General features: G+C 38.5%; 3 protein-coding genes and 1 pseudogene across 3 annotated transcripts; 3 read left to right on the forward strand and 1 right to left on the reverse strand.

Moving 5' to 3' along the window:
- The first annotated feature begins 193 nt into the window (after nt 1-193).
- On the forward strand, nt 194-1,132 carry LOC142446567 (olfactory receptor 4C5-like). The gene has a single exon (XM_075548315.1). It carries the CDS (start codon nt 194-196, stop codon nt 1,130-1,132), a length of 939 nt encoding a protein of 312 aa, XP_075404430.1.
- Nucleotides 1,133-18,277: 17,145 nt separating this feature from the next.
- On the reverse strand, nt 18,278-34,058 carry LOC142445763 (lys-63-specific deubiquitinase BRCC36-like; annotated as a pseudogene).
- On the forward strand, nt 34,057-34,995 carry LOC142446569 (olfactory receptor 4C5-like). The gene has a single exon (XM_075548316.1). It carries the CDS (start codon nt 34,057-34,059, stop codon nt 34,993-34,995), a length of 939 nt encoding a protein of 312 aa, XP_075404431.1.
- A 15,899-nt stretch (nt 34,996-50,894) lies between these two features.
- Nucleotides 50,895-51,857, forward strand: LOC142446570 (olfactory receptor 4C45-like). Its single transcript, XM_075548317.1, has one exon. The coding sequence runs from the start codon at nt 50,895-50,897 to the stop codon at nt 51,855-51,857; it is 963 nt and encodes a 320-aa protein (XP_075404432.1).
- The last annotated feature ends 10,227 nt before the right edge of the window (nt 51,858-62,084 follow it).

Here is a 62,084-nt window from a genome sequence, read left to right on the forward strand (position 1 = left end):
ACCACCAAGATTCCTACATATTCATTGTGTGACCAAAACTATACTCCAACTGGACTTAGCTTGGGCTTTTCATCAATCGTACCAGAAACACATAACTGACTAAAATTATTCTGTTAAATAGCATATATCTGTAATCATTCCAATCCTTGTATCATTTGCAGGTAAATCAATATCCAAATGCCACGCTGGATGCATGGCGAGAGAGAACAATGTGACAGAATTCATTCTGCTCGGCCTGACACAGGACCCGGATGTGCAGAAACTCCTCTTCGCTGTGTTCATAATAATCTACCTGCTCACCTTGGCTGGAAACCTACTCATTGTCCTGACTGTCACCAGCAGCCCAGCCCTGGGCTCCCCCATGTATTTTTTTCTGTCATTCCTGTCCATCACAGATGGAATCTTCACATCTACCATCGCCCCCAAAATGATGATTGACCTACTGGCTGAAAAGAAAATCATCTCGTTCCGTGGGTGCATGACTCAGCTCTTCACAGAGCATTTCTTTGGAGGAGTGGATATCCTTCTACTCACGGTGATGGCTTATGACCGCTATGTGGCCATCAGCAAACCCCTGCACTATATGACCATAATGAACCGACACATGTGTGGTCTCCTGGTGGCCCTGGCCTGGTCTGGAGGACTCCTTCATGCTGTGATTCAAATTCTTTTTATGGTCTGGTTACCCTTCTGTGGTCCCAATGTGATAGACCATTTTATGTGTGATCTATTCCCTCTGCTAAAACTCGCCTGCACTGACACACACACCTTTGGACTCTTTGTTGCTGCCAACAGTGGACTGCTGTGTTTGCTCATTTTTTCATTTCTGATCGCCTCTTATGGCAAGATTCTTTGCTCAGTAAGAAGTCACAGGTCTGAAGGACAACAAAAGGCTCTTTCCACCTGTTCATCTCATATTACCGCAGTCACCTTATTCTTTGTACCCTGTATATTTGTGTATTTTCGACCCACAGTCACCTTCCCCATTGACAAAGCAGTGGCTGTGTTTTACACTATGTTTATCCCCATGTTAAACCCTCTAATCTACACCCTCAGAAATTCAGAGGTGAAAAATGCAATGAGGAAGCTCTGGAGCCACAGAGTGATTTTATGTAAAAATTCAAATGATTAGAGAACAATTCATGTTTAAGAACACGTATGACTAATGAATCCAATCCTGGCCTTGATGTTAGGCTATGTAGGCTGAAGTACATTTCGTTCTTATTGCTATCTGTTAACCTGAATAGCCCCTTGTTTTATTCCAAAAACATCAAAATCTGATTATATGACGACTAAAATCCTCTCCAGTTAAAAACTTCTTTCCATTAACAAATTATTGGTCAAAACCAAACTCACAGTCATTGTGAAGATGCTGACTCGTAGCAACACTCTAGGACCAGGTAGAACTGTGCCCGTGGGATTCTAGGATTGTAACATTTTACTGGAGGAGAAAGCCTCATCTTTCTCCTTATGAGCAACTTGTGGTTTTGAACTTCTGACCTTCTGGTAAGCAGCCCAAAATGTAACCACTATGGCACCAGAACTCCAGTTTTTGGTCAAAGACACATTTATAATCAAAATTAAATTGTGACGATGTATTAATAATCTACAGCATTATATATTCAGTAGAACAATTCTACAAAAATCTTCAAATATATAATTGATAGGTAATTTAATTACTAACCGTTTTTGTTTCCTTTAGTTGTGTTATAATGTCATTCATGTAATTACGCAAAGTACTTAAATTATTTGAATAAAAAGCCTAATGGTATTTTGTTGAATATGAATCTCTTTATTCTCAATTACTAAAGTCAAAGTAGAGGTAATAATGTGAGAGAAAGAATCAATCAGAAGTGAATGGCTTTTGCAGAAGGAAAGAGACACCTTAATGCAGAACTCAACCTAAATTAATTTTAGGGGTTTCATAATTCCAAAAAGTAGAAAGAGAAAGAGGAGAAGAAGAAGAAAAAGCTAGTGCCATCTCGTTGATTCCAACACATGGGTACCCTTAAAAATGGAGAGGAACGGCTATCTTTACAGAATCTAAATCTTTATGAGTTCAGGCAACCCCCTCTTGCCACTCAAAGTCCTGGGATATCTCCAGACCACCACCTATCTACATTCCAGACTTTGCTCAAAATAAGTTATTTTCTCTTCCTAGTATCAAGGAGGGATATGAAAAATCTCCCAAGTATAACCAGAGAGCAGCCTTTCACATGATTGTCTAAGATAGAAGATATTTTTAGAGCACATTTTCTCTCCAAGACACTCTTTATGATTCAAGCAGGGTGCAGTACAGCACCAATGAAAACACATCATGCCTCTAGCTCCTGAATGCTTCCTCCCTTCCACTACCACGAACCAGTTCTCCCTAACATATCTGGCTAGACCGGGGTACACACTTTGGTATAGATAAGCGCTCTCAACACATAGAATTCAGGACAGATAAAACCCTCAGGAACAGTAGTTGGAGTAGTGGTATCATGAAGCTAGGGGGATAGTGTGTGGGGCGTGATGGAGAAAGGGAGAACCCATCCCAATGTTGGATATAAAGCCCAGCCCCCAAGCGAACAAGTAACAAATGTGACTAAGGGAGACAATGGACAGTGTGAGACACAAAATAACAGTAATAATATATTATTGATCAAGGATTCAAGAGGGTGAGGGAGGCAGGAAAAAAAGAGGAGCTGATGCCAAACGTACAGTAGAAAGAAAATGTCTTGGAAATGTTGATGGCAACATATGTATCTGTGTACTTAATACAATAGAATGATGGATTGTCATAAGATTGGTAAAAGTCTACCAATAAAATGATTAATAAAAAAGACACCCTTTGTGCATAAGCAAATGTGGTGAAGAAAGCTGATGGTGCCCGGCTATCAAAAGAGATAGTGTCTGGGGTCTTAAAGGCTTGAAGGTGAACAAGCGGCCATCTAGCTCAGAAGCAAAAAAGCCCACATGGAAGAAGCACACCGGCCAGTGCGATCACGAGGTGCCAAGGGACCAGGTATAAGGCATCATGCAAAAAAAACAACGATATAAGTGTGTGTATATGTGTGTATATGTATATGTATATATATACCATATTAAATGAAGGGGGAAGTGCAGAGTGGAGAACCAAGGCCCAAGTGTCGGCCAATGGAGATCCCCTCATAGAGGGGTTTAGGAGAGGACATGGGTTAATTAGGGTGCGAGGTAATACCGATGAAGAACACAGCTTTCCCCCAGATCCTGGATGCTTCCTCCCCACAACTACCATGATCCGAATTCTACCTTGCAGGACTGGATAGGGCAGAGGTTGTACACTGATAGATATGAGGGCTGGAGGTACAGGGAATCCAGGGTGGATGATACCTTCAGGACCAAGGGTGTGAGGGGCGATGCTGGGAGAGTGGAAGGTGAGTGGTTTGGAAGGGGGGAACTGATTACAAGGATCCACATGTGACCTCTTCCCTGGGAGAGGGACAGCAGAGAAGGGGGAAGAGAGACTCCGGATAGGGCAAGATATGACAAAATAACGATGTATAAATTACCAAGGGCACATGAGTGAGGGGGGAAAGGGGAGGGAGGGGAAAAAAAAAGAGGACCTGATATAAGGGGCTTAAGTGGAGAGCAAATGCTTTGAGAATGATTGGGGCAGGGAATGTATGGATGTGCTTTATACAATTGATGTATATATATGTATGGATGGTGATAAGAGTTGTATGGGTCCCTAATAAAATGTAAAAAAAGAAAAGAGGAGAAAAAAATGATTAGGGCAGGGACTGTACAGATGTGCTTTATACAATTGATGTATGTATATGTATGAACTGTGATAAGAATTGTATGAGCCCCTAATAAATTGTTAAAATTTTAAAAAATGCTAAAGGAAAAAAACCCTCTACATCTAGTCTTACTTTGCAAGTCTTACTTTGCATGTTGGGTGCTGACTGTACAGCAGCTACAATAGCGAGTTTTATAAAGTATTTATTGTGTGTACTGTCATCAGATAACTGAAATTAAAAGCCTTTGTTCCATGCCTTGCAGAAAAAAAAATGTTCCAAAGTTCACTGTGGTGATGACAGATAGCACAGCCCTTCTTAATGGGAGTGAGTTTTGCATTGTATGATGTTACTTATATCTCAATAAACAATTTAAGAATGGAAAAAAAAGACACCCTTTATTTAACCTCCAAGGTAGCTTCCATTGGATGGATTTACGATTTAACAAATAGGAACTAAGGAAATACAGCTCCAAAAATAGACTTTCCATCTATGCATCCCACATGACTGTGGTCATCTTATTCTTTGTACCCTGTCTATTTCAACACCTTTGTCTCACAAGGACCTTCCCCACTGATAAAAGACAAAACTATTGACATCTGAGTAGTCAAGGAAAGAAGGCTGTACATCAAATAGAAACAGAAAATTGCAAACCAATTCCAGTCCAGTTAGATGTGAAATCAGTTGAGATGTCCACACTTCAAGTGCAATTCTCAGAGAAAGAATCAAGATTGAAATAAGAGGATGCAGACAAGGGTCAAGAAAGAATTCCAGCAGATCTTAGCAATTTTATAGCTTAAAACTCCCTAAGAACAGATTTAACTCAAACAACTAACCTTTGGTAACCTTTTACTTTATCTCAACATATAATTTAATATACAGAATCAATATATCTTAATATATAATTAAAGATAGATTTGGTAATCCTATATCTTAAATACATAATTAAAGCAATCACTTGCAATCGAGTCAATCCCAACTAATCATAAATCCACGCATCTTATAGTAGAACTCTGCACAGGGTTTCAATGACCGTACCCCATTATATCACCAGACTTTCTTCAGAGGTTCCTGTGGGTGAGTTCACACAGTTAACATTTGGGTTAGTAGCTAAGCGATTAATCATTTAGTGATACCCAAAGCTCCTTAAAACCATTAAGTACACAATTCCAAATTGGAAAATCAGTTTTCCGTAATTGTGGCCGACCCATTTACCCATCACAAAATATGCATGTGTTCCTACCATAGTGTCTAGTCCACTTGTTTTTAAGTGGACTATGAACTAGCCACCAAAAGTGATCTGTGCAACATTCAGGATGAAATCTTTAGGAATGAATATGCTCCTCTCCAGTCTTCATCATTCCTGACGCAGCGAATTTGAAAGATATACACGGAGATGATAGACTGTCATGTGCAGAATGCTCTGTGGCAGTAGTTGGAAGGTTTCCATATCCTTCTTTGATTTTAGAAAGGGAAAACACCATATTATTATACATTAATTACACGGAGGTCAATTGTTCTATAAATTACTAAGTCTGGGATAGATTTGCCTAAAAAGGAATAAATTTTCCCGTGTTGGGCCATTGACATTCAGAATTCATTTGTTCCAACAGCAAAACACAGCTCACTAGTACATTGAATTATAATATTTACAAACATAAAAATTAAGAAGATGACAGGTTAAGATAGCTCTTGTGATTATATTAGTTCTCAAATAGTATGTTGTTCTTGTAGCTGTTGTTAGTTATCTTCAAATCTCTCCTAGTTCATAGCAATTCAATGTACAGCTGCTGAGGTCTGAATCATCCTCGTCAGTGTTATGCTTGATCCCCTTGTTACCTCTGCTGTCTACTTAAAGGACTTCCTATTTTTATCTGACCCTCCACTTTGCTAGGTATGTTGTCCGTCTCCAGGATATGGTCCCTCCAATTAACATGTCCTAAGTACATGGCCAATCTTCTTTTGGTTATAATGACTGTGTATATGCTTTCCATTTTCTCTTGATGCTTCCAATATTGGTCATTTATTTTTCCATAGCATCTCATATTTCAATTCAAGGCTTGATTTTTTATTGATTTCTTTTCGTTTAGGATATGCTAAGTGTGTTCTTCCTTTTGGGGTTCTAAGTCTTTGCACATTGCACTATACTATTTTATTTGTCTTCTTGAGCTGCCCTTTAAATTTTACTGTTCAATTCTTTTATTTCATCATGTCTTCCATTTGCCTTAGCTACTCTATCTCTTTTGAAACTCAGTTTTATCTTTTTCCTTCTTTCCTGTCTTTGTAATGACTGCTTACTTGCTCCATGTATGGTGGTCTTGATATCGTTCCAAAGTTCATCAGTTCTTCTGCCATTGGTGTCCATGCAGCTGATCTGCTCTGGAGTTGTTCTTGAAATTCAGTTGGGCTCTATTCAAAGTTGTATTTTGACTGTTATGGACTTGTTTTAATTTTCTTCAGCTTCAACCTGAACTTACATAAGACCAATTGATGTTCTCTTCCATAGCCAGCCTTTGGCCTATTTTACCCTGATGATATTGAACCTCTCAATTGTCTTTTCACACAGATGTAGTTGATCTGATTTCTGTGTATTCAATCTGGTGAAGTCCATACATAGTCGCCATTTGTGTTGAAATAGTGATTTGTGTTGAAATTCTCGATCTTGCAAAATTCTATCATGTTATATCCAGCCTTTTCTATATCCAGACCACATTCTCCAACTACTGCTTCTCCCTTTTCTTTTCCAACTTTTGAATCCCAGTCACCAATAATTATCAATGAATCTTGATTGCATAGTAAACCTTAAGAGTTTCTCATTCAAAATAGCAATCACCAGTCCATCTCAACTCAGTAATACATTGGATATCAATCTTTATGCATTCCACTTCATTTTTGACAACTTCCAGTTTTCCTAGATTCATGCTTCATACCACCTATTCCAATTATTTTCCTATTATCATTTTACTGGGGGTGACACAACTCATCACAAACCATACATACATCAATTGTGTAAAGCACATCTGTGTATTCATTGCCGTCATCATTCTCAAAACATTTGCTCTCCACCTAAGCCCCTGGCATAAACTCCTCATTTTCCCCTCACTCCCCACTTACAAATCCCTCATGAACCCCTGATAATTTGTAAATTATTATTTTGTCATATCTTGCCCTGTCCAACATCTCCCTTCATCCACTTTTCTGTTGCCCGTCCCCCAGAGAGGAGGTTATATGTAGATCCTTGTATCGGTTCCCCCTTTGTACCTCAGCCTCCCACCTTAATCCCAGTATCACCACTCACACCACTGGTCCTGAATGGATCATCAGTCCTGGAATCTCTGTGTTTCCAGTTCCTATCTGTACCAGTGTACATCATCTGGTGTAGCCAGATTTTTATTGGTTTAAACATTTTATTAGGGGCTCATACAACTCTTATCACAATCCATACATATACATATATCAATTGTATAAAGCACATCTGTACATTCTTTGCCCTAATCATTTTCAAAGCATCTGCTCTCTACTTAAGCCCTTTTTATCAGGTCCTCTTTTTTTATTTCCTCTCCCTCCCCGTTTTCCCTTCCCTCATGAGCCCTTGATAATTTATAGATTATTTTGGCATCTCTTGCCCTATTCGGCGTCTCCCTTCACCCCCTTCTCTGTTGTCCGACCCCCAGGGAGGAGGTCTCATGTAGATCCTTGTAATCTGTTACCACTTTACAACCCACTCACCTTCTACTCTCCCAGTATCGCCCCTCACACCCCTGGTCGTGAAGGTATCATCCACCCTGGATTCGCTGTGCCTCCAGCTCCAATATGCACCAGTGTACAACCTCTGCTCTATCCAGTCTTGTAAGGTAAAATTCAGATCATGGTAGTTGGGATGGAGGAAGCATCCAGGATCTGGGGGAAAGCTGTATTCTTCATTGGTGCTACATCGCACCCTGACTGACTCATCTCCTCCCCTAGACCCCTCTGTGAGGGGATCTCCAGTGGCCGACAAATGGGCTTTGGGTCTCCACTCTGCACTTCCCCCTTCATTCACTATGTTTTTGTGAGTTTTTTTGGATGATGCCTTATACCTGATCCCTTTGGCACCTCGTGATCGCACAGGCTGCTGTGCTTCTTTCATGTTGGCTTTGTTGCTTCTGAGCTAAATGGCTGCCAGATTTTTAAGGTATATTTGGGATCATGATAGTGTGGGGGGAGGTAGCATTAAGGAACTAGAGGAAAAGTGTATGTTTCATCGTTGCTACATCGCACTCTGACTGGCTCATCTCCTCCCCAAGACCCTATGTAAAGGGATATACAGTGGTCTCCAAATAAACTTTAAGTCTCTACTCTGCACTCCCCCGCTCATTCTCAATTATATGATTTTTTGTTCTGATGATGCCTGATACCTGATCCTTCCACACCTTGTGATTGCACAGGCTGGTGTGCTTCTTTCATGTGGGCTTAGTTGCTTCTGAACTAGATGGCCGCTTGTTTACCTTCAAGTCTTTAAGACTCCACAGCTTTCTTCGCCACATTTGCTTATGCACCCATTTGTCTAATTCCAATTATTAATATATGTTTAAGCTGTTTCTTTTTATTTTAGAAATTTCTCACTAGTTAATGAAAACCCTGAAGTAATCACTCCTTTAAGCTTTACTCAATCCACATCATTATGGCTGACTCTATTTTGAAGAGGCATTTCTTCCTCAGTCATCTTTTCAGTGCCTGTCTGCCTAAGACACTCATATTCTGTCACTATATATGACAATAATCTGCCTCTATTTGTTATGCCTTCAATATTATGCCTTCAATATCTGACAATATTTCCATACTCTCCATGAGATTTTCAGTGGCTAATTACTCAGAAGTTGAAAGCCTATTTTGTCTACATAGTCAGTTCTTTGTCTGAAAGTTCTGTTCACTTTGGATGACTCTGCTAGTATTTAAAATACCAATGACATAGCTTCCAGCAACACAGCACCGCACAAGCCACCCAGTCAGTATGACAAACTGATGGACACGTGGTGGACTTCACTACCTATTCAACTCATCGTTAACTAGAATAATGACTAGTAGAGAAAATAGCCCTGGGACTAAAAAGTTCTGAAATGAAAAGGTTTTTGTTTTTCTCGTTTGAAGATTGAGCAAGTGAGACCAGTGGTGTCAAGTCCACAAATTTGAAAGAAGAAAATTGTGTTTTCTAGGCTGACAATGGGTAGCATCAAGGAATGTACAAGTAGAGAAACTAAGACAAGGATTTTTCACCAGAACTGACAAAAAGAACCTTTTCCAAGATCTGATGCCCTCAATTTGGACTTCTATACTCCTAAACTCTGAGAACATAAAATCTTGTTCATTGAAGCCATAGCTGGGGAAGCTATTTCCCTAGTACTTCAAATAGCAGCCGAGTCACCTGAGGTAAAACAGTTTGCAGAAGAGCTTTCAGAGTAAGAGCAGACTAGAAAGAGGAAATTGATTACCTCCGAGGAATTAACCACTGAAAACCTTATGAGCAGCAGAGAACCATGGTCAAGTATACTGAAAACTTTATGAATAGAAATGGAGCATTGTCAGAGATAGTACCAGAAAATGATCCCTGGAGATCAAAAGGCACTAAAAATATAACTGAAGAAGAGCTGCCTTCTCAAAGTAGCGAAGACCATAACGAAATGGATAAAGCAGAACCTTTGGTATCCTCATTTGCTGATGGAGCAAGACTCAAAATGAGAAGAAAATATTTAATAATATTATTGGAAACAATCAATAATAATATTAATATGAACAATAATAGTAAACATATAAATCTAGAAAAATTGAAAGTCATCACAAATGTAATGGAACAAGTAAAATCTATTTTCTAGAAATTAGTGAGCTACAAAGTACTGATATTGACCGTTTTGAACAAATCGTATGGTTTACAATTCCAAGAATATCAAAGTCAAGAGGAATGGCTATGTGTTCGTCATAAAAAAGAATATTTCAATCTTTATCTTGAAGTACAATGTTGTTTGTATAGGATAACATCTATATGTATATAAGGAACTTCAGATAATAAGATTATTATTCAAATTTACACAAATATTGCTAGTGCTAAAGAAATTGAAGAATTTTACCAATGTCTTCTATCTAAAATTGATAAAATATGTAAACAGGATGCAACAATAATTATTAGTAATTGCAGTGAGGAAGTTGGTATCAAAAAGACAGAAGAGTAATTTAAAAATATGGCCTTGGGGATAGAAATTAAACTGTAGACACCATGATATAATTTGGCCTGAACAATGATTTCTTCATTGCAAATCCCTTTTTTTTAATCCTTTTATTGGGGGTTCTAACAGTTCTTATCACAATCCATATATAAATCCATTATGTCAAGCATATTTGTATATATGTTTACATCATTATTTTGAAAACATTTTCTTTCTTTCTACTTGAGTCCTTGGTATCAGCTCATTTTTCCCCACTCTCCCCAACCTCCCTTCCTCATGAACCCTTGAAATTTATAAAATATTGGTTTTTTTCCCCTGTCTTCCACCACCTGCTGTATCCTTTCATCCCCTTTACTGGCCCCCTGGGAGGGGGTTATACACAACTTGTTGTGATCAATTCTCCCTCTCTCCCACCACTTTCCCCTTGCCCTCTTGGTATCACTACTCTCATTATTGGTCCTGAGGGGTTCATCTGTCCTGGATTCCCTGTGTTGTGAGCTCTTATCTGTACCAATGTACATGCTCTGGTCTAGCTGGATTTGTAAGGTAGAATGTGGGTCATGCGGGGGGGGGGGCTGGCAGGGGGAAGGGAGCATTAAAAAACTAGAGTAAGTTGTATGTTTCATCAGTGCTATCCTGCACCTTGACTGGCTCAACTTTTCCTTGTAACCTTCTGTGAGAGGATACTCAGTTGTCTACAGATGGTCTTTGGGTATCCACTCTGCCCTCCCTTTCATTCACATTGATATGATTTTTTTGTTCTGAGTCCTTGATGCCTGATACCTGATCCCATTGGCAAGTCTTGATTACAGAGTCTGGTGTGCTTCTTCCACGTGGGCTTTGTTGCTTTTCTGCTAGATAGCTGCTTGTTTATGGGCAATATCAGCTTTCTTCACCACATTTTTTATGCATTCATTCATCTTCCGTGATCGTGTCATGAAGGCGAGCATTACAGAATATAGAGTTATTCAAACAAAGTGCTCTTACATTGAGGAAGTACTTGAGTCAAGGCCCAATGCCTGCTTGCTACCTTAGTACTTAGCATGTAAATGTATGTGCATAGTTCTGTTTCCCTGTCATTATATATGAGTATATATACATATACATATGTACATGCCTGTATTTAGACATCTATAAATGTCATTTGCCTCCTAGGCAAATACCTTTTTCAACAACATAACTACTGACATGGACTTCACCAGATGGAATGCACAAGAATCAAATTGACTATGTCAGTGGAAAGAGATAATGGGGAAGCTTAATACCGCAGCCCACAAAGGTCAGGGGTTAATTATGTGTTACTTATATGTCAGTTCAAGTTGAAAGTGAAGAAAATGAAAACGAGGTCATGAAAACCAAAATATGACCTTGAGGAGATCCCATCTAAATTTTGAGGACATCTTAAGATGGATTTGACTTGCTGAACGCAACTTGCAGAACACATGATGGACTGTGGGATGACATGAACATCATGCATGAAGAAAGCAAAACGTCATTTAAAAGATGAGGAAATATTGAAGACAATGTTAGAAAGACTCTTGAGTTTGCTTTTGAATGTTGACTAGCTAAAGCAAATGGGAGAGATTATGAAGAAAAACCTGAATAGAAAATTTCAAAGGGTGATTGAAGAAGACAAAGTATTGAAATGGGTAAAAAACTTGGAGTTAAAAATACAAAGGGGAAGGGGAAATTCAGCACATATTAAGCTGCAAAAATTAAGAAAAACTTAAAACCTCAATTTGGAAAATATTACAAAATATTCTATGGACAAAATATTGAATTACACAAGAAGAATCAAAAGAGGATAGAAGAAATGCATTGAACCACTGAATCTAAAAGTTCTTCTTCAATTCTATTCAGAGAAGAAGATATAAATGTGACTTCTTTATTAGTACCTTCATTCAAAGTTAAAGACATATAGAGCCTTTAACTTAAATTTTTTTATTTTGATTTACATGTAGTCATAGATTTTTATAAATAAATACCAGCAAACCTAATTGACAAAAAGAAAAAGCAGCCAAATATCTATAAACCCAATCCTGAGATTAAAAACAATGGTAAATCATTTTTTATCATTTTATTAGGGGCTCATAGAACTATTTTCACAATCCATACATACATCAATCGTGTAAAGCACGTTTGTACATTCATTGCCCTCATCATTCTCAAATCATTTGTTCTCCACTTAAGCCCTGGCATCAGGTCCTGATTTTCCCCTCCCTCCCCACTCCCTCCATCTTCATGAACCCTTGATAATTTATAAATTATTATTTTGTCATATATTGCCCCGTCCAATGTCTCCCTTCACACACTTTTCTGTTGTCCATCCTCCAGGGATGAAGTTATATGCAGATCCTTGTAATCAGTTCCTCCTTTCCAACCCACCTTCCCTCCACCCTCCCAGTATCACCACTCTCACCAATGGTCCTGAAGTGATTATCTGCCTTGTATTCCCTGTGTTGATAAATTATTTTTATTAAATCATTTAACACATTGGAAAAGTAGTATATTCCTTTTATAGAAAATGTGAATTTAAAATTGTTTAAAGAAAAGAAAAACATACTCAATCTCAGAATTCAGATAAAAAATGTGTTGATGTACACTTTTTCTAAGTATATAAGTTGTTGAGACAACTGAGATCATAATACATGTGCAATTTTATATCTGATTTCCACAAAATGTCCCAGTGTAAACATTTTCCACATCACAAGACTTCTTCATACGGCTTCAGTGTCCACCTGCCTGAAGCACACACCATAATTTGAACAATTAAATGAGAATACTTCACATTGATGATTAGATTCAATGACTGTTCAATTGGCTTCACCTTTTAGCTAGCAAAACACTGCCTGCTCCTGGGAATACTCACAATTATTGTTAATTTTAATGCTATTGTTGCAACCATTGCAACAATCCAGCTCATCAAGAGTCTTCCTCTTTTTCACTGATCTGCACTTTATCAAGCACCATGTCTTTTCCAGGCACTGGCCAATCCTAATCACACGCCCTAAGCCTTGTTTCTTTGTTGCTAAGGAGCACTCTGGTTGTATCTCATTCAAGAAAATTAATTTCTGACAGTCTGGGGTGGTTTCGATATTCTTCCTCAACACCATAAATCAAATGCATCAATTGTTCTTCGATCTTTTTTGTTCGTTGTCTAACTTTCACAGCATTAGATGAGATGGAAAATCCCATGACTAGAGACAGGTACACCTTTGTCCTCAAAGTGATAGCTTTGCTCTTGAATACAAAATGGTCTTTTACAACAGGTATGCGCGATGAGATACATCATTCAATTTCCTGACCACGCATTCCATTAATGTTGATGGTGGATCCAAGGAAAATGGAGTCCTTGACCATTTCAATGTTGTTTCTGCATTTATCACGCGACTGTCTGCTGACCCCATTGTGAGGATTTTTCGTTTCATTACATCGAGTTACAATCCATACAGAAGGCTGCAGTCTTTTATTTTCTTCAGCACGTTCTTCAAGTCCTTCGTGTATAAAACCCTTTGTCAAGTGCTTTTCTAGAATATTAGCTATTAACACACAAACACAATACTACTTAACATAACTGCCATAAATCCTTTCACTCTGACGGATACAAGTAGTTCCTTATTTTTAACTCGCCTTTCTCTGATGACTAATACAATGGAGACTGTTTTACCTGCTTATTTTTTTCTGAGAATTATCTTTTCTGTAGCTTTGTCATCCTTATAGTACTGTGAGTAGAATTTTACTTGTAAGTGCTATTTCTAGAGTAGTGGTTGTTTATCACACTTGCTGTCATATTTATCTTTTTAAATCCATGTCTTTATATACAATAATTCCATCACGTTTATCTTATGTTTCAAGTCACTGCATCTTTAGCTTGATGTGCCCTTCCTCATCAGAGGTTAGGACTTACCTATCACACTGCGTGCTGAAGCTCATGAGCAGATTTATGCTTCATTTTAAGTCTCTAATACATGTGTTATATAAATTTTGTTTTTTCTTTTCCTACTTTTTGCTTTATTAAGAAAATGACTATAAATTAATTTTCAAATGTGTTGTTTTACTCACTTTATACTTATTTTAGATATTCTTTAAAATTAATATTTTTTAAATTGACTCACCTTAATATTTAACATCTTCAACTCTATTCATCAGGTTTATCAGCAGTTTTTAATCTGAAACCAAAAGATGTTGAATTTATTTACAAAGTATGCTTTTCTTTTGTCTTATGTATTCATTATTGAACTCAAATATAACTGGTTGTTTTTCTATCCTCTTGAATTGAGCGCTTGTTTCACTGATTTTCTATCTTAGTATTTGTTTTATTCTAGGTACTTTAGAGAAACAAATCAACAGAAACTCTTGTATAAGAGAGAGTTTTATATAAAGGCTAAGTGCACATAAAGAAAACATCCCAACCCACTGCTGCCAAAGCCCACAAGTCAAACATTAAGCCATTAACCCATATGTCCAACACCAATCCACAAAGTCTTCCTCCATCTCACAAAGCACACACTATGATGCCCTTCTTTGGTCCCAATGCCATAGACCATTTTGTCTATGATCTTTTCCCTCTACTAAAACTCTCCTGCACTGACACACACACCTTTGGACTCTTTGTTGCTGCCAACAGTGGACTGATGTGCATGCTCATTTTCTATTTTCTGATCACCTCCTACGTCCTCATTCTTTGCTCCCTAAGATGTCACAGCCTGAAGGACAGCAGAAGGCTCCTTCCACCTGTACATCCCATATTACCGTAGTCACCTTATACTTTGTACCTTGCATATTTGTGTACCTTTGACCCACAGTCACCTTCCCCATTGACAAAGCAGTGGTTGTGTTTTATACTACGGTCACCCCATGTTAAACTCTCTAATCTACACCCTCAGAAATGCAGAGGTGAAAAATGCAATGAGGAAGCTCTGGAGTCACAGAATAATCTTAAGTAAATATCCAGCATAATACAGAAGATAAAAGCAACATCTACTCATATTTTAATACAATGCTGAGTCATTCTAGAATAGTGGTCTTGAATTAATGCTAGAATAGTGGTCTTGATTTGTGAGTTGAACACATTTTGTTCTCCTTGGCATCTGGTATCTTTATTGTTCCTATTTTTTTTAGTTCCTATACCTTTTTAAATTTAATACTCATACCTTTTTATTTTGTAATAATTATAGATATTCAGGATGTTGCAAAGATAGTACAATGTGTGTCTTCTACTCATTGCCTAGTTTTTTTCAATAGGAAAGCTCTGCATAATTACAGAACAAGTTCAAAGTTTTAAAACTTACATTGGTACAAGACTGCTAACTAGACAATAGCCTTATTCAGTTTCACTAGATTTTACATGCATTCATTTTTGTGTGTATACAGGTTGTTCTATGCACTTTTTAAAAATAATCATTTTATTGGGGGCTCTTACAATTCTTATCACAATCCATATATACATCCATTGTGTCAAGAACATATGTATATTTGTTGCCATCTTCATTCTCAAAACATTTGCCTTCTACTTGAGCCCTTAATATCTGCTGCTCATTTCCCCCTCCCTCACTCCCCCCTACCTCAGGAAGCCTTATCATTCATAAATTATTATTTGGTCATATATTACACTGTCCGACGTCTCCCCCTGCCTTCCTCTCTCTGCTGTCCCTCCCCCAGGGAGGAGGCTATACGTAGATTCTTGTAATCAGTTCCCCCTTTCTACCCTAAATTCTCTCCACCCTCCAGGCATCGCCACTCTCACCACTAGTCCTGAAGGAGACATCTGTCCTAGATTCCCTGTGTTTCCAGTTGCTATCTGTACCTATGTATATCCTCTGGTCTAACCAGATTTGTAAGGTAGAATTGGGATCATAATGGGGGTGGCTAGAGGGGAGGAAGCATTTAAGAAATAGAGGGAAGTTATATGTTTCATCATTTCTACCCTGCATCCTGACTGGTTCATCTCCTCCCCATAACCCTTCAGTAATGGATGTCTAGTTGGCTACCAGTGTGCTTTGAGTCTCCACTCTGCACTCACCCACATTTTCAATGATATGATTTTTTGTTCCTTGATGCTTGATACCTGATCCCTTCGACAGCTCAGGGTCATATAGGCTGGTGTTTTTCTTCCATGTGGTCTTTGTTGCTTCTCAGCTAGATGGCACTTGTTTATCTTCGAGCCTTTAAGACTCCAGATGCTGTATCTTTTGATAGCTGGGCACCGTCAGCTTTCTTCACCACATTTCCTTATGCACACGTGTGTCTTCATTCATCGTATCAGGGAGGTGGACACCCATTGATATGATTTTTAGTTCTTTGATGTCTGATAACTGGTCCCTTCTGAACTTTTGGTCAGACAGGCTGGTTTGCTTCTTCCAAGTGAGCTCTGATGCTTCTCAGCTAGATGGCCACTTATTTATCTTCAAGACTTTAAGACCCTAGATGCTATATCTTTTGACAGCCAGGCACCATTAGCTTTATTCACCACATTTGCACACGTTTGTCTTCAGTGGTCATATCAGGAAGGTGGGCACCCACTGATATGACTTTTAGTTCTTTAATGTCTGATAACTAGTCCCTTCTACACCTCGTGGTCAGCCAACAAGTGTACTTCTTCCAGGTGGGTTTTGATGCTTCTCAGCTAGATGGCCTCTTGTTTATCTTCAAGCCTTTAAGACCCCAGAAGCTATATCTTTTGATAGTCGGGCACCGTCAGCTTTCTTTACCACATTTGCTTATGCACACATTGTTCTTCAGCAATTGTGTCAGGAAGGTGTGCATCCAGAGCCCTAAGGAGGACAACACTGGAGACTCAGGGCCGGGACTGGCCCAGACTGATCCTGTGACACTGAGGCAAGCAACTAAAAGCATGTGACAGAGCAACCATGGGAGCAGAGCAGGGAGCCCCTGAGGGAGTACAAAGGACAGACTCTGAGGCCAAAGCATGGTACCCCATTGGACCTGATTGAAGGACATGCCTAGAGATCAAAAATCAGATCTTGATATATTTACAGGTTTTTCTTTCTTTTTATGTTTCTTTTAATAATTTATTCTTCTATGTGTAATTTGTTTCCTTTTTTATTGTCATAGCTATGTTCTCACTCATTTCCTATCTTGATATGACTTGGTTTTTGGTGCATATTATTATCTCTACAGATCTATCTAGATGAGATAGACTGGATGAATAGTCTGAAGGAGAAAACAATGGGACCAATGGTTCCAGGGGGACACGGGAGAGGTGGAGGAGGGGGCTAAGTAGGTGGTGCTGACCAATCCAGGGACAGCAGAGCAATAAGTGATCCAAAATCAGTAACAAGGGGGGTGTGAGTGGCCTGGTAGGGATTCAGCAAGGACAAGGTAACTGAGAGAAATTACTGAAACCCAAATGAAGGGTGAGTATGATAGTGGGACAAGAGGAAAGTAAAAGGAAATTGAAGAAAGAACTAAGTGACAAAGGGTATTTGTAGAGGTCCAAAGACTGGAATGTATAATATATAAATATATTGATATGAGTGTAGGGGAAACAGACCTATGTACATATATTTATAGATTTAGTACTAAGGCACCAGATGGACATTGGGCCTCCACTCAAGCACTTACTCAATTCAAGAACACTTTGTTCTATGCACTTTTAACACAGTGCAGCCTTGTGTAATTACATCAAGATACAGATTGTTTCCATAACCATAAAGGAATGCATTTTCATAGCCGTGCCCCCATCAGCCTTTTCTCTGACAACCACTCATCTGTTCTTCATTCCTACAAGGCTTGTTTCCAGTTTGGGGCTTTTACAAAGAAAGTGGTTTAAAAATTCATATGCACATTTTTATGCAAATACGGCCTTTCATTTAAGAGATAAATTTGAAGGAGCATAATTACTGAGTCACATGACAAGTGTATGTTTAACTTTAAAAGACATTTCCAAATTCCTTTCTAGAGTGCCTATACCGTTTGAGATTCCCATCAGCAGTGTTTGATAGATCCAGGTTTTCTGTTAAAAATTCAACAGCCTTTTATTTCACAATTCCTTTTGAGAAATTTTTATGAAATGGAGGAGGTTTAGGTTGAAGTTCATATTCACGAAGGGGGTCTATAGATGCTCACTTGTCAAAAAGGAGATCCTTCCGCTATTTAATTGCTTTTGGCTATATTTGTATTGGTCTGTTTCTCAGTGTCCGTGCCCTGCCAGCACTGTCTTGATTACTGTGGCCTAATGATAAGTCTTGAAATTAGCTTAATATGAGTCCTCCATCTTTGTACATCTTCAAAACTGATTTATTAAAATTAATATTACATCTGGGTATTTTGTCTTTCCGCATTTCATCTCTTGCCTTATTCTGGGAAAGAAAGTTCTTGCATAAGCTCTTCTTTTTTACTATTTTGTTGTTGTTGTTGAAACTGCTGTAAAAGCTATTGATCTTGCTCCAGTATGTCCTCCAAACAGTGCAGGAGAAGCCCACTGACTATGAACATCTGAATGCACAGGTTCTTAGTAAACAGGAAATTGTTATTGAACTTAGTCATTGAGTCCAGATGTGTAAGACACATCTGTATGCATCTCCTGGCATATGATCTTGAGTAATTCCACTTTTGATTCAAGGCCATCTTTCCCAATGGTGACAAGAAACACAATGTAGATTGGGGTTTCAATTCTCTCATACCATCCTCTTCCTTCTGGCCCTCCATGGAGATGTGCTGGACCGAGCTGCTGAAGTCCCATGGACTTGAAGCCATGCAGAGCTCCTCTGGGCCTGTATGGATTGGGAGCAAGCGTCGAGCACTCATCCAGTCTTGGTGTTTCTATCTTTAATAAGACAGGAAAAGTCTCAGTCCTAGAGCTGGTTCTTCATCTGGTACATGGTTTGTGTTCAAACATCTACATGAGAAGGTCAAACACTGATATGAGGATGAGAACGCTACCAGCCCACAACCTAATGGGGTGACCTGTGAGTTCAGCCAATCTCTCTGCCTCTCTTGAGGCTTCAGACAATTGCCTGAAGAAATCTCCACTTGGTCCCTCCTTTTATCAGAACATCGCAAGATAATGACAAAACGAATCTGAACAACCATCTCAGTTCCAACTTTTTCACCATAATTCCATTCCAGTAGGTGCAAATTTTGAATCACTCCTCATGTCATCATTCAACCCCTGGATGCACAGCCCAACACCTGCTCTTCCTCCTCTGTGCTCTGTGCACAGCCTGTGTCACCTGTCTCTTCATGTGAAAGTTGGTGATTGAATAAAAATGATCTAAGAAGAAAGTATGCATTTGAATTATGATGGTGGTAAAGAATATTGAAAGTAAATGGACTGACAAAAGAGGCAAGGATGGAGATACTTCACTTCACATACTTTGGACATTTTGTCAAGAGAGACTAGTCTCTGAAGGTCATCATGCTTGGTAAAGTACAGGGGCACTGAGAATAAAGAAGGTTCTCAAGAAGATGGATTGATACCGTGACGGCAACAATGTGCTGAAACGTAGGCATGCTGTGAAGAGGGCCTAGGGCCAAGCAGCGCTGATTTTGTTATCCATAGTGTTGCTATGGGTCAGAACCATCTCAGGGATCCTAACAACAACAAAAACATTGTTTTACTGAAATTGAGCCGTGTGGTTGAGTTCAGTTCCTTACCTGAAGGATAACTAAAGGCCATAGTCTTGGAGATTCCAGCAGGCTCTCTGTCTTACCAATGACAGTAGTCTTTTTTTTATGGTGTTGAGCTTTATTCCACATTTTTATCCTATTCCATTCAAGACTTTCTGATGTTATCTCTTTCAGAGAAAGTGTAGCTGTAGCTGGCACTACCTAGTTTTTCTGATCTCGTAGTTTGGAGACTGTCCTTTGTGGAGTTGATTAGACTATTGGACTAATTGTTTTTATGTGCATTTAATTTTCATCACTCTTCTTTCCTGCTGACACAGAGACTAATAATTATATTGCAGACACTTCTTCTAATGAGCGTGTAAGACCCCATTCCCTACTCACCAAAATAGAAGGTAGAACTTTTTCTTTGTGGAATGTATTATGAAATTTTGATCTAGGTGTCTCCTGAGATTTCATCCTGAACCCACAGGCCAAGTGACTTTTTCTCTCATAGTATTTGGTTATGTCTAAAAACTTTTCATAACTTTGTCCCCTGTATGCTCCACTACTTTCATAGATATTTCTGCAACAAAGATTACTTACACTGACACCAAGTCAATTCTAACTATAATGCCCCTACACGACAGAATAATAGAGCTGCTCCGAGTGGATTCTCAAGCTGTAATATTTAGGATATTGAAAGCCTCATCTCAATCACAAATCCCCCAGAGAAATTGTAGTGCTGATTCATGATTACCACCACACCATAGTCCCTCAGTGAATACCCATGTACATATAGCCTATCATATGTGTATATACATGTGGGTATACTCCTATTCTCCTACAACCATTCAGCCTGCTTGTGTTTGTCTGTACATGTAACCATAGACCAAAGTTACCACAAGATTGTATATATAACAGTATTTCCTTTTATTATCTTTAATTCTCCCGTGTTTCCTACTGTTTTTTCTGCCTCCGTCATATTTTTTGCTCATTTCATTCTGAGTGTCTAATGCATTTATTTTCAACAAAGCTAATATGTGTCTACCTGTAACCTTCCCTCTGCATCCTACCCCACTTGACATGATCAAAGAATGTTCCTTTTAGCGTGAAAATATTCTCTTAAATTCTCAGAATGGTTTCATGCGATATTGGTCCTTCTGTGGTTATTTCATTCAGACTAAAGTCCTTCAGGTCAATCCATGTCTCAAGTGTTTTACAGATTCATCATTATATTTTTCACGAATTTGTAGTATTCCATTGTGTGTATATAGGATAGTTTATTTATCCATTCTTCCACTGAGTTCATGTATTTTGTTTCCATATATTTGCTATTGTGAATAATGTTCTCATGATCATGTGTATAGCTATTTATGTTTCAGATCTTATGAATTTAGGGAACACACAGAGTAGATGGATTGCAGAACTTTGTGGTATTTCTCTATCCAGTCTTTGAGGAAGCATGGTGCTGCTTGTCATAGCGACTGCACCATTTGGCACTCCTACCACCAGAGAAAGATGTTGCCAGTCTCTTCACATCCTCACTCGAATTTGTGGTTTCCTGTTTTGCTTTTTCTAACTTTGTTTTCTGGCCAGGGTGAAGTGATACATCTGAAGTCTTATCCCTCTTCTCTTCTTCTCTTCAATCTCAGCTCATTGTTTTAATTCACATCACTCTAGTGATTAGTCATCACAAAAACAATCTTTATATGTTTGTTCATCTGAATATGTTCTGTCATGAAGTAACGATTTCATGCCCTCTACCCAATTTAACTGGATTATTTTCCTTGTTGAAATTTTAGTCGCTACTCTCATTATTGGTCATGAGGGGTTTATTTGCCCAGCATTCCCTGTGTTGCAAGCTCTTATCTGTGCCAGTGTACATATGTTCTCTAGTCAGATTTATAAGGTATAATTGGGTTCATGATAGTTGGGTGGGTGGTGGGGTGGTGGGGCAAGCATTAAGGAACTAAAACTAATCCTCCATCTTATGAAGGATTTTCATCATTTTTGCTGTTCCTCTACTGTATCTTTTTAAAATCATTTTATTGGGGACTCATACAATTCTTATCACTATGCATACATACATCAGCTGTATCAAGCGCATATGTACATTTGTTGCCATAATCATTCTCAAAACATTTGCCTTCTACCTGAGCCCTTAATATTGGCTGCTCACTTTCCCTGTCCCTCCCTACTCCCCCTACCTCTTGAACCCTTCATAATTCATAAATTGTTGTTATTTTGTCATATGTTACACTGTCTGACGTCTTCCCCCTGCCCTCTTCTCTGCTTTCCATCCCACAGGCAGGAAGCTATACGTAGATTCTTATAATCAGTTCCTGCTTTGTACCCCACATTCCCTCCACCCTCTAGGCATTGCCACTCTCACCACTGGTCCTGAAGGAGTGATCTGCACTGGATTCCCTGTGCTTCCAGTTACTATCTGTACCAATGTACATCCTCTGATCTAGCCAGATTTGTAAGGTAGAATTGGGATCATGATAGTGGGGGAAGGAAGTATTTAAGAACTAGAGGAAAGTTATATTACATCGCTGCTGCCCTGCACCCTGACTGGCTCATCTCCTCCCACAAATCCTCAGTAAGAAGGTGTCCGGTTGGCTACTGATGGGCTTTGAGTCTCCACTGTGCACTCACCCACATTTACAATGATATGATTTTTGTATCTTATGTTGATTATGCAATAACAAAGAAATAAAAGGTGAATATGGAGTCAATTCTGGTTCATGATGATACCCATGTGTTTTAAAGCAAAACTGTGTCATAGGGCTTTAATTGACAGTGAAGTTCAGTAAATAATCATGCTCTGCTTCCTAGAACAGTCCTGCATATACAAGGGGGTACATAAAAAAAAAACAGATAAAGCTCTGCTGGACAGAGCTTCACAGTGTGTGTTTCTCCCATTAAGCAAGCATCGCACAATTTTCTCTGAGTTAGTGCACCCAGTGGCATAGGCTAGGAAGGTACTTTGTGATCGCAGTGAATTTTTCATATCAGCAGTTTCATACAAACCTTTTTCATGAAGGCTTATTTAAGAGAACAGTGTGCAGCTGTGAATTTTTGTTTCCTGCTCAGGAAAACTGCTACATAAATTGTTGTGATACAGAACACAGCTTACAAGGTCAGTGCTGTGTGGAAAGAAGCTGAAGAAAACCTAAAAGCTATGTCCGATGCTCTGAAGAGGAACAACAATAGAATGATTGGATTACCAGAGGAAGACACAACAAAGAAGTCATCTGCAACAAGAGTAAGAAAATTCTTGGAGGAAAACTTCCCCAGCTTAATAGTTGAAAACCAGGCAAACCTTCAGGAGCCTGAAAGAACACCAACTAGACTAAATCCCAAGAAGAAGTGACCAAGGCACATAATAGTTAAACTATTCAACTTTGAGGAAAAGGAGAAAATCATGAGAGCAGCTACGGAAAATCAAGCAGTCACATATAAAGGTTCCCAAATACGAATCTTCACAAGCTCATCAGCAGAAACTATGAAAAAAGAGCAGAGAATGAAATAATATTCCAAAGTTTGAAGGAAAACAATGCAAACACAGAAATACTCTACCCAGCCATATAATTGATCAATATAGATGAAAAAGTAAGAGTTTCCAGATAAGGAAAAACTCAAAGAATGTGTTAGAAGAAACCCAGCCCTACAAAAGATCCTTGCCGACCCAGTATGGGCAGAAGAACAACACTCACCAAGCATAAATAAGAGACCACCACATAGAACCACCTCACCCATCAGGCAACAAAGCGAAAAGAGAACCCAAGATAGCATGGGCTTAAGGATGGAAAGAAGTCAAGAATGAAACACACACACACGTGTGCGCACAACACACTAATAACAAAGGAAGTTAGGAAAACACACAATGCCAAGAAGAAATCAGAGTCTGGAGATGAAGAAAATAACCCCAAATATCCATGGCCTGAACTCAGGCATTAAAAGACTGAGGCTAGCTGACTGGCTTAGAAAACACAAACCAGCAATCTGCTGCCCACATAAGACACATCTCAATGCTACAAACAAAAATAGACTGAGAATCAAAGGCTGGAGAAAGGCATACCAAGCAAAGAGCAATTCAAAAAGAGCACGGGTTGCAGTCCTAATCGCGGATAAAATTGACCTCAAAGTGCAAACCATGAAAAGGGATAAGGAGGGACGCTATATAATGCTCATGGGAATAGTAGACAAAGAACCACGAAGCATTGCAAACATATATTCCCCAAATGAGAGACCAGCTGAATACATCAACCAAACACTCCAAAAGTTGAAAAAAGAAATCACAGCTTCAACAAATATATTGGGTGACTTCAACACACCCCTCTCTGATAAAGATCGATCACAGGGAAAGAAACTCAACAAGGAGGTTAGAGATCTAAGCACTACAATTAGAAAATTTGACCTGATAGATATTTACAGAGCTTTTAATCAAACACAAAAATTCACATTCTTTTCAAGCCCGCATGGCACATATTCGAAGATAGACTACATGCTGGGGCATAAGGGGACTCTACATAAATTTAAGGCATTGATATCATACAGACCTGTCTCTCTGACCACTGTGCCATAAGACTGGAAATCAACAAAAGGAAGACGAAGAAAACAAGAGCAAACAATTGGAGGGTGAATAACTCTCTGTTGCAAAAGGTGTGCGTACTGACACAGATCAGAGATAAAATTTGGATATTTCTAGAAACCAACATAAATGAGGAAGTGACAAACCTAACTTTTGGGAAACAGCAAAGGCAGTTATCAGAGAAAATTTCATAGCAATACATGCACTCCTGAGAAAGGAAGAGAGACATGATTGATATGCTGGCACAAAATTTGCAACAACTGGAGCAGAGTCAGCAGGACAATCCCACTAATAGCAAAAGAAAAGAAATAATAAAAATCATGGCTGGCAAACCTAATCAAAGAAAGGAGGGAACAAATTTCAATAGCAAGAATGAGGGATGAGAGAGGGGACATTACAACAGACCCTAATGAAACCAAAAGGATAATTACACAGTACTATGAAGGATTGTTCTCCAGTGAATTCAAGAACTTGGAAGACACTGACAAAGTCTTGGAAAAATCTTTGCTCCCCAGATTGTCCCCAAAGGATGTCTAGAATCTCATGGCCAGTCCCACTATGAAACACAATGTCCCTCACTGAGCCATATCCCTTCAGGGGACAACACTGGTGACACAATGTGGTAATTGAGCCAGATCTGATCCCGCCACACTGATGCAAAACAATAAGTGGGTGCAAAAGAACAGCAAGGGAACGGAGTGGCGAGGTCCCCAGGGAATGCTGAAGGTGGACATTGGGACCAGGGCATGGTGCCCCAACAGACTGGATTGAAAACACTCCTAAAGGCCAACAAACAATCCTTGAATTAGCTACAAGCTTTTCTTTCTTTTTTCTGTTTTGTTTTGCTTTTTTGTCATTGGCTTGTGGTTGTTGTTTTGTTTTATGTTGTTGCTCAGTTTTGCTCTGTCTTGTTTTTGTGCATGTTAGTATCTCTACAGATATGTCTAAATAAGATAGGCTGGATCAATCTGGAGGAGAAAACAATGGGACCAACAGTTCCGGGAGGAGATGGGAGAGAAGTAGGTAGGGGAAAAGGTAGTGGTGTTAACAAAACCAGGGACAAGGGAACAACACATGATCCAAATCAGTGGTGAGGAGTGTGTAGGAGGCCTGGTAGGATGTGATCAAGGGTAATTTAACCAAGAGAAATTACTGAAAGCCAAATGAAGACTGAGCATGATAGTGGGACAAGAGAAAGTCAATGGAAATAGAGGAAAGAGCTAGGAGGCAAAAGACTGTGGGATACAGAAGTATTTCTCCCAAGCTGTCTCCCCCAAATATATGCCCAACTGCTTGCGAATGATGATACACTTGGAGGTCATCAGAAGTAGGTCAGGGGTTATTCTCCCTGAGAGCTATCAACCATCTAGCGCAAGGAGTGACCACTGTTTATCCCACAACAAATATGGCCCACTCCCTTCTGATAAGGTTAGTAGTTGTCTGTTTCCTTGTAGGAGACATCAGAGAGGTCAAACCCACCCAAGGATGACTAAGGCTAGGCTGCCAACTTGAATCTAGGATCTGCCCATCTTGTCACATGTATAACCCCAATCCCTCCTCTTCCTATTGCATGTATGTTCCTAGACCACCCCCTCTCATTACTGTATAAACTATAGCACAGCCCCTTCCTGTGACGTATGTCCTCACCTGTAATTAGGGGGCTTGCATGTCCCCAGAGAATACAAAAAGCCTGGGCTAGCATTAAAATCTCTCTCTCCTCCACGTGGACCACCAAACGGGGCTGAGGTGAGCATGCTAACATAAATTGTGTCTGACTCCATTTATTTCAATACTTCTCTTCAATCTCTAATGTTCTCTGTAACTTTACTATGATCTTCACTTATTATTGCTGTACAATTGTGCCTACCGGACCCGTAATGATGTGTTAGGGGCTGGCTTCCTCTGACAAACGACATTTATAGAGGTCTAAATAAAGGAATGTACATATGTAAGTATATCTATTTATGAGGATAGGTAAATAGATCTATGTGCATATATTTACAGGTTTAGTACTAATGTACTAGATACACATTGGAGTACACTCAAGTACTCCCTCAAAGCAAAAATACTTTGTTCTATTAAACTGGTATTCTATGACGCTTACCTTCATGACACAATCGCTGAAGACAAAGAGGGTGAATAAGCAAATGTGATGAAGAAAGCTGATGGTGCCTGGCTACTAAAATATACAGCATCTGGCGTCTTAAAGGCTTGAAGGTAATCGAGCAGCCATGTAACTCAGAAGCAACAAAACCTACATGGAAGAAGTACACCAGCCTACATGATCACAAAGTGCCTAAGGGATCCGTTAACAGGCATCAAAGAACAAAAAAGTCATATCATTGTGTGCTTACCTCCCTGATACAATTGCTTAAGACAAATGGGTACCTAAGCAAATGTGTTGAAGAAAGCTAATGGTTCCCAGCTATCAAAAGATATAGCATCTGGGATCTTAAAGGCTTGAAGGTAATCAAGTTGCCATCTAGCTCAGAAGCAGCAAATCCAACATGGAAGAGGCACATCAGCCTGTGCAATCACGAGGTGTCTAAGGGATCAGGTATCAGGCATCAGCAGAACAAAAAAATCATATCATTATGAATGAGGTGGGAGTGTGGAATGGAGACCCAAAGCCCATTTGTAGGCCACTGGACATCCCCTTACAGAAGGGTCTCTGGGAGAAGACGAGTCAGTCAGGGTGCGATGTAGCAACGATGAAACATACAACTTTCCTCTAGTTCCTTAATGCTTCCCCCCACCACCACTACCACCACCATCATGATCCAATTTCACTTTGGAAATCACGCTAGAACTCAGGATGTACACTTACAGATAGGAAATGGAAACACAGGGAAACCAGGGCAGATGATCCCTTCAGGACCAGTGATATGAATTGCGATACTGAGGGATGAAGGGGGGCTGTTGGAAATGGCGAACAGAGTATAAGGATCTACATATAACCTCCTCCCTGGGGGACGGACAATGTAAGAGTGAGTGAGGGGAGACGTGGGACGGTGCAAGATATGAAAAATAATAACATAAATTCTCAAGGGTTCATGAGGGAAGGGGAAGCAGGGAGGGAGATGTAACTGAAGAGCGTATGCTAGGGGTATAGATGTAGAGCAAATATTCTGAGAATGATGTGGGCAATGAATATACAAATGTGCTTTACACAATTGATGTATGTATGGATTGTGATATGAGTTCTATGAGTCCCTAATAAAATCACTTAAAAAAAAGAAAAGAAAATTCTGGGAATTGTTTTACATGGGCGAGGGGGTAATAGCCCTCATATACGAGTTGAAGGTATACACAGAAAAAACAATCTGGATTGATGAATAATTACATGGCAGTCAGCTGCTGTAATAATCTCTAAAATTAGAGTGGATTTTGTCTGAGAAGGAAAGAAAGTTTTATTTGGTAAGACACAGTGATGGTTGGGTCCATTTGTTGCCACAGCACAACACAGCTTAACCTGGCTAATGCATTAATTAACTTTGCATTTAAAAAAACTTATAGAATCAAGAAAGTAGCTCAAGATAGCTTTTGAATTCCTCTTAACTCTCAACTCATATGGGATATATAAATAAAAATCCTTACAAAGTCAATTCCAATTAAAGCCTTTTTCTGCTTCAGTAGAACACACCACACTACATGCACTATTCAAGTCAAAATTGTATAATTTATCATCTCTTTTCACCTTACCTACCTGACAAAACAAAGCTGAAGGAAAGGATGCAATCAGAGGCTAAGTGCCTATGAAATGATGAGCTCTCATGGGAAGCAGGCCTTCGGTGGTCCTTGCATATCTTTCCTGGTGATTTGGGAGTGTTTCTTCTATTCTTCTCAGAACATGTTCTAAATCTTTACCAATTCCTTATAGCCACTTCCCTACAGACTTTCCTTTTATATCAGAAAAAGTATTTGCCTCCTACTTGTCAGGAAAATGTGGTTTTGAGGTCATAGCAAGTTGGTTCTGGATCATATCACCCCTACGGACCACAGAACGAAGCATGGCCATGCCCTGCCCAACATCACAATTGGTGATATGTCTGAGTCCATTGCTGGGCCCACTGTGTCCATCCATTTCCCTGAGGGTCTCCCTCTTTTTTCATACCCTTCCACTTTACCAAGCAGGGTGTTCTCTCCAGGGACTGGTCTCTCCTGACAACATGTCCAAAGTACACGAGGCTAAGTTTTGTCACCCTTGCCACGAAGGAGCATTCTGCTTATATTTCTCCCAAGAGAGATTTGTTTGTTCTTTTGGCAGCCTGTAGTGCTGTCAACATTCTTCACCAGCACCTTAAGTCAAATGCATCGGTTCTTCTTCGTTATTCCATGTCTCATTTTCACGTGCCCATGAAGTGACTGAAAAAACCATGCTTTGGAACAGGCGTACCTTGGTCCTCAAAGTAATGTCCTTGCTTTCCAACACTTTAAAACAGTCTTGTACAGAAGATTTACTCAATATAATTTGTAAATGTGACCTCTGCCAACTTCTAGCTGTGAACTGTGACCAAATGATGCTCACAGTGAACATCAATTAATTTGTTTCTTCACAAAATGGAAATGCAGTATCTCATTTATGATGATTCTTGAAATATCAGATGAGATGCTACACTTAGCAGAGTACTGATAAAAAGGGCCCATGTAGTGGTTACTTCTGATTGCCCAACATGCACTTGACCTCTGAACAATCTTTCAAGGACACTCAATTTCAGTCTCAGATTTTTAGTGCAGAAAATATCAAATACGTATGGAAATGCACTAGTTACAGAATAACAGCCTGGGAATCAGTAACCCATATTCCAAAACTTGGCCTTTCTTGTCTCCTAATTTCAGTATGTGCCCAGAATCTCATCAACCACGTGTCAAGAACATGAGTGACACCTCCCAGTTGAGGTCATTTTGCTAGAACCTCGGTTGCATACACCATGAGCTTGGGCTTCCTGTAGGGATGACAAAAGACAGAAGTAAACCTGTCCCTTCTCCTAGGAACCATGCTAAGCCTTTGGCCTATATTATCTCATGTAATGTCCACCACACCTACCTTTATCATTCTGTTTGTCGTTGTGGAAACTAATATAAAAAGAGGCTGAAGAACTTTCCCAGAGGAACTAAATTAATAAACAGAAATAGGAGACAGCAATGTGTATTGAACTCCAAAATTCATACTCTAAAGCATGATTCTGATTTATATATTTAAAGATTTATGTATAATTCATATATATATTTACACATATATTAAAAAGCCGTTTCTCTATCCTACATATCGATGTTTTCACAAATAATCCTACATGGTCCTTCCCCTGCCTCTGTGAACCAGATGTTTTTGATGTTGGTTTATAAAATCTCCTTAGATCCTGCAATCATAACTAAAACATTCTGTGGATTTTCTGTAAGACTCTAAATCGCATATCCCAACCACAGCCACAGACACTCCACTCACTCACCTCAGCTGTTTTCCACCCACTAGGTCACAAATGTTATCATCTCAAGAGAGAACACAGTGAACTGGTTTGATTGACATCTTGGCTCCTATTGCTAATTCTAAACCTCTGGGGGATGGAACTCAAAGCAGCACCAGTTCTTGCACTTGAGTCCTAATCTGTTTAAATATTTCCCTGAATTCACACATGATCATGTTGTTAATAAGAGGGTTGTTGAATCATACGGAAGATCATAAGGACCACAAGCCTTGGGTAATAGATGCTCTTTGGCTCTGAGTCGCCAGCCTAGTTGGAGCCAGTTTCCCTGGAACCAGAGGCACTCCCTGTCTCAATGCCTATCACTGCCTTTCTGAGAAAACGCCTTCAAGGAGCTGCCTTCAGGGACCTCAACTGCAAGGCAAGTTTCAATTGTTGCTGAATTCATGATATTCCAAATTCCTAATTTCTCTACTTTAAAATAGCCTACAGTTTTCAGGGTGTAAAATCAGACGAGAGCTCAGATCAAGTAACTTATACAGCAAAATTCATCTGGTCACCAAGAAAGCAAGACAGGCAATCGTGTAGTAGGGAAGCTTGGAGGCAGATGTCCCCAGTTGGTAAGAATTGTCCCGGTGTATTTTTGAAGCCTAAAACTCTGGGAGTGTTCTCACTAAAGGAATGATTGTCTGAGCTGGGATCCTGTGAGCACACTCACGGAAAGGTGTGAGCCTGTGGAGCAAAAGTAAACTCAGCCATGAACTCAGTGTTATTGAGGCAGTCTCTCACTTCCAACCACTAGCTGAAGAAAAACAAAACATTAGAGTACAGCTGGAAATGAAGGAACCTGCAAAGCAGCAGGGAGTTCTGGGTCAGGAATGGCTAACTCATTGCCACTGTGTACCGCAATTATGGTGATTTGTCATTAAGGAACCTGTTTTTTCTTCTTCAACTCTATTCAGAGAAGAAGATATAAATGTGACTTCTTTATTAGTATTTTCTTTCAAAGTTCAAGGTACATTGGATCTTTAACTTTAAATTTTTTATTTTATGTCATGCATTTTTATAAATAATGACCAGCATATCTAATCTATAAAAAAATTTTTAAGCAGCCAATTAGCTGTAATCCCAGTCCTGAGATAAAAAATAATAATAAATCTTTTTTGTTCAATCATTTGAATATTGGAAAGGTATCATAGTCCTATTTAGAAAATGTGAATTCAAAAACATTTTAAAGATGTAAATATTTAACATATGTTTATCACATTATTATATGAATATATTTTATTGAGACAACTGAGATCATAATATATGTCCCATTTTATATCCAATATCCACTCAATGATCCAGCATAAACATTTTCCACATCAAAAATTCTTCTTCATAATGCTTCAGTGTCCACCTGCCTGAAGCACACACAATAATTTGAACAATTAAATAATGTACTTCACATTGACGATTAGATTCAGTGACTGTCAAATTAGTTTCACCTTTTAGCAAGCAAAACACTGCCTGCTCGTGGGCATCCTCACAATTATTGTTCATTTTAATGCTATTGTTGCAACCATTGCATCAATACTGCTCATCAAGAGTCTTCCTATTTTTCACAGATCTGTATTTATTAAGCATAATGTCTTTTCCAGGCACTTCCCGATCCTAATCACACACCCTAAGCGTTGTTTCTATGTTGCTAAGGAGCACCCTGGTTGTACCTCATTCAAGAAAATAAATTTCCAGCAGTCCATGGTAGTTTTGATATTCTTCATCAACACCATAAATCAAATGCATCAATTGTTCTACAGTCTTCTTTATTCATTGTCTAGCTCTCACAGCATTAGATGAGATGGAAAATCCCATGACTAGGGACACCTTCATTCTCAAAGTGATAGCTTTGCTCTTTAATACAAAGAAGTTTTTTTTACAACAGATTTGCCCGATGAGATACATCATTCAATTTCCTGACCACGCATTCCATTAATGTTGCTGGTGGATCCAAGGAAAATGGAGTCCTTGACCACTTCAATGTTGTTTCTTCAGTTATCGTGTGATTGTCTGCGGATCCCGTTTGAGGATTTTCAGTTTCATTACATTGGGTTACAATCCATACCGAAGGCTGCAGTCTGATTTTCTTCAGGAAGTACTTCAAGTCCTTCATATATAAAACACTTTGTCTAGTGCTTTTTTCCAGAATATTAGCTATCAAAACACAAATACAAGTACTGCATAACATAACTGTCATAAATCTTTTCACTTTGATGGATAGAAGTATATCATTATTTTTAACTTGCATTTACCTGATCGATGTTTTACCTGCTTATTTTTTTCTGAGAATTACCTTTTCAGTATTTTGTCATCCTTACACTCTGTGAATAGAGTTTTATTTGTAAGTGCTATTTTTAGCATATTCATTGTGTATCACACTTGCTGTAAATATTTATGTTTTGTAATCCATCATGTTTATGTCACTGCATCTTTATCTTGATGTGCCCTTCCTCATCAGAGGTTATTACTTACCTATCACACTACTTTCTGAAGTTCATGAGCAGATTTATGCTTTATTTTAAGCCTAATACATGAATTATTTGAATTTTGTTTTTTTCTTTTCCTACTTTTTTCTATATTAGGAAAATGACTGGAAATTATTTTGAAAATGTTTTAATTCACTCACTTAACTATACATCATATTTTACATGTCTTTAAAATTAATATTCTTTTGAGAGACTAAACTTAAAATTTAATGTGCTCAACTATGTTCATCAGGTTTATCAGCAGTTTTAAATCTGAAACAAAAAGCTTCTGAATTTATCAAGTGTGTTTTTCATTTGTCTTATGTATTCAATTTTGCATTCAAATGTTTCTCAAATATAACTGGTTGTGTTTCTAGGCTCTTGAACTGAGCACTTGCTTCGCTGATTCTCTGTCTTATTATTGCAGTAGGCAAAGGGTTAAGGATACAACTTATATATCTGATAATCTCAACTTTTGATATTTTAGGAATAATTTGGAAATATATGGAAAAAAACATAATTAATATAACAATCACTGATTAGTAGCCATAGTAAAGAAGGGTCTTAGTCTTACTAAGCCTGACTCGTCATTCACAGAAAAGTTAAAAACCAGAACAGTGTCCATTTGATTCTGATAAACTGGAGGAAATAAGGAAGAATATGGAGAAAGTGAAGAATGTATTACTTATGTCTAAGTCCATATCCCAATGGAAAAGTACACAGCAATCCAGACTCTTCCAAACTGACGCCTGAAAAGCATGCTCTGCCCAATGAATTACGGTGCTTCCTTTTCTCCACAATTTGAAACTGTGTCTTCTGGAGAGAGGCAGAGGATAGTTCACAATCTTCCTTAAAGTGACTTTTGAAATCTAAATGAATGTGACAGAAGTTGTAAAATTTTGAAATAAATTTAGGGGTATATTGCACCCTGTTTTCTGACTTATTGCCTTCAGGTATCCTTTTTCCAAATGTCTTGGATAATTTATAATATTAAAGACAAAAATAAGCTAGGTTTACAAAATTCTGTTAGTATGTAGAATAAGCTCATAAATCTGACTTCCACAGTGGCCTCAAACATGTTTTCAGTTCTGTTCATTTGGAAGTATGACTAATTCCTAATTTGAAATTAAACTCACCTGCTGATTTACATTCGCCCTCTAACAAGTTTGCCTCAGCAGCATTCGTCACTGAAACAGGGATGAGCTCAGAGGATTTTCATGAATTCAAGCTCCTGCTCCCCTCTGTGGGTGCTTCTTTATTCCTGTCATTCTGTGAGATAAAATAGTAAGGCAATGGCTGAAATAGGTTTACCCATTCATAGGCACAGAGAAGGTGTCATGCATGTCAATGGTAATAAATCACATATATGTGTGTTTAAGTGTATGTAAATGTGTGATTCCCTCTGTGAGAGTATATATGTATGCTTTTGTGTGCATGTGAGTGATTATAAGTAAATTCATTTGCAATGACTGTGCATATGTGTGAGTTTGTGTGAAAGTATGTGCATTAGTGCGTGGAAATACAGGTATGAGTTGTCTTTGTGTATGTGTGGTGTGGCTGTATGTATGCATGAATGTGTGGATAGGTGTAAATGTGGGTATAGTGATGTGAATGTTCAAATGTAGGTGTAAAAGAAGGCTCAGAATCAAACCAAACTCTGCCATCGAGTCCATGCTACCTCATAGCAACCCCTGTGCATTTCTGAGGCTGGAACTGTTTACGGGAGTAGAAACTCCAGTCTTTCTGCAGAGCTGCAGGTGGTTTCAAACTGCCAATAATTCACATCAGAGCCAAAGGAGTAACTACTCCACCACCAGGGTTCCTACATATCCATTATGTGCCCAAAACTATACTCCAATGGGACGTAGCTGGGGCTTTCCATCAGTCTTAACAGAAACAGACAACTCTGACTAAAACTATTCAGTTTAATTACCTGTCATCATTAAAATCCTTGTATCATTTGCAGGTAAACCAGTTTCCAAATGCCACACTGGATGCATGGCGAGAGAGAACAATGTGACAGAATTCATTCTGCTCGGCCTGACACAGGACCCGGATGTGCAGAAACTCCTCTTTGCTGTGTTCGCAATCATCTACCTGCTCAACGTGACCGGAAACCTCCTCATTATCCTGACTGTCACCACCAGCCCAGCCCTGGGTTCCCCCATGTATTTTTTTCTGTCATTCCTGTCTGTCACTGATGGAATCTTCACATCAACCATTGCCCCCAAAATGATGATTGACCTACTGGCTGAAAAGAAAACCATCTCGTTCCATGGGTGCATGACTCAGCTCTTCACAGAGCATTTCTTTGGAGGGGTAGAGATCCTTCTACTCGTGGTGATGGCTTATGACCGCTATGTGGCCATCTGCAAACCCCTGCACTATATGACCACAATGAACCGACACATGTGTGGCCTCCTGGTGGCCCTGGCCTGGGCTGGAGGATTTCTTCATGGTCTGATTCAAGTTCTTTTTATGGTCTGGTTACCCTTCTGTGGTCCCAATGTGATCGACCATTTTATCTGTGATCTTTTCCCTCTGCTAAAACTCGCCTGCACTGACACACACATCTTTGGACTCTTTGTTGCTGCCAACAGTGGACTACTGTGTATGCTCATTTTCTCTTTTGTGATCGCCTCCTATGTAGTCATTCTTTGCTCCCTAAGACGTCGCAGCTCTGAAGGACAACGAAAGGCACTTTCTACCTGTACATCGCATATTACAGTAGTCACCTTATTCTTTGTACCTTGCATATTTGTGTACCTTCGACCCACAGTCACCTTCCCCATTGACAAAGCAGTGGCTGTGTTTTACACTATGGTCACCCCCATGTTAAACCCTCTAATCTACACCCTCAGAAATTCAGAGGTGAAAAATGCAATGAGGAAGCTCTGGTGCCACAGAGTGATTTTAAGTAAAAATTCAAATGATTAGAGAACAATTCATGTTTAAGAACACGTATGACTAATCCAATCCTGGCCTTGATGTCAGGCTATGTAGGCTGAAGTTTATTTAGTTCTTATTGATATCTGTGAACCTTAATAGCCTTTTTTATTCTGAAAATATCAAAATCTGATTATATGACAACTAAAATTCTTTCCAATTAAAAACTTCTTCCCATTAACAAATTATTGGTCAAAATCAAACCAAACTCATAGTCATTGAGTCTATTCTGACTCATAGCAACACTCTAGGACAGGGCAGAATTGTGCCCGTGGGATTGTAGGATTGTAACTCTTTACTGGAGGATAAAGCCTCATCTTTCTCCTGAGGAGCATTTGTGGTTTGCAACTGCTGACCTTCTGGTAAGCAGCTCAAAGTGTCAACCATGTGGCACCAGGGCTCCTTTAATGGTCAAAGATACATTTATAATCAAAATTAAATTGTCACAATGTATTAAAAATTCACAGCATTATATATTCAGTAGAACAATTCTACAAAAAATTTCATATATATAATTGATATGTAATTTGATTAACTGTTATACTTTTTGCATCCTTTAGTTGAGTTATAATGTCATCCATGTAATTAGGCAAAAGTAATTAAGTTATTTAAATAAAAAGCCTGATGGTATTTTGTTGAATATGAATATCTTGATTCTCAACTACTAAAGTCAAAGTAGAGTTAATAATGGGAGAGAAAAAAATCAATCAGAAGTGAATGGCTTTTTCAGAAGGAAAGATACACGTTAATGCAGAACTCAACCTAAATTAATATTAGGTATTGCATAATTCCGAAAAGTAGAAAGAAAAAGATGAGAAGAAGAAGAAAAATCTAGTACCATCTCATTGATTCCAACATATAGCTACCCTTAAATATGGAGTGGAACTGCCATCTTTACAGAATCTAAATCTTTATGAGTTCAGGCAACCCCCTCTTGCCACACAAAGTCCTGGGATATCCTCAGACTACCACCTATCTGCATTCCAGGCTCTGCTCAAAATAAGTTGTTTTCTCTTCCTAGTATCAAGGAGGGATATGAAAAATCTCCCAAGTATAACCAGAGAGCAGCCTTTCACATGATAGTCTAAGATAAAACATATCTTAGAGCACATTTTCTCTCTAAGACACCCTTTATGATTCAAGCAGAGTGCAGTACAGCACCAATGAAAACACATCATACCTCTAGTTCCGGAATGCTTCCTCCCTTCCACTACCACGACCCAGTTTTACCTAACATATCTGGCTAGACCGGTGTACACACTTGGCTATAGATAAGCGCTCTCAATACATGGAATTCAGGACAGAAAACCCTCAGGAACAGTAGTTGGAGTAGTGGTATCATGAAGATAGGGGGATGGCATGTGGGGGGTGGTGGAGAAAGGGAGAACCCATCCCAATGTTGGATATAAAGCCCAGCCCCCAAGTGGACAAGTAACAGAAATGTGACTAAGGGAGACAATGGACAGTGTAAGACACAAAATAACAGTAATAATATATTATTGATCAAGGATTCACGAGGGTTGGGGAGGGAGGAAAAAAGAGGAGCTGATGCCAAATGCCCCAATAGAAAGAAAATGTTTTGGAAATGTTGATGGCAACATATGTATCTGTGTGCTTAATAAAATAGAATGATGATTGTCATAAGATTGGTAAAAGTCTACCAATAAAATGATTAATAAAAAAGACGCCCTTTATTTAATCTCCAAGGTAGCTTCCATTGGATGGATTTACAATGTAACAAATAGGAACTAAGGAAATACAGCTCCAAAAACAGACTTTCCATCTATGCATCTCACATGACTGTGGTCATCATATTCTTTGTACCCTGTCTATTTCAACACCTTTGTCTCACAAGGACCTTCCCCACTGATAAAAGACAGAACTATTGACATCTGAGTGGTCAAGGAAAGAAGCCTGTACATCAAATAGAAACAGAAAATTGCAAACCAACTCTAGTCCAGTTAGATGTGAAATCAGTTGAGATGTCCACACTTCAAGTGCAATTCTCAGAGAAAGAATCAGTATTAAAATAAGAGGATACAGATAAGAGTCAAGAAAGAATTCCAGCAGATCTTAGCAATTTTATAGCTTAAACTTCCCTAAGAACAGATTTAACTCAAGCAAGTAATCTTTGGTAACCTTTTACTTTATCTTAACATATAATTTAATATACAGAATCAATATATATTATATATCTTAATATATAATTAAAGATAGAATTGGTAATCCTATATCTTAAATACATAATTAAAGCAATCACTTGCAATGGAGTCAATCCCAACTAATCATAAATCCACGCATCTTATAGTAGAACTCTGCACAGGGTTTCAATGACCGTACCCCATTAGATCACCAGACTTTCTTCAGAGGTTCCTGTGGGTGAGTTCACACAGTTAACATTTGGCTTAGTAGGTAAGCTCTTAATCATTTAATGACACCCAAAGCTCCTTAAAACCATTAAGTACACAATTCCAAATTGGAAAATCAGTTTTCCGTAATTGTGGCCGACTCATTTACCCATCACAAAATATGCATGTGTTCCTACCATAGTGACTAGTATGCTTGTTTTTAAGTGGACTATGAACTAGCCACCAAAAGTGCCAAAAGTGATCTGTGCAACATTCAGGATGAAATCGTTAGGAATGAATATGCTCCTCTCCAGTCTTCATCATTCCTGACGCAGCGAATTTGAAAGATATACACTGAGATGAAAGATTGTCATGTGCAGATCGCTCTGTGGCAGTAGTTGGAAGGTTTCCATATCCCTCTTTGATTTTAGAAAGGGAAAATACCATATTCTGAACAGAGAGAGTAACCTGGATTATACATTTATTACATGGAGGTCAATTGTTCTATAAATTACTAATCCTGGAATAGATTTTGCCTAAAAAAAAAAGAATTTTCTTTATTGGGCCATTGATATTCAGAATTCATTTGTTCCGACAGCAAAACACTGCTCACTAGTATATTGAATAATAATATTTAAAAACATAAAAATTAAGAAGATGACAGGTAAAGATAGCTCTGCAATTATATTAGTTGTCAAATTGTATGCTGTTTTGCTTGTTATCTTCAAGTCTGTCCCAATTCATAGCAACTCAGTGTACAGCAGAACAAACCACTGCTGAGGTCTGAATCATCCTCGTTAGTGTTATGCTTGAGCCCCTTGTTGCCTCTGTTGACTACTTGAATCTCTTCTATTTTTATCTGAGCCTCTACTTTGCTAGGTATGTTGTCCTCCGGGATATGGTCCCTCCTATTAGCATGTCCTAAGTACATGGCCAAGCCCTGCCATGCTCAGTTCTAACTGTACTATCTCCAAGACTGACTTTTTTTTGTTCTACTGATACTTCATGATACTTTCAGTATTCTCTATCAACACAGCCATCCAAATTATTAAGTTCTCTTCTGATTTTCTAATTTGTTGTCTAGCTTTCACATTAATTCACATGAAAACCTTTGCTTGGGTTAGGCAGACTTCAGTCCTCCAAATGACATCTTTGTTCCTTACACTTTAAATAACTCTTTTGCAACAGATCAGTCCGATGCAAATGTCATTTGATTTCTACTCTTATCCCCATGTGTCCTGCTTGTGATTGCATATAAAATGAAATCATTGACAACTTCAGTCTTTCCTCTGTCTATCATGAAGTAATTTATTGGACCAGTTGTGAGGATTGTGTGTGTGTGTGTGTTTGAGTTGCAATCCTTCCTGTCTTTGATTTCATTAATAAGAGCTTAATGTCCTCTCCACTTTCAGCAAGTTATGTGGTGGTGTCCGCATTTGCAAGTTGCGAATGAGCCTTCCTCCAGTTCTGAGGATGAAGGCTTTGTCATGAAGACTTGGATACCTTCTTGGATTATTTTTTCAGCATACTGATTGAGGAATTCTGCATAGAGGATAAAGAGATACTCTATTCAACCAATAATGCTGGCAAAATTGAATTTCTGTCTATAGATGAATTAAACAGGATTCATGCCACATCCCATGTACAAAAACAAGCTCAAGATTAAGCAAAGACCTAAATTTAAAACCCTGAACTATAAAAAATCATAATAAGAAAAGAAGGACAACCACAAGAGCCTTATAGAAGGGTATAGACACACTATCAAATGTAAAAAAAGAAACACATAGTAGACAAGAGATTGATGACTGGGACCTACTATCAATAAGGTACTTGTGTGCTTCACTTCATTGAAAGAATAAGAAGAGTAGGAAAACATTTTGAAAACATCACAATGCACATGCTCATTAGCCATTCAGAGGTGCCATTCAAAGCAAAAATGAGATGCCAGGTTAAATCAACAATGACAACCACCATCAATAAAACAGAAAACAACAGCTGCTGGAGAAGCTTTGGCGAGATTGTGATGCATATGTACTGCTGATGGGGTTGCACAAATCTTCAGCCCCTGTGGAAAGCCATATGGTGCTCCCTCACAAACTGGGAATAAAAATTCCACATGATCCAGCAATTCCTCGGGTAGGTATATATCCTAAAGGAGTAAAAGGCGTAACACAGACACATCCACATTCAATGCAGCACTCTTCACAATAACAACAAAATGGAAACAACCTAATGTTCAGCCACAGAAGATGAAGAAAGGATTCAGAAACTCTGGTACATAGACACAGTGGAATACTATACATCACCAAAAAATGACGAAGAAACCGTGAAGCACCTCATGAAATGAAAGGACTTGGAGATATTTTGCAGAGTGAATTCGCTCAATTACAAAAGCACAAATAGTTTATGATACCACTTTTATCAGAAAAAAACTATTAAAAACCACAAGTAAGCCTTTCATACCATAGGTATGAACTTTGGAGACAGCCAAACACAGCAGGACAAAAGGAGGGAAATTAAGTAACAGGCTAAACTGCTGATGGGTGTTAACCTGGGTGTAATGAAAGATTGTAATCCACAAGAGAAAGATGAGAACTCAAGGAATAAATGAAGAGTAACTCTCATGAGGTTTGATTAGTAGTTTTAACTGCTGAATACAAAGTTGATGATCTGAAATATAAGCCCCCGCATAATTCACAATAAAATTTGTAAGAAATACTGAAAATAATTAGCAGCATGCTTTTGTTACCAGTGTATATTGTTGACAGCTGCAGTTGTTGGGGCCAGCAGGTGGTACGATCTCCTAGCACCCATATATCCAACAGAACAAAACACGGCCAAGTCCGGTACCATCCCTATTATTGTTGTGCTGTCTGCGTCCATTGTTGCAACCCCTGTGTCAGTCAGTTTCATGAAAGACCATGCTCTTTTCACTGCCCCACTATTGGTTTATTCTCCTGTAGATTCACTAGGACTTGGAACCCACTTGAAAGGAAATAACTTTACCAAGCCCGATGCCCATTCCCAGAGATTGATCTCTCCTGAAGTAATGTCCAAAGGATGAGACCAAGTCTCACCATCCTCACCTCCAAGGTGGATTCTGGCTATACTTCATCCAACACAACTCTGTTTGTTCTTTTGGCGTCCACGGTCTGCTAATACTCTTCACCATTGCCATAATTCGAATGAATCGATGCTTCCTCGGTATTCCTTATTCAATGTCGAACTTTCACATGCATATGAAGTGACTGAAATACCATGGCTTGGGTCAGGCATCCTTTAAGTCCTCAAAGTAATGACCTGCATTTTTTCCAACACGTTCAAGAGGTATTTCACTCACTTAGTCAGGTAGCTGTCTTCCAGATTTCTTGGCACAGATGAGTGGGTGCTGCCAGTGCTGCATCAGTGTGTTGAAACATGTCAGTTGGTATCCCATCAAATCCTGAAGTCTTCTTTTTGGTGAATGCCTTCAGCAGAGCTTAGACTTCTTCCTTCAGTAAAGTTCATTCTTGATCATTTGCTACCTCTTGAAATCATTCAATGCTGACTAGTTCTTTTTGTTATAATGACTCTGTTTATGCTTTCCATCTTCGCTTGATACTTCCTGGATTGGTCATTGATTTTTCTATAGAATCTCATATTGAAACGCAAGGCTTGAATTTTTAATTGATTTCTTTTAGTTTAAGATATGTTAAGTGTCTTCCTCCTTTTGGGTTTTCTACGTCCTTGCACTTTTCATTACCATATTTTATTTGTCTTCTCAAGCTACCCTTTAAAATTTACTGTTCGACTCTTTTATTTCATCGTTTCTTCCATCTGCCTTAGCTACTCTATATCTTTTGAAACTCCGGTTCACTTTTTTCTTTCTCTCCTGTCTTTTTAATGACTGTTTACTCTCTTCCTGTATGATGGTCTTTATGTCATCCCAAAGTTAATCAGTTCTTCCATCGTTGGTGCTCTATGCATCAAATCTGCCCTTGAGTTGTTCTTGAAATTCAGTTGGGCTCCATTCAAAGGTGTATTTTGACTGTTATGGACTTGTTTTAATTTTCTTCATCTTCAACCTGAACTAGCATAAGACCAATTACGTTCGCTTCCATAGCCAGCTTTTGGACTTTTTTTAAACTGATGATATGGAGCCTCTCAGTTGTCTTTTCACACAGTTGTAATTGTTCTGATTTCTGTGTATTCTATCTGGGAAGTCCATGTAAATAGTCGCCATTTGTGATTTTGAAAAGGTAATTTGTGAGGTAGTTGTGGGTCTTGCAAAATTCTATCATGTGATCTCCAGCCTCATTTCTATCATCCAGACTTATTTTCCAACTACTGTTTCTCCCTCACCTTTTCCAACTTTTGAATCCCAGTCACCAATAATTATCCATGAATCTTGATTGTATAGTAAATTTTAAGAGTTTCTGATTCACAATGGCAACCATCTCAGCTCAGTAATACATTGGATATCAATCTTCATGCGTTCCACTTTATTTTTGGCAACTTCCAATTTTTCTAGATTCATGCATCATACCAACCAATTCCAATTATTTTTAAAACATTTTATTAGGGGCTTATACAACTCTTATCACAATCCATACATATATACACATCAATTATATAAAGCACATCCGCACATTCCCTGCCCCAATCATTCTCAAAGCATTTGCTCTCCACTTAAGCCCTTCCCAATTATTTTTTTATTATCGTTTGATTAGGAGCTCATACAACTCATCACAATCCATACATACATCAGTTGTTTATTGCACATTTGTATAATCATTGCCTTCATCATTCTCAAAACATTTGCTCTCCACCTAAACCCCTGGCATCAACTCCTCATTTTTCTCCTCACTCCCCGCTCACCACTTCCTCATGAACCCTTGATGATTTAAAAATTATTATTTTGTGATATCTTGCCCTGTGTCCGACATCTTCCTTCACCCACTTTTCTGTTACCCAGCCCCCAGGGAGGAGGTTATATGTACATCCTTGTGATCGGTTTCCCCTTTCTACTTCACCCTCCCACCATCCTCCAAGTATCACCTCTGGTCCTGAAGGATCATCTGCTCTGGATTCCCTGTATTTCCAGTTCCTATCTGTACCAGTGTACATCCTCTGGTCTAGCCAGATATGTAAGGTAGAATTGGGATCATGATAATGTGGGGGGAGGAAGCATTTAGGAACTAGAGGAAAATTGTATGTTTCATCATTGCTACATCGCACCCTGACTGGCTCATCTCCTCCCTGAGACCCTTTTGTAAGGGGATGTCCAGTGGCCTACAAATGGGCTTTGGGGCTCTATTCCGCACTCCCCCGCTCATTCACAATGACATGATATTTTTGTTCTGATGAAACCTGATACCTGATCCCTTCCACACCTCATGATCACATAGGCTGGTGTGCTTCTCCATGTTGGCTTTGTTGCTTCTGAGCTAGATGGCCGCTTGTTTACATTCAAGTCTTTAAGACCCTAGATGCTATATCTTTTGATAGCCGGGAACCATCACATTTGCCACATCTGCTTACGCATTCATTTGTCTAATTTCAATTATTGATATATGTTTAAGCTGTTTCTTCTAATTTTATAAATGCCTCACTAGTTAATGAAAACCCTGAAGTAATTACTCCTTTAAGCTTTACGCAAGCCACATCATTATGGCTGACTCTATTTTGAAGGTGCATCTCTTCCTCAGTCATCTTTTCAGTGCCTGCCAGCCTATGACACTCATATTCTGTCACTATATATGACAATAATCTGCCTATATTCATTAGGCATTCAAGATCTGACAATATTTCCATGCTGTCCATAAGATTGTCAATGGCTAATTCCTCAGAATTGGAAAGCCTATTTCTTCATCATAGGCAGTTCTTTGTCTGAAAGTTCTGCTCACTTTGGATGACCCTGTCAGTATTTAAAATACCAGTGACATAACTTCCAGCAACACACAAGTCACCTCAGTACGACAAAACTTACAGACAAGCTCGCTGTCTAGTCATCGCATTATTAACTAGAGTAATGGCTAGTAGAGAAAATAGCCCTGGGACCAGAAAGTTCTGAAATAAAAAGGTTTTTGTTTTTCTCATTTGAAGATTGAAGAAGTGAGACCAGTGGTGTCAAGTCCACAAATTTGAAAGGAGAAAATGATGGGTTTTTTTAGGCTGAAAATGGGTAGCATCAAGGAATGTACAGATAGAGAAACGAAGACAAGGGTTTAAAAAAAACAGAGAAAAAGAATTTTCTCCAAGATCTGATGCCCTCAATTTGGATTTCTATACTCCTAAACTCTGAGAACATAAAATCTTGGTCATTGAAGCCATAGCTGGGGAAGCTATTTCCTAGTACTTCAAATAGCAACCGAGTCACCTGAGGTAAAATTTTAAGAAGAGCTTTCAGAGTAAGAGCGGACTAGAAAGAAGAAATTGATTACCTCTGAGGAATTAACCACTGAATACCTTAGGAACAGCAGAGAACCATAGTCAAGTATACTGAAAACTTTATGAATAGCAATGGAGCATTGTCACAAGTAGTACCAGAAAATGATCTCCAGAGTTCAAAAGGAACTAAAAATATAACTGAAGAAGAGCTGTCTTCTCAAAGTAGCGTAGGCCGTAATGAAATGGATAAAGTAGAGCCTTTGGTATCTTCATTTGCTGATGGAGCAAGACTCAAAATGAGAAGAAAATATGCAATAATATGACTATTACGGGAAACAATCAATAATAATATTAATATGAATAATAATAGCAAAGGTATATAAGTCTAGGAAAATTGGAAGTCATAAAAAATGTAATGGAAAAAGTTATTTCAATCTCTATCTTAAAGTAGAATGTTATTTGTATAGCATAATATCTATATGTATATGAGGAACTCTAGATGATAATGTTATTGTTCAAATATATACAAATAAAGCTAGTGAAAAAGAAATTGAAGAATTTTACCAATGTCTTCAATCTAAATTTGATATATATAAACCAGATGCAATGATAAATATCGGTAATTGGAGTGAGGAAGTTGGAAGCAAAAACTGTAGTTTAAAATATGGACTTGGAGGGATAGAAATTAAACTGAAGATACCATGATATAATTGGCCTGCCCAATGATTTCTTCATTGCAAATCCCTTTTTAAAAATTATTTTATTGGGGACTCTTATACCTCTTATCAAAATCCGTATATACATCCATTGTGTCAAGCACATTTGTATATATGTGTCCATCATTATTTTCAAAACATGTTCTTTCTACTTGAGCCCTTGGTATCAGTTCATTTTTTCTACTCTCCTCAACCCTCCCTTCTTCATGAACCACTGACAATTTACAAAGTATTGTTTTTTTTTCCTGTCCTCCTCCACCTGCTGTATCCCTTCATCCACATTTTTGTTGTTCGTCCCCCTAGGTGGGGGTTATATGCAAATCGTTGTGATCAGTTCTCCCTCTCTCCCCCGCACTTTCCCCTTGTCCTCCTGGTATCATTACTCTAATTATTGGTCCTGAGGGGTTTATCTGTCCTGGATTACCTGTGTTGTGAACTCTTATGTCTATCAGTGCACGTGCTCTGCTCTAGCTGGATTTGTAAGGTAGAACTGGGGTCAAGAGAGTGGCAGAAGGGGGAGCATTAAAGAACCAGAGAAAAGTTGTATGCTATACTGCACCCTGACTGACTCATCTCTTCCTCAAGACCTCCTGTGAAAGGATGTCCAATTGTCTACAGATTGTCTTTGGGTCTCCATTCTGCCGTCCCCTACCCCCTCATTCACATTGATATGATTTTTTTATTATGGGTCTTTGATGCTTGGCATCTGATCCCATTGGCACCTCATGATCACACAAACTGGTGTACTTCTTCCATGTGATATTTGTTGCTTTTCAGCTAGATAGCCACTTGTTTACGGGCACCATCAGCTTTCTTCACCACATTTTCTTATGTACCCATTTGTCTTCAGTGATCATGTCATAAGGTAAGCATCAAAGAATACCGAGTTATTAAAACTAGTATTCTTGCATTGAGGGAGTACATGAGTCAATATCCAATGCCCATCTGCTACCTTAATAATTAACATATAAGTATATGTACATATATTTGTTTCCCTGTCATAATATATGAAAATATATATACATGCGTGAATACCTATATTTGGACAACTATAAATGTACTTTGCCTCTTAGGCAAATACATTTTTTGAACAAAATAACTACTGACATGGACTTCATTCGATGGAATGCACAAGAATCAAATTGATTACGTCAGTGGAAAGAGATTATGAGGAATCTTAATACAGCAGCCAAAATGAGGCAGTCCAGGGTTGATTATGCAAGAGATCATCAATTAATCTGATACCAGTTCAACTTTCAACTTGAAGCTGAACAAACTGAAAACAAGTTAATGAAAGTCAAAATATGGCTTGAGTATATCCCATCTAAATTTTGAGGACATCTCAAGATAGATTTGACTTGCTGAATGCTAATTGCAGAATACCTGATGAACTGAGGGATAACATGAACATCATGCATGAAGAAAGCAAAATGTCATTTAAAAATGAGAGAATATTCAAGAGAATGTTAGAAAGACTTAAATTTGCTTTTGAATGTTAATTATCTAAAGCAAATGGGAAAAATTATGAAGAAAAAGATGAATAGAAAATTTTAAAGTGTGATTTAAGGAGACAAAGTATTACAATGAAATGTGCAAAACCTTGGAGTTAGAAAGCAAAGGGGAAGAGCACAATCAGCATCTACCACGCGGGGAAAAAATAAGAAAAATTTAAATCCTCAATTTGGAAAATATTTCAAAATATTCTATGGCCAAAATATTGAATTACACAAAAAGAATCAAAACAGGTTATAAGAAATGCATTGAAGCAATGTATATAGAAGAAGTGGTCAAGAGTCAACCATTGCAAAGGGTAGCACATTATCAATAACGCATGGTACTGAAGATTTAATGCATTTGAATTCAATATATCAAGACTATTGAAGTGCCACAGATTGTCAGAGAATAAACAAATAGGGCTTGGAATAAGGATATCCAGAATGCTCTTAAGAAGTAAGGATATGGCAACTTCACCTCACAGATTTTAGACATTTTATCAGGAGACACCAGCCTCAAGACATAATGTTTGGTAAAGTAGAAGAGCAGCCAAAGAAGGAGGAGGACCATCAAAGAGATGCAATGAACAATTGGCTGCAATAGCAGGCTCAAACATAACAACAATGGTGAGGCTGGAACAGGACTGGCAGCGTTTCCTTCCGTTATGCATAACGTTGCTAAAAGACAATAAACATCTTTCTAGTATTTGGGGTTTTAGCCAAGATGCATCTGATGTCAGTAATGACATTCCTCCTTCCATGTCCTCTATTGAAATGTGAACTTCCGGAAGCTCTGTTGGGCCACCTTGCTTTGTAATGGGCACAGATTCTTACTCGTGATGAGCCTATATAGAGTTTTTGAGGCTAAAGTTCCACTGGAATAGATAAACTCAACTCTCCGCTTGAAGCGCCTACTGGGTTTGGACCATTGTCCTTGTGTTTAGAAGTCCCCACGACGCTTACCTGATGGTGCATCTAGGACTCCTTTTTACCATATCTAAGTCCTCATCATTCTTTCTTTGTAGGATAGATCAACATACCTAACTACTTCTGCATGGCTTTGAACCGCTAAGCTTTGCATTAGCAATCAAGCAAAAACTGTGCTGCTAGAAATCTTGATTGAAAAGATAAATATCCATAAAGCATAAAATGAGGGTCTGCTTTCAATCTGGGAGGCAGTTGATGCATTTATGAGTTTTAAATCAACCAATCTTTGGTATGTGTGACACCTGCCATAAATTCCCCCATAGCCCACCATAAACAAAAATGCCACAAAATCTCAGGATATTTAGACACAAAACTTGAAGGCAGACAATTCCATTCTTAGTACATCTTATTTATATCACTCAAGCTTTCAGAGAGACCTCCATCATTTGAACTGACATGTATCAATTCATCTACACTTCCTACTGTGGGTTTCCCAAAACCACAATGAGCAACACAACCTTATAAAGAATGTTTCCAAGTTACTCTACCAAGGATCATCCAAAATATTGGCAGAAATATACCTTTAACCCAAGCTGAACGATATTTCAAAACTGACCTCTAAGGATTTCCCAGCTGGGAGTATCAAAAAGACTTTGGCTGATACTGTTGCAAAGATTTCAAGAGGGCCAATTACTAATTCTCAGGTGATTTGAGAGGTCATTGCCTTACCAAACCTTGCACCGCGTAACCATCTATTAAAGCATCTCTCCAAAATTAATGAACAACGATAGTAAAGAAGGGCTTGTGTGCGTGGGCAGCAGCAGAGCCACAGATGAGCAAGCCCAAGATTTGTTTTGGAGACACTGCTTCTAAGCTTAGTGTGTTTCTCTGGAAGCCAAATCAGAAGGAAGATTTCAATTAGGAATAAAAGGAATTCTCTCCAAACTGCTGATGGACTTTTAGGAGATTAAATCGTGTCACAGTTGATATGAGAAATAATGTCCAACCAATTCAACTTGATTAGATCTCCGTAATAGCTTTTCCAGATTTGAAAATCTTTGCCTACTTTTCAAGGTTTTTAATTTGTGTGGAATACAGTTCTAAGAGGTATGAAATATATGTGTATATGATTCACTTGTACATCCATGAGAATCAAAGAAAGTGAATAGAAAATAAATTCTGATCATGGGAATATATTATGAAAATTGGTAACAAAAATACACTAAAATGTCCAAGACATCTATCTAAAAATATAAGAGAAAATCGCTCTCACTTTTTAGATTTTAATTTGAAATTTGTTCCTAGAAATGCTTTTATTCCAAGCTCATGTAGTCTGTTTGCAGATATATTTCAAATACCCGAATGGGATCCACCTAAAATATGAGGAATCCACGAGCAACTAGACCAAGGTCAGTGATCATTAAATCTTTTTCTTTCAAAATTTTAAGTACACTAACTTAATTTAGTCCATTTATTTCCACTAAAATGGTCTTTGTAATAAAACTTGGTGACTTGTAGATTAGTATTTTTCTCTGAAAATGAAGTTGAACACAATGGCATGAAATTATTTTCTGATGATTTCACTGCATTTGATTAGAGATTTACATGAGTAATGATAGCATTCACAGTCATCACTCTGTGCCCTGCCTGTAGCAGCTGCCTGGTCCTTACTAAGATCTAAAGAGAGAGATTTGCTGAAGAAAGGAAAAAATGAAAAAATGATTGGCCTCCGTAGAAGAGCTGAAGCCCAGGTATCAATGGATGCCCAGTCTGTGATGTCAAGTCCAGACCCTCTTCAGAACCATTGAAGCCATTTTTATAACATTTTTTGTCGATATTATGTCTCATCAGTAGACTGCATCCGTTAATTTCAGCTAGTAATGGTTAGACATTTCTTTGACCTTTTCCTAACTCCCAAATTGGTTCATCGAATTAATCAGGAATAATTAATTGCCGAATTACAAAAGCCATAGACTGAAAAAAATGACTCAAGAACTAAGCTGTCCTGGAAACTCAAGCTGTTTGCCTCTTCTTTATGGAGCTGAGTGGTCATGGATTCTACATTTTCTGCCCATAACATTGTTTTTCACACCATCAAAATTTGTTAGGGACTTTTCCTGCTTTATAACCGATTGTCATTGATGCTACTGTTTTCTCATTCTTATAATTTAACAATAACTGTTCAGCTGATGCATTCCAATGTAGTTTAGCATTTTATTGACATATATGATATATGTTATACAATTCAGGAGTTCAAGTATATGAGAGAAATTTCCAAATTAACATCACAATCCATTTTAGGACATTTGATCTTTCTTTTACTCATTATTATGAACTCACCCTCTCTTGCCATGCCCCTAGGAAAGTGTTCTTCCAGTTACTGCCTCTGTAGATTTACCTGCCCAAGATTACATGCACAGGAATACATACTAAAAAGAACAGCAACAAGGACACAATAAAACCAAAAAGACACTCACTAGAAAAGGAAGCCGTAAACAATAGGAACTGGAATAAATTTGAAATGGCCAAATGGGACATCAAATGAAAAGGTACACATTTCAATCCAGACATCTACAGGAGTCCACCCTACAATGCACTCTGACTGATAGCAAGGAGATTCACAAGCCCAGTCCATTGTCAGGGAGTCCTCGCCAGAAGCTTGATCCTCATGGAGGCCCTGCAAATGGATTTTGACCTTCCACTATCATCCATATGATTCTGCACAAGTGGATGATCAGAATTCAAATTCTAATACTCTTCCATCCTCCAGATTTGGATCTTATTATTTACAGTCTTTGGATCACACAGGCTGGTGTGCTTCTTCCACGTAGACCTACCTGGTGGCTCATTTAGATGGTTGGTTGTGTTAACACAAGCCTTTAATACCTCAGATGCTATGCTTTCTGATAGACAGTGCCCACAAATTATTAAGGGAAAGCACTTTATTATATTTTATGCTTTTCAGGGATTGAGAAGGAAGGGGAGGGGAGAGTACATTTTTTTACAGTACTTCATAAAAATAACATGTACTCCTTTTTGAAAATCCCATGTATACATCATTCCCCCAAATAAAAATATCATCATCTAGTCTTGTATATGTTCCATATTTACTCTATGTAGCAATGAAACTTCACGTTTATCTTAATTAATTATATTTCTCCCAAAAGTAAAAAAGTATATTATCCTAAATTTCTGTCTTGATAATTAGAAACTCATGATTCATTCGATTTTATGTTTAAATTGTAAATGTGGAAGGAGATCTAATACAGAGCACGACTCTGCATACATGGTAAAAGACCCATTGCATGCAAAATAGGGAGCTAGCAAATGTTGTGAACATTTCACAGGACATCACACCATTTACATGACTACCACTTAAGGTGAACAGCTGAGAAGACTGAGAGTAAATTAAAAGACTATGTTGAGCCAGGTAACACATGCAAGGACACAATTAATAAGACATTTTTTACCAGGCAAGGTTATTGAATATAGAGTGATGGATATTTATAGCTTTTGACAGCTTGGTGGGTGTTCAAAAGAATTGCCACACATTTTGAAAGAAAAATGAAATCTCGCTCTGCACCTCTGTCTTTATCAGACATGCCTGTGCATTCATCTGACGGACAGGAAGAATGAGTTACACACCACAGCTGATAGCGTTACAGCACTTCTGAAAGTTTATATCTCGCTCACAGCTGACTTTTGTGTTCCTAAACCTATGACTATTCATGCTAATGGACAAGCACAATTTCCAAAATAATAATCGCTGATGAAATGTGCCACCAAATGAGAAAGTCAAGCTTACAATGGGACTCTCCGAGACAGAGGGGGAGTTTGGAAGCCAGCCATAAATTTATGATAACACCTGACTCTTATTGAGATGTTTTTCAATTATTACTACTGTGTGATGAACAAAAAACAAATCTCTTCTCTTCTTCTTTATAACTCTCAATTACAGGGACCAGGAATAAAGAGACGATGGCATGTGTGGCAATTGAATAAAATATGATCATTCAGAAATACTGTGCTCTATTCGGATGGGCCCCATCCTCCCTACTCAAGCTGAAGTCCTTACCAGAATGAACAATGTTACGGAATTCGTGCTGCTGGGTCTGACTCAGAATCCAGAACTTCAGAAACTCTTATTTGCCATGTGTTTAATCACCTATTTGGTGACGCTGGCAGGAAACCTGCTCATCTCGGTCACTATCTTCATCAGCCCAGCCTTAGGTTCTCCCATGTACTTTTTTCTGTCCTGCTTGTCCATTATCGATGGCTTCTACTCTTCCTCCATAGCCCCAAAGATGATCTTTGACTTAATCGCTGAGAAAAACGCCATCTCCTTCCAGGGCTGCATGACTCAGCTCTTTGCGGAGCATTTCTTTGCTGCAGCTGAGATCATCTTGTTAATTGCAATGGCCTGTGACCGCTATGTGGCCATCTGTAAGCCCCTACACTACACGACCATCATGAGTAGACCCCTGTGTAATTTCCTGGTGGGAATGGCGGGGGGTTTGGGATTTATTCATGGAGGGATCCAGCTTCTATTCATGGTCCAGTTACCATTTTGTGGTCCCAATATCATTAACCATTTCATGTGTGATTTAATACCACTCCTAGAGCTGGCCTGCACCGACACTCACACTTTGGGGCCCCTGATTGCTGCGAATAGTGGGTCGCTGTGTTTACTCACTTTTTCCATGCTGGTTGCTTCCTATGTCGTCATCCTGCGCTCCCTTCGCAGCTACAGCTCTGAAGGGCGCCGCAAAGCCCTCTCCACATGTGCCTCTCATGTCACTGTTGTTATCTTATTCTTTGTACCTTGTTCATTCCTGTACCTAAGGCCCATGACCTCCTTCCCTGCTGACAAAGCAGTGGCTGTGTTTTGTACCCTAATCACTCCGATGTTAAACCCGCTAATCTATACCCTAAGAAATGCAGAAGTGAAAAATGCCATGAGGAAACTCTGGGGTCAAATCATGAAAAGCAGTGATAAATAAATCTTGTGGGTGTTGTATTTAAACAAATCGTTTTTATACCATCTGAATCAATGTTCTATAGCAGCCCATGTATTATGGGCAGGGCTAATATAGCTACCAGACACACTACTAGAGTGCTCAATACTTTTCCAGGTCCAAATATTTCAATGGTAAAGGTATCTATGGAAGAAAATATGTAGTGTAGGGTCCTAAGACATGATAATGTGGCATTGATTATATGTAAAATGCATCCATAGAAATATTCTTGAATAATTTTATACCTATTACTAGGAGAGTGTTTTATTTTTAAACAGAAAAAATAGTTTGCATGGAAGGAGTTGAAAATAGATTGTAGAGAGTCTTCAACAAGCTCTTTCATCAAAATATATGTTTTTATTTTATTTCTTGCCTGAATTTGAAAGACATATATGTTTTCCCACAACAGAAGATTATGTCTTGGACAGCATAATCCCAAGAAGGACATATTTGTATCCAAAGATACTTTTCAAAATTTTTGCTATTACTTCAGCTACCACCCTCTATGGCTTTGTTTAGCTTATGTGTTGTTATGATTTAAAATCTGGGCCACCAGTACTTCACACACCTACAGGGTCAGCGTGGTGGCCAGGTTTCAAAGAAACTTCTAGATTAAGACAAACAATGACAGAAAGCCTGCTATTCGAATTCCAATAATCAGTCAATGAAAACGCTGTATCACAACAGAATATTGGTTGATATAATGCTGGAAGATATACCCCCGCCCCACCACCAATTGAACAGAAAGCTCTCCAAACTTTGCAAAGTGGTCAGAACAATCAACGTGAGTTCAACAACACACATGAAGATGGTACAGCACCAGCAAGGATTCCCTCTGTTGTCCGTGGTATCCCCATCAATCAGAGACACCCTCGCAGTAATGACAAGGACAATTCACAAGGATTCTGAAAACACCCATCGCCTGGCCTCCAGGAACTGAGGGGAGGGCCCATCACTAATGGACAATTCTGGGATTAAAATGGTCTGTAACATTTCTGCACACACAAATGAGCATAATAGGAAGAAGGTCTATAAAATGCTTTAAGCTGACTTAATTTTAAAAGTCCACTTGCTAATGGTGGATCCTGTCCTGTTCTGGTGCTCTGCAAGCATGAGAAGGTTATGGCCAGGGTCCGGGTCCAAGGGACCTATCTATACAGAGTTTGGGTTTGCTAAACAAAAATCAGAAAATTGTTTGCAGAAGGAAATTGATAACCAGGCATTCAACAATCACATGATACTGAAATGTCTCATGGTCTTGGGGCTTTGGGTTGAGTCCGATCTCAGAGCTCATACCTTTTACAAACAGGTTCTTTGTAAACAGCAGACTTGTGGAGCTGTGAAGTCTAGATGATCCTTCACACGTAACCAAACCTCCTGAGTTGTCTTGAAACAGAACTTTAGCTTAACTAGTGAAAAAGGTCTGCCTTTAGCATTCTACTCTTAAGAGCTATCTGTAAAGGACCAAGTTGACAGCAGTAACTTGAAAGATCAGATAGGAAGTTGAAGGGCAATGAATTTGTTAGTGAGGATGAGCAGGGAACCACTCATAGGAGGAATGTGAGAATTTTGCACTCACAATTGAAGAATGTAATCAATGTCTATTTAACACGTGTAGAAACTGTTGGATTGGTGTATGTTTTGTTTTGTTTTGCATATTCTCAGCAACAATAAAATCATATCCAAAACAGACGCTTTGCCATAATTCCCTATAAACATCTAGCTTCATATGTATAAGCAATTTTAAGCTTTAAAAAATTGAATTTACCTTTTGAAACTCTAGTTGTAATTCCTAAGAAGAAATCAATGTGAAACAATATTTGTTGTATGATTCTCCAATAAAATGATTTTAAAGAAACAAACAATATTTCTTAAATGTTTTTTAAACAGTAAAAATGATGGTGGTGGTGGCGACAGTAATGAATATTTATTGAGAATTTTTTCTGATTAAAATTCTGACCTTAGTATTTATCTGGATGGGAGATGGGGAATGCTGGCATTTTGTCCTTAGTTGATTTATTTAGTCTTCTAAATGCAACCAACATCTGTCTCAAATATTTCATTGTTTTGAAATATTTCATTATTTGAAGATAACAGTGCCCCTAATATTAGGAGGGTGTGTCCACAGTAAAATACTAATGTTATGAGACTACTCCCCAACCTGTCGAGCCCTGTATAAGATTGTAAATCTACAATTTGCCCAAGAAGCCTACATTTCAGATATGAGATGTTGTCACAAGATGTTGGACCAAATAATATTGCCATAATTAACCTGTACTTCCCTTCATGATACCTTATCTCTTTTGAGTTCTTTATTGCAAGGAAAGTAACTCATCTGAGTTCGCCCGTATTGGTTATGACCAGACCTGCTCACCTGAACATGCACAGAAAAGACAGTCAAAATCTTCAGGTCACCCTGGAACAAAAATACTTTGGTCCAGTAACCAAAGCACTAGAAAGATGCCATCAGATCAAGTCAAAAGGGAGACACCAGACAGTGCAAGACAAGAAAAAATAAAAATAATTTATAATTATCAAGAGGTCATGAGGGAGAAGGGGCAGGGAAAATGAGGAACTGATACCAATTGCTCAAATTGAAAGAAAATGCTTTGAAAATGACGATGGCAGCATATGTACAAATGTGCTGACACAATGGATGGAATTTGGGATTGTGATAAGAGATGGAAGAGCCAACAATAAAAATATTTTTAAATGAGGGGTTCAGGTAGCCATATCCTGTCAATAATCATAAACCCACCCAAATGTATACTCATGACCACATCTATGAAATCTGTTACAAAGTCATAAAGCCCTAAATGTACACATGGTACACATGTATAAAACTGTACATCTAATTTTTTCTGGACCTTGCCTTGGTGACTCTGGTCCTGGCTTTTTCCTTCTAGATCATCCAAAGGAAAGCTTTCCCTTTTCATTCCCATCCAATCTGTCTTTGTTTCTCAGTCTCCATGAATGAGACCTGTGCTGGTAGCAAATAGAAATCATTATAAACCCTTTGACTTAGCTTCTGTGGACAGTGCTGTGTATTCCTGTCACATTCAATTCTCAAAACAGTTCTATGAATTTGATACTTTAATTATTCCCATTCTTCACATTAGAACACCAGTGGTTTGAAAGAAAGCAGACATCCTCCTCAGTCTCTCCTTCTCCCCAGTAGATGATCAAACATAGGATGGCGTGCTTTCCTCTGTATAGACCCGGTGCAAATCTTTAAAACCACAGAAACTATATTTTTTCAATGATCAGGTAACAATGCACTGTCTTCACTGTGCCTAGATTTAACACTCAAGCTTCAGTGATTTTTTAAGATCATTTTAGGGGGAGCTGTTACTACTCTTATATTAATCCATATATCAACTGTATCGAGCGTATTTGTTCATATGTTGCTATCGTTCTATTATAGACATTTACTTTCTATTTGAGCCCTTAATATCAACTCCTCTTTTCCGTCCCTCCCCAACCCTCACCCTGAAGACCCTTGATAAATTATGTTGTGGCCACATTCACGAACTGCTTTGCTATTATGTCATTTGGAAAGCTTTAGGATGAAGACTGAAACCCATGGATGGAACAGGTGTTATTACATATGTACATATGTCACTTCATTGATAACATGTCTGTTCTCTGGGTCAAAGCATTAGCTGTAACTGTCATACAATGTTTAACTCCTCCAATAAGGACCAACTGTCACAATAGAGTAATATTAAAAGTCATTCATATGAAACATAAAGTAGCAACTCTAATAATTGTTACTTTCCAGCAGACAGTTATAAGAAATGCAATAGGAACTCCCCAGAATAATGCAGGTGATAGGAGAATGGTGCATCTGGAAAACTAGTAAATACCTTATACTTCCGTTAAGATTATGTCCCTGGATTGGGGTGCTTCTGTCACTAGAAAGGCTTTTTGGGTTTCCGCGTGTGGTAATAATATTTCCAGATTATGTGCTACAAAAGTTGTGGTGCTGTGTGGCTAGGAAAGTCTCCTGCACAATGGAAACATTACAGGTCATTATTAAGACATACGTAGCACTGCTTGAGACAGGGAGTTTCACAAAAGATGTCTGACATCCAAGCGTGGGTCTATTGGACAAAGGAAATCTGCAAAGTTTGACCAGACAACCTGGTTTAGATCATTTGGTCACTCTATTTATGTGGCAACCCCCTTTCCTCAAGCCTTATGTTCTTTAGGACCCTGAAATTTATGAGATATTAAATTATGCCAAAATGCCCATCTTTGTTTGCTCCTCGCTCAAATTTTAGTTCCGTAATAAAGAGCCAAGAGCCTCCAGGAGAGGGACTGACACCATGACTGCCACAAAGGGCTCCAATGTAGCAATGAGTGTGCAAATGGCCCAACCAGGCAGTGTGTCATTCTGCTGTGTGTGGCATCGCTTGGAATGAGCGCTGAGTCAACAGCACGTGACAACGACATGGTAGCCGTGAGGATCCTCGTGTCTACACTTCTGATAAGTAATAAGTGAACCACCGCTTTTCTTTCAGTTTGTTGCATTGTCATAGTGCGGTCGCTTGTGTGTTGCTGAGATACTAGAAGCTATGTCACTGGTATTTCAAATGCCATCACAGTCACCCAAAATGAACCGACATAAACAGAGTGTCCAGACGAACAAAAGACTGCGCTGCTAGATTAACAAGGGATGGTCGGGCCACTTCTAAGGAGTTCACAAATGAAATGCATCTGATTATCAGCAGGACATTGTCAGATAAAAAGGAGAAGGTGAAGCACTTATGTTGGGAGGCACTCAAAATATGAGTGAGGAAGAGCTGCCTTCTCAAAGCCAAATCTCCTATAACGAAATGGGTAGAGTACTAACACCTTGAGGACCTTCATTTGCCAGTGGGGCATGTCTCCACATGAGAAAGAAACAGCTGCAAACATCTACTGATACTCAGAACTTGAAACATACAAAGTATGAATCTAGGAAAACTGGAAATCATCAAATGTGAAATGGAATGCATAAAAACAGATATTTTAGGTATCATGTAACTGAAGTGGACTGGTTTTTACCGATTTTGAATCAGAGTCGTATCGTTTATTAAACCAGGAATGTTGCTTTGAAGACTAATGTGTGTCTGACCCCATCTGCGGAATTTTCAATTATGCCGCATGCATTTGAAAGTTAAGCATTGGCTAAGGAAAGCCAAAGAAGAACTCATGAATTTTAAAATGTTGTACTGATGAAGAATATTGAAAGTGTCATGGATGTCAACAGACCAAACACATTTTCTTGTTTATTGATGGTTTGAGAATTCTGACCTTGCATGTAGCACCCCCACAGGTAAGCACTCCACTGTCTGGGTGCTTCAACACCACACTGTCCTCTCACTTATATGCGTCTAGATTTCAATCCTTCCTCTGACATTTATTGTTGGTGGCACCGTCAGCAATGACAACCTTTCAAAGGCTCTCTTCCTTATCAGGAAAGGTGAGAGAAGTGCTAACTACCCAGGAGTCTCTGGATGGCACAAATACTTAAGCACTCGGGTACTAACTAAAGCTAGATCGCAGGAATCCAGAAGTGCTTTGGAAGAAAGACTAAGTGATCTATTGACCAAAGCAAAAATCAGCCAATGAAATTCTTGTGGAACTTAATGGAATAGTTCTAATATGCATGACATTCCCATGAGTTGGAACCTACTCAGTAGCAATCGCATCCCCACCCGCTTGAGTCACAAAAAAGAGTAAATGCACCTATGATTGTGAAGCGTGTATGCTGAGCCTGGCATGTGGTTAATTTTCAGTAAATGTCATGTCAGAGTGAGGGTCATTATCAACACCAGGGACAACAAAATATTCCTGTGGCTTAAAGAAGCAAGAATTTCAATGTATTTGTGCTGAAGTAGTAGGTATCGATGCGGGTATAAGTTTACTATAAATGATAATTTAATATTAATACTCATCCAGATCACAAGACGTTAGAGAATATATGATCAATACTGAATGATATACATGCAATCAAATAATGAATGTTTACACCCAAAAATTCAGGAGAAAGACAGGGTTTTCTACTCCCATAAAGAGGTAGTCTCAGAAATTCATAGAAGCAGTTCGACTCTGTCCTATAAGGTAGCTATAAGTCGGCATGGATTCAACGGCAGTGAGTTTTTATGCCCATATTGGTTCCATTGGGTAGATTTCTGTTTTCTTTGTGTTGGTGTATAATCTGAACTGCAGGCAGTATCTGCAGGCAGTAACTGCTAGTCAACAGTAAGTCCTTGATTCTCTTCAGTTTTAGCAAACAAGGTTATATCACCAACAGATTATTGACATTCATTATAGTGTCATGCATATAAATATATATGTTGATATTATTAGCTACCCAGAAGCCCTGGTGGTGTGGTGGTTACACGGAGTTGAACCACATGGTTGGCATTCGAAACCACCAGAGCTCCGACAGATAGAGACTGGGCTTTCCACTCCTGTAAACAGTTATAGCCTCAAAAGCCCACACGGGGTCGCTATGAGTCAGCGTTGACTCAATCGTAGCAGGAGTTATTATTAGCTATATTTGAGTCTGCCCTTCACTCATAAAAGCCTCATACACGATAACATCAATCTATTGTGCTTGATAGGGTTTTCATGGGATGATTTGCAGAAGAGTTCCCTAGTTTCTCTCATTTCTTTCTAGTTCATCTCCTTCTAGAAGCTCTACTGAAAATTGTGCAAGATCATAGCAACATGCAAAGCTCCAGTGACCAAAAAATGATGGCTGCAAATCCAATACATTTGTCAGGAATTGAACCTGGCTTTCGCATTTGGAAGGTGAGAATTCTACCACCTAACCAACACTATCCTCCATAATTATATATAATATGAACATATTATATAGCATATGATCATGCATAATATGTATTAAATTCTATATAATATGATGCAACAATTCACAAATGATTATAGCTGTACATTTATATAGAACTGAGAGAACTTCAAGCCAGATTCTGAAAATGTAGAAGGAGGCAGATCATTGCTGCCAGAAGATGAGTATTGGAAGAAGTGGAGAATCCCAGAAACATGTTTAACTCTGTTATTGACTATGAAAAAGCACTCAATTCTGTGGGTAATAAAAAGTTACAGGTAGCATTGCAAATCAAGTGCATTAGGAAACAGTCTTTTCACACAGATGTTGTTGATCTAATTTCTGTGTATTCCATTTGGTGAATTCCAAGTACATAGTCACCATAGGTGTTGTTGAAAAAGTGATTTGTGATGAAGTTGTTGGTCTTACAAAATTCTATCATGTGATCTCCAGCCTCATTTCTATCATCCAGATCACATTTCCAACGACTGTTTCTCCCTCTTCTTTTCCAACTTTTGAATTTCAGTCACCCATAATTATCAATGAATCTTGATTGCATAGTGAACCTTAAGAGTTTCTGATTCAAAATGGCAATCACCAGTCCATCTCAGCTCAGTAATACATTGGATATCAATCTTTATGCATGCCACTTCATTTGTGACAACTTCTAATTTTCCTAAATTCATTCTTCATACCACCAATTCCAATTATTTTTTCATTATCATTTTATTAGGGGATCATACAACTCATCACAAACCATACATACATCAATTGTGTAAAGCACATTTGTGCATTCATTGCCCTCATCATTCTCAAAACATTTGCTCTCCACCTAAATCCCTGGCATCAACTGATCATTTTTCCCCTCCCTCCCCACTCACCACTCCCTCATGAAACCTTGATGATATTTAAATTGTTATTATGTCATAATCTTGCCCTGCCTGACATCTCCCTTCACCCACTTTTCTGTTGCCCATCCCCCAGGGAGGAGGTTATAAGAAGATCCTTGAAATCAGTTTCCCTTTTCTACCCCATCTTCCCACCATCCTCCCAGTATCGGCATTCACACCAATGGTCCTGAAGGGATCACCCACCATGGATTCCCTGAGTTTCCAGTTCCTATATGTACTAGTGTGCATCCTCTGGTCTACCCAAATTTGTAAGGCAGATTGGGATAATGATAGCGTGGGGTAGGAAGCATTTAGGAACTAGGGGAAAGTTGTATGTTTTATTGTTTCTACATCACACACTGAATGGCTCATCTCCTTCCGAGAACCTTCTGTAAGGGGATGTCCAGTGATCTACAAATAGGCTTTGGGTCTCTACTCAACACTCTGCCCCCTCATTCACAATGATATGATTTGTTGTACTAATGATGCCTGATACCTAATCCCTTCGACAACTTGTGATCACACAGGCTGGTGTGCTTCTTCCATGTGGGCTTTGTTGCTTCTGAGCTAGAAGGCAGCTTGTTTACCTTCAAGCCTTTAAGATTACAGACACTACATCTTGATAGCCGGGCACCATCAGCTTTCTTCGCCACATTTGCTTATACACCAGTTTGTATAATTCCTATTATTAATATATGCTTAATCTGTTTCGTTTGGTTTTAGAAATGCCTCGCTAGTTAATGAAAACCCAGAAGTAATTACTACTTTGAGCTTTACTCAAGCCGATCATTATGGTTGACTTTATTTTAAAAGGACATCTCTTCCTCAGTCATGTTTTCAGTGCCTACCAGCCTATGACATGCATATTCTGTCACTGTATATGAGAATAACCTGCCTCTATTCATTAGGCCTTCAAGATCTGACAATACTTCCATGCTGTCCATAAGATTGTCAATGGCTAATTCCTCAGAAGAGGAAAGCCTATTCCTTCATCACTGGCGGTTCTTTCTCTGAAAATTTTGTTCACTTTGGATGACCCTGTTAGTATTTAAAATACCAGTGACATAGCTTCCAGCAACACACAAGGCACCTCAGTATGACAAACTTACAAACAAGCTCGCTGCCTAGTCAGCTCATTTTTAACTAGAGTAATGGATAGTAGAGAAATATCCCTGGGGCTAGAAAGTTCTGAAATGAAAAGTTTTTTGTCTTTCCCCTTTGAAAATTGAGCAACTGAGACTAGTACTGTCAAGTCCACAAATTGGAAAGAAGAAAATTGTGTTTTTTAGGCGGAAAATGGGTAGCATCAAGAATGTACAGATGGGGAAACTAAGACAAGAATTTCTCACCACAACAACAAAAAGAACCTTCTCCAAGATCTGATGCCCTCAATTTGGATTTCTATACTCCTAAACTCTGAGAACATGAAATGTTGGTCATTGAAGCTATGTCTGGGGAAGCTGTGTCACTAGTACTACAAATAGCAATCAAGTTCCTCGAGGTAAAACTGGTTTCAGAAGAGCTTTCAGCAGACTTTGAAGAACTAATTGATTTCTTCTGAGGATTTAACCACTGAAAACCTGAGGAACAGCAGAGAACCATGGTCAAGTATACTGAAAACTTTACGATAGCAATGGAGCATTGTCACAGGTAGTACCAGAAAATGATCACAGGAGATCAAAAGGCACTAAAAATATAACTGAAGAAGAGCTGCCTTCTCAAAGTAGCGTAGACCGTAAAGAAATGGATAAAGTAGAGCCTTTGGTATCTTCATTTGCTGATGGAGCAAGACTCAAAATGAGAAGAAAATATGCAATAATATGACTTTTATTGGGCACAATCAATAATAATATTAATATGAACAATAATAGTAAAGATATATAAATCTAGGAAAATTGGAAGTCATCAAAAATGTAATGGAACGAATAAAGTCCATATTCTAGGAATTAGTGAGCTAAAATGAATTGACATTGACCATTTTGCACATACCATATGGTTTACAATTCTAGGAATGACAAAGTCAACAGAACTGGCTATGTGTTCATTGTAAAAAAGGATATTTCAATCTCTATCTTAAATTACAATGTTGTTTGTATAGGATAATATATATATGTATATAAGGAACTCCAGATGATAATTTTATTGTTCAAATTTACAAAAATATAGCTAGTGAAAAAGAAATTGAAGAATTTTACCAATGTCTTCTATCTAAAATTGATATATGTAAACAAGATGCAATGATAATTATTGGTAATTGGAATGAGGAAGTTAGAAGCAAAAAGACAGAACAGTAGTTTAAAAATATGGCCTTGGGAATAGAAATTAAACCGCAGATACCATGATATAATTTGGCATGCCCAATAATTTCTTCATTGTAAATCCTTTTTTTTTTTAATCATTATAGTGGGGGCTCTTACACCTCTTATCACAATCCATATACACAACCATTGTGTCTAGCACGTTTGTATATGTGTCCATCGTAAT

The sequence above is a fragment of the Tenrec ecaudatus genome, chromosome 4, assembly GCF_050624435.1.
Source record: "Tenrec ecaudatus isolate mTenEca1 chromosome 4, mTenEca1.hap1, whole genome shotgun sequence".
NCBI lineage: Eukaryota > Metazoa > Chordata > Mammalia > Afrosoricida > Tenrecidae > Tenrec > Tenrec ecaudatus.

Bases quoted from the DNA above. Each gene is read 5' to 3' on its own strand.
- LOC142446567 (XM_075548315.1), top strand. From the start codon at position 194: ATGGCGAGAGAGAACAATGTGACAGAATTCATTCTGCTCGGCCTGACA.
- LOC142446569 (XM_075548316.1), top strand. From the start codon at position 34,057: ATGGCGAGAGAGAACAATGTGACAGAATTCATTCTGCTCGGCCTGACA.
- LOC142446570 (XM_075548317.1), top strand. From the start codon at position 50,895: ATGGGCCCCATCCTCCCTACTCAAGCTGAAGTCCTTACCAGAATGAAC.